This window comes from Myotis nattereri, assembly GCF_964212035.1.
Source record: "Myotis nattereri genome assembly, chromosome: 11".
NCBI classification, from domain to species: Eukaryota; Metazoa; Chordata; class Mammalia; order Chiroptera; family Vespertilionidae; genus Myotis; species Myotis nattereri.
The window spans coordinates 59,919,444-59,991,532 of record NC_138086.1 but is presented as its reverse complement, the minus strand read 5'-3'; the positions used below and the strand labels follow the sequence as shown (position 1 = coordinate 59,991,532).

At 37.6% G+C, this 72,089-nt stretch overlaps 1 protein-coding gene across 2 annotated transcripts; it reads right to left on the bottom strand.

Moving 5' to 3' along the window:
- Positions 1–13,257: 13,257 nt before the first annotated feature.
- On the bottom strand, positions 13,258–71,772 carry STK31 (serine/threonine kinase 31; the record flags this gene model as incomplete). 2 transcript variants are annotated; one of them, XM_081101657.1, is made up of 23 exons in its annotated part: positions 71,730–71,772; positions 71,589–71,641; positions 67,703–67,801; positions 62,605–62,679; positions 60,910–61,068; positions 58,586–58,944; positions 55,837–56,011; positions 50,947–51,062; positions 48,622–48,781; positions 47,110–47,232; positions 45,864–46,043; positions 42,910–43,026; positions 38,750–38,869; positions 36,434–36,565; positions 35,134–35,235; positions 26,970–27,050; positions 25,129–25,254; positions 24,381–24,506; positions 24,114–24,200; positions 23,311–23,460; positions 21,770–21,892; positions 17,416–17,484; positions 13,258–13,638 (listed from the first exon to the last, which is right to left on the bottom strand). In XM_081101657.1, the coding sequence occupies exons 1-23, from the start codon at positions 71,755–71,757 to the stop codon at positions 13,411–13,413; spliced, it is 2,988 nt and encodes a 995-aa protein (XP_080957783.1). In that variant the 5' UTR covers positions 71,758–71,772. The 2 variants fall into 2 exon arrangements, with proteins under 2 accessions (XP_080957783.1, XP_080957784.1); XM_081101658.1 differs by lacking the exon at positions 17,416–17,484 and having other exon boundaries at positions 13,411–13,638; positions 71,730–71,769.
- Positions 71,773–72,089: the final 317 nt, after the last annotated feature.

Genomic DNA, 72,089 nt, shown 5'->3' with positions numbered 1-72,089 from the left:
TCAATTAAGGAGAAATTTACTATATCTTCATCCAAATAGCAAGTTTGATGGCATTTAAAACATTCCTTTACTAAAACCTTCCTTGTATATGTTTATCCTAGGATGCCATAGGCCCAGAGCTACACCTGGTGGCCATACACAAATTTACAAAAAATTGTTCTAAACCTTTTTTTGTAGTCTTTGTTGAGTATTACAGATGTCCCCCTCCTTTTTCCTCTTTGCCCCCCATCACCTGGTTTCCACCCCATCTCAGCCTATTGTCTGCCTATTAATCAAAAATAAGCATCTCTCGCATTATGCTAAGTGAAATAAGCCAGTCAATGAAGGAAAAATACCACATGATCTCACTCATTCATGGTTAATAGAGACATTATAAACTTTTAAATAATAATAGATACAGAGCAGAGCTCCCTCAAACAGATTGTCAAACTGCAGCGGGAAGGCCTGGGAGGGTTGGGGGGCAGGAGGAAGGGGGGGAAGAGATCAACCGAAGGACTTGTATGCATGCATATAAGCATAACCAATGGACATAAGACACTGGGGGGTAGGGGAGGCCAGGGGATTGTCAAGGGCGGGGGGGAAAAAAGGACACATATGTAATACCCTTGTACTACTTTAAGCAATAAAAAAAAATAAGCATCTCTCAAGAAATAGCACATTATTACTTGATAGCTGAGGGAAACTAAACTTTTAATGAAATACAAAAAGATTAAGGTAGATAATTATATAATAAAGTATAACAATATGTTATAGTAAAATTTAAGTGATAATATTCGTTGTGCAATTCTTTTAACTTTGCTGTATGTTAGAGACATGTTCACAATAAAATGTTGAAAAAATTAAGGATTTTTAAAAATGTCACCCATATTTTTACAACAAACACCTTTTTTGGTACTTGTTTCCCCTATGTATAAATGTAATGTTTGTCTTCATAATTCATGCTAAGTCTATTATATTGATATATAATTATAAAATAATTCACTGTTCTGCATTTAGTCAATTTCTAGTTGAACATTTACATGTGTGTTTTGGTATGCTGTGTTTTCATTTCATTCACCTCAAAGTATTTTCTAATTTATGCTATTTCTTTCTTTGACCCATCAGTTATTTGGGAGTGTGCTTTTTAATTTCCATATATTTGTGAATTTCCCAAATTTCCTTGTTATTAATTTCTAATGTCATTCCATGTGGTTGCAATACATATTTAAATTCTTTTAAATTTCTTGAGGCATGTTTTATGATCTCACATATGGTCCATCCTGGAGAATGTTCTTTGTGCACTCGAGGAGAATGTATTTTCTGCTATTTGGGGATATCACTTTCTAAAAAGTGACCCTTGGTTTAGTGTTGTTCGTGTTTTCTATTTGCTTGTTGATTTTCTGCCTAGTGTTCTTTCCATTATTAAACATGAGGTAATAAAATCTATAGTTGTTTTTGTTGAATTGTCTATTTCTCCCTTTAATTCTCAGTTTTTACTTCTTTACTGCTTTAAGGAAGCAGTAATAGAAGACCTATCAGCTTAAGAAGGGCATTCTACACCAAGTATGTATGTCACAGGTGGTCCAAGTGCTAGCTCTATGATGGAATGAATGGTGAGGATAAAATTATAAGGCTCTGCTACAGAAGTGGAGATAGTAGGAGCGGGATATCAGCAAGCTACAATTTATTCATCCTGCTATAGTTTATCAAGTCACTCCATTAAGATAGATGCAAATCCTGATACAATGCCTCCTGCAAAGCTTCAGAAAATCAAAAATCTGAAGTCCACTGCACTGTTCTGCCAATTTTTGGATATTCTGTAGTTCACAGTCAACAATCCTGGACAAGAGATCAACCAATGAACTTATATGCATACTAGAGGCCCAGTGCATGAAAATTCGTGCACTCAGGGGGATCCCTCAGCCCAGCTTGTGCCCTCTCCCAGTCCAGGACCCTTCAGGGGATGTCCACCTGCCAGCTTAGGCCCACCCCCTGGGGGATCGGGCCTAAATTGGCAAGCAGACATCCCTCTGGCAGCCCAGGAGCCACGGGGAGTGGGCCTAAGCCACAGTCAGACATCCTTAACGCTGCCGAGGAGGCGGGAGAGTCTCCCACCACTGCCACTGCGCTTGCAGCTCTCAGCCCTGCTTATGGCTGAGTGGAGCTCCCCCTGTGGGAGCACAGTGACCACCAGGGGCAGCTCCTGCATTGAGCATCTTGCCCCTGGTGGTCAGTGCATGTCATAGCAACTGGTCATTACTGGTGGTTCTGCCGTCTGGTTAAATTTGCAAATTACCCTTTTATTATATAGGATATGCATAACCCATGGACACAATGGGGTGCTGAGAGCCTGGGATGGGGGAGGGGGAGCTAGAAAAGGTCAATGGGGGGGGGGGGGGAAGGGAACATATGTAATACTTTCAACAATAAAGATTTTTTTAAAAAACAATCTTGGACCTGCCCAGAGTGGTGACCTAGAGCATAGTTGTGTGCAGCATTCTTCTTTCTGCTAACAAGTTGCTCTGGTTGAATGAGTGAATGAATACTTCCCTATATGAATCCCATCTATAGCAGTTGGTTCTAGGTCTGGAAAGAGTATTTTGGGCACATGCTTCCCAGCTCTTGTCTCAAAAAATGGGCATCTAAAGATGCATTCAGCCCTAGCTGGTTTTGCTCAGTGGATAGAGCACTAGCCCACGGACTGAAGGGTCACGGGTTTGATTCCAGTCAAGGGCACATACTTTGGTTTCAGGTTCCCTGGCCCTGGTCAGGGTGTGTGCAGGAGGCAATCAACCAATCTCTCACATCAATGTTTCTGTCTGTCCTTCTCCCTTTCACTCTAAAAATAAATGGAAAAATATCCTCAGGTAAGGATTAACAACAACAACAAAAATACATTCAGATGCTCCATTTTATTATTTTCCAACATCCTTTTTTCTATCAAGAATGATGCCATCTGGCTGGATTCCAGGCAAGACAGTTCCTAACAACTGTCCCCAATCTGGATATCAACTTAGCCAATGTGAATGGAAAGGCACTCCCATGCTGATCTGAAGATGTTAACACTGCCCTGTGGTAATGATTGCATTTTAAGTATATTTTTCCACTTTTCTACCTTTTGATTGGAAAGTTATTACATTTGTATTTAGTAATTACTACAGGACATATCTTCCATTTTGTTTTCTGTATGTCTTATGTCTTTGTCTCTCTATATCTCCATTATTGTCTTCTTTAGTGTCAGATATTTCTAGTGTACCATCCTCTTTTTGTTTCCTTTACCATGTTTTTTTAAATTTTCTTAATAGTTGCCCTGATAATTACAATTAAAACCTTAAAACAATCCAGTTTGGGTTAATACTAATTTAATTTCAATAGCAAATCTTTGCCCCAAACCCATTTGCTCTCCTCTCCTTTGAACTATCATTGTCATACAAATTACATTCTTGTAAGTCCATTAATACAGTTTTATAATTCTTTATTAAGTTTTTTATCAGATTGAAAAAAAACTTACAAAAATACATTTATATTGTCTTTTATATTTGCTTATGTAGTTATAATTTTACCTTTTTTGTAGGGCAGGCAAGTGTTCTAGTAACAAAATCAGTTTTTGTTTATCTAGGAATGTCTTAATGTCATAAAGTGTTAATTTCATTTTTGCAAGATGTAAGATTATTGGTGGGCAATTTTCTTTCAGCTCTTTGAAAATGGCATCCAGCTGAATTCTAGCCATTATTTCTGATGAAAAACCAGCTATTAATCTTATTGAGCATGACTTGTACTTGAGTCTTTTCTCTCTTGCTTCAAGGTTCCACCTTTGGCATTAGCATTCTATAGTTTATGACATCTAGTTGTGAATCTCTTCAAATTTATCCAACTTGGGATTTGCTGAGTTTCTTGAATATGCTGATTCATGTTTTTCATTAAATTTGGAAATTTTCAATCATTACTTCTTCAAATACTGTTTCCTCCTCTTTCTTGCCTTGCCTGGGATTTCTATTATGCTGTTGGTACACTTGATGATACTGCACAGACCTCTTAGTCTATTCAGTTTGAATTTTTTTGTTTGTTTGTTTCTCAGTTTAAATAATGTCAATCAATCTTTAAATTCATCAATCTTTTTTTTTTTTTTTTTGTCAATCCAAATCTACAGGTGAGCTTCTCTAATGAATTTTTCATTTCAGTTATACTTTTCAACTCCCTAATTTCTATTTGGCTCCTTCTTATAATTTCTACCTCTTTATGGATATTCTTTATGTGGTGAAACACTGTTTTCATAACTTCCTTTAATTCTTTAGATATGGTTTCCTTTAGTCCTTTGAACATATTTGAAACAGTTGATATCAAGTCTTTGTGTACTAAACCCAACATCTAGACTTCCTCTGGGACAGTTTTTATTGATTACTTATTTTTTCTTGCATATGGAACATTCTTTTGTTTCTTTACATATTACCTTTTTTATTTTTGCTCAAAACTGGACATTTTAAATATACTAATTTCCAACTCTGGAAATCAGATTTCCTCCCTCAACCCAGACTTTGTTGTTCCCGCTAATTATTGGTGGTGATGATGTTTGCTAGTGACTGTGTCCGGGATTAATATTGTGAAGTCTGTACTGTTTTTATGTACAACTTAGCTGAGTGGTCAGCTGATAACTGAACAGACAATTCCTTAAATGCCTGTAATCAGTATATCTCCCAACCTTTGCTGAGCGATTTGTATGTTCGGGCACATCTTCATCACTCTGGCAGTTACAAATCTACCTTAGACTTTACATCCTGTTTTCTAGAGCCTGAAGGTCACCCAGAGATGAAAGATTAGGGCCTTCTGAAGGTCTTGCCTGCGAATGCACACAGCTCTGAACATATGTGCATGGCCTTTTAGAACCCTAGGAATTTGTTGAAGCTTTTCAGTGTATCCTAGGAACATAATAATATCATTCCCAGATTTAAATTGTTTGCTCCAACAGTATCACTACATCAGGAAGCTGTAATGTTAAAGAACTGCCATGATTTTTTTTAAATAAGTACCCTGGGGAAAGTATTTTTTCCACTGAGCAAGCTCTGAGTCACATCAAATAGAAACAAGCCCTGTAAATGGGTTTTTCCAGGTAGCTTCCAGACAGGTCAAATAGTGACAATTCTCTGGCAGTGGAGCGTTTTGAGGAGCTCCAAACATTCTGCCATTTCCACTGGCTGTTAGGGCACTGGTCGTCATAGCTAACATCATTGTGAGGCTGCTGATTTACAAGGTTACAACAGAGCTGGAGACAAGGGATGGAATAGGACAAAGCTTGTAATTCTTACCAAGATTCAGTTGCTTTTCTTGAATAAATGTTCTTCAAATTGTTCCAAGTCCTTGGTTAATTCCAAGAATTCTAAAAAAGTTCATTTTGACAATTTTTGTCAATGTTCTTACTGCTTTTATGGAGATTTTCAGAGACCATTACTCCACCACTCCGGAACTGCTTATGCATGTAATTTTAATGGCAGAAGATATGGTTATAGCAAAAACTAAGGAATGATAAAGCATGTCATTTGATGAGTTAAAAGATATCCCAGGAAATTTTACCAATGTTAACATTTAAATACACTCTGAAATGACTTAGCACACTGAAATGACTTGGCTGCCCATTAATTCCTTTTGAGAAAAGAGTTTTTGCTCTTAATTCTCTCCTTTTCAATACCTGGATCTAGCCCTGGCCGGGTAGCTAAGTTGGTTGGAACATCATCCCAATATTCCAAGGTTGTGTGTTCAATCCCCAGTTGGGGCACAAATATCAACCAATGAATGTACAAGTAAGTGGAACAACAAACCAATGTGTCTCTGTCTCTCATCCTATATAATAATAGAGTAATATGCAAATTGACCCTAACAGCAGAACCACCGGTCGCTATGATGCGCACTGACCACCAGGGGGCAGATGCTCGATGTAGGAGCTGCCCCCGGTGGTCAGTACACTCCCACAGGGAGAGCTCCGCTCAGCCACAAGCCAGGCTGATGGCTGCAAGCACAGCAGCAGTGGCAGGAGCCTCTCCTGCCTCCTCAACAGCACTAAGGGTGTCCAACTGACAGCTTAAGTGGGGAGCAGGCCTAAGCCATCAGTCGGACATCCCGAGGCTTCTGGGCTGCCAGAGGGATGTCTAACTGCCAGCTTAGACCCAATCCCCCGGGGTGTGGGCCTAAGCCGGCAGGTGGACATCCCCTAAGGGATCCCAGACTGCAAGCAGGTGCAGCCGGGCAGAGGGATTCTTCCCACCCCTGCCGAGTGCAAGAATTTTCATGCACCAGGCCTCTAGTAAATAAATAATTGTCTTGATCTAAAACAGGGTGTTTTCTTTGCCTCACCTACTTTAGTGAAATGTGCTATCCTTGACTGTTCCTAACCAAATTATCCTCTCCAATTAGCTATTTTATTCTAAAACAAACCGGACTATGTGAGTCAACTGCTTCTGAGTTTTTAATAAAGTCCAATTTCTTACAGAGCAACTCACAACCTTCTATGGTATGTCCCCAAAATACTTTTCCAAGTTTATTTCTCTGCTCCCCCATGAATGTCCTATACTCCAGCCAAATTCTTGTCCTTTTCTTCCCCAAATCTACCCTCTGAGCTCTAATTTGCTTGGCCTGGAGTAACTTCTTCCAGTTCCAAAGTGGAACCCTACCACTCTTCTAAAATGAGTCAAATGTCTGTTCCTCAAGTTCTTCATTCCTTTTTCCTTCCTCTTCTCTGTGGTGACATACATTATTTCTCTTTTTATAGTTTATTACATACTGCATTGCATCATTACTCCCCAGGCAGTAAACCCATTTGTTTGTCTTTGCATTTCTCTTACACACATATATACCTATTTCAAGAAACATTTATGGCATTAGAGATACTTAGTAATTCGTCTCTTTACACCACACATTAGTATTTTCAATTTTGAAACAAAAAATAAAAATACTCAGTATGCCACAAAATCTGATTCTCTCCCTAGTTTCACAGAACAGAAACTGCTCGGTATAATGTGGAAAAGGGGGGTTTTCACTGTTGATTTTGGCAAATGCTGGGCTAAAAACTAAACAGGTTTTTCTTCTAGAGAACTTCTTAGAACCTTTCCCATTTAATATAAAAGATCAACCTCCAATTTAGTATTCATTACTTCCCAAATAACTAAGCACAGAATTCTTTTTTGTACTGAACCTCTCAAGGGGCTTGTTCAGAACACATTTGGAAAATACTGGTCTAATTCTTTTTTTTTTCTTTTTTTTTCTTAATATTTTTTATTGATTAAGATATTACATATGTGTACCCTCTACCCCCCCCGCCCCCCCGCTCATCCCCTCACCCCCCCATTGTCCGTGTCCATTGGTTAGGCCTATATGCTTGCATATAAGTCCTTTGGTTGATCTTTCCCCCTTGCCCCCACCCTCCCCTACCTTCCCTCCAAGACCCGACAGTCCAATCAAAGCCTCTACGTCTCTGGATCAGTCCTTGTTCATCAGTTTATCTTGTTCATTATATTCCACAAATAAGTGAGATCTTGTGGTATTTATCCGCTCTCCAGTTCCATCCATGCTGTGGCAAATGGTAAGAGTTCCTTTTTCTTCTTCCTCTTCTTAAAGAATACCTTTCAGCATTTCATATAATGCTGGTTTGGTGGTGATGAACTCCTTTAGCTTTTTCTTATCCGAGAAGCTCTTTATCTGACCTTCCATTCTGAATGATAGCTTTGCTGGATAAAGTAATCTTGGTTGCAGGTTCTTGCTATTCATCACTTTGAATATTTCTTGCCACTCTCTTCTGGCCTGCATGGTTTCTGTTGAGAAATCAGCTGACAGTCAGATGGGTACTCCCTTGTAGGTAACTGACTGTCTTTCTCTTGCTGCTTTTAAGATTCTCTCTTTATCTTTTGCTCTTGGCATTTTAATTATGATGTGTCTTGGTGTGGTCCTCTTTGGATTCCTTTTGTTTGGGGTTCTCTGCGCTTCCTGGACTTGTAAGTCCATTTCTTTCACCAGGTGGGGGAAGTTTTCTGTCATTATTTCTTCAAAAAGGTTTTCAATATCTTGCCCTCTCTCTCCTTCTGGTACCCCTATAATTCTGATGTTGGTACGCTTGAAGTTGTCCCAGAGGCTCCTTACACTATCTTCATATTTTTTGAATCTCTTTTCTTTTTTCTTTTTCGGTTGGGTATTTTTTGTTTCTTTGTATTTCAAATCTTTGACTTGATTCTTGGGATCCTCTTGTCTGCTGTTGGATCTCTGTAAATTATTCTTTATTTCAGTCAGTGTATGCTTTATTTCTAGTTGGTCCTTTTTCATGTCCTCCATGGTCTCACTATACTCCTTGAGGGATTCATTAAATTTATCGGCGGTTTCCATAAAATTCTTGACAAACCTTATAAACGTGGCCTTGAACTCTATATCCAGTCGTTTGCTTTCCTCCGTTTCTGCCATTTGTGACCTGTTTCTTTGTCTCCGCATTTTGGCTGCTTCCCTGTGTTGATAGAGTGGCCCTGCGCGCCCGGTGTCCTGTAGGGCCCAGTGGCTCAGCCTCCCCAGTTACCTGGGGTGGACACTCTTGGTGCACTCTTGGTGCCTTGGTTGTTGTAGGATCACTGGGAGGAATTGACCTCCAGGCCAATTGGCTGTGGGAAGCAGCTGTGTCTGAAGTGGGAGAATGGTCCCCCTCTGACCACTGGGTACAGTGGCTCCTGGATCTAAGGAGGTGCTAATTCAGCCCCTGCCTGAGGCCACACAGCAGGAGCCACGAAGAGGCTCAGCTGTGAAGCAATGCAAGCCGCTGCGGGGCCTTGGGCCTTCTCTTGGAAGTTCCGGGTCTGCCTGGCTGGGCTGTAGTTAGGTACATTCACATGCAAAAGCCTCTGCCGCAGCCTGGGTGGGGCGGGGTCTCAGGGAGTCAAAAGGCCGGAGAAAGAAGCTATGGCTGATTCTCCACACCCGGAATCGCGCGTCTCAGTGTCCCAGTAACGGCTGCAAGCACCTCTAAGGGAAATCCGCCCTCAAGTTCGCCCGCTGCCGCCTGACAGACCAGCCTCTCCCCGTATGAGTCCTGGGTCCCCAGAGACTTCCCGGAACCAGAGTTCAGAGCAGTCGGGAGCTTGTGATTCAAAAAGACAGCCGCGTCCTCAGGTGCCACCCCCTTTCCGCGCGCGCGAGCTGCCGCCGTACCTCTGCACTCAGCCTCCGCAGCTCCTTTGGCTCTCAGCGTGCTTTTCTTTTCTTCTAGTTGTAGAAATTACACTCAGCCAGCCTTCCTGTTGTTCTGGACGATGTTTGCTCCGTCCTTTGGGATATTTTTCAATTGTTGTGTGAGGCAACTATTTCCCGGTGTTTATCTATGCCGTCATCTTAGTTTCTCTGGAGAGATGATTTTCTATGCCTAAAGTTTCACTTCACTAGTATAACCATAACCTCAATATAGGCAGCTTCCCAGAATTATAGTTGTGAATATAGAGGACAATGAGAAGAAAACTCTTCCTTGGCTTCTATTCCATTTCCTCTCGATCCATCCATCTCCTCGCTGCTGCCTTGGAGCACACCCAGGACATTTACTCGGTCATTCATATCCTTCGCAGTGAATTCTCGGACGCAGGGCTCTCACTGTGTAACAGGCCGGCCGCACAAGACAGGTTGGAACTGCGGGCTCCACTTATACGCACGGGTTTCACCAACACAGTCCAGTCGGCAATTCGTATCCCTGAGTTTCGCCACTGGTCTAATTCTTTATTTAAAATAGTGAGCATAAACAGGGTTCCATTCTTTGTTCCCTTTAATCATCCAAGTTTGCTGTAACCTTAATTACTGTGTCTTTATTACTGAATTAGCTAAAGTTAAGTTCTATTATAAAACAGGAAACCAGTCTGACAGGTGTGAGATGGTACCTCATTGTTGTTTTGATTTGCATCTCTCGGATGATGACTTTGAGCATGTTTTCATATGTCTCTTGGCTTTCTGAATGTCCTCTTTTGAGAGGTGTCTATTTAGATCCTTTGCCCATTTTTTGATTGGATTGTTTATCTTCTTTTTGTTAAGTTGTAGGAGTTCCCTATAAATTTTGGAGATTAGGCCCTTATCAGATATGACGTTGGCAAATATGTTTTCCCACGCAGTGGGCTTTCTTGTTGTTTTGTTGATGGTTTCTTTTGCTGTGCAGAAGCTTTTTATTTTGATGTAGTCCCATTTGTTCATTTTCTCTTTAGTTTCAAGTGCCGTAGGAGCTGTATCAGTGAAGAAATTGCTTCGGCATATGTCTGAGATTTTGTTGCCTTTGGATTCTTCTAGAATTTTTATGGTTTCTCATCGTACATTTAAGTCCTTTATCCATTTTGAGTTTATACTTGTGTATGGTGTAAGTTGGTGGTCTAGTTTCATTTTCTTGCATATATCTGTCCAATTTCCCCAACACCATTTATTGAAGAGACTATCGTGACTCCATTGTATGTTCTTGCCTCCTTTGTCAAATATTAATTGATCATATTGGTTCGGGCTGATTTCTGGGCTCTCTATTCTATTCCATTGATCTATATGTCTGTTCTTGTGCCAGTACCAGGCAGTTTTGAGAACAGTGGCTTTGTAATACAACTTGATATCTGGTATTGAGATCCCACCTACTTTGTCCTTTCTCAGGATCGCTGCAGCAATTCGGGGTCGTTTTTTATTCCAGATGAATTTTTGGAGAGTTCATTCTAGATCTGTGAAGTATGCCGTTGGTATCTTAATGGGAAGTGCGTTGAATTTATAGATTGCTTTGGGTAGTATGGACATTTTAATGATGTTGATTCTACCAATCCATGAACACGGTATGTTCTTCCATCTGTTTATGTCTTCCTCTACCTCTTTTTTTTCCAACGTCCTGTAGTTTTCTGAGTAGAGGTCTTTTACCTCTTTATTTAAGTTTATTCCTAGGTAGCTTAATTTGTCAGACTGGCTATCATCAACAAATCAACAAACGACAAGTGCTGGAGAGGATGTGGAGAAAAAGGAACACTCGTGCACTGCTGGTGGGAATGCAGACTGGTGCAGCCACTATGGAAGACAGTATGGAGTTTCCTCAAAAAGTTAAAAATGGAACTCCCATTTGACCCTGTGATCCCACTTCTAGGACTATATCCCAAGAAACCAGAAACACTAATCAGAATGGATATGTGCACCCATATGTTCATAGCAGCACAATTCACCATAGCTAAGATCTGGAAACAGCCTAAGTGCCCATCAGTAGATTAATGGATTAGAAAACGGTGGTACATCTACACGATGGAATACTATGCTGCTGTAAAAAGAAGGAACTCTTACCATTTGTAACAGCATGGATGGAACTGGAGAGCATTATGCTAAGTGAAATAAGCCAGTCAATGAAGGAAAAATACCACATAATCTTACTCATTCATGGATAATAAAGACCATTATAAACTTACAGAGGCAGAACTGCCTCAAACAGATTGTCAAACTGCAGCAGGAAGGCCAGGGACGGTTGGGGGGCAGGAGGGAGGGGGGTAAGAGATCAACCGAAGGACTTGTTTGCATGCATATAAGCATAACCAATGGACATAAGACACTGGGGGGTAGGGAGGGCCAGGGGATTGTCAAGGACGGGGGGAAAAAGGACACATATGTAATACCCTTTGTAATACTTTAAGCAACAATAAAAAAAATAAAAATAAAACAGGAAACCAAAAGGTAGCAATAACTTGAATGCATGGCAATGGTTTTTTTTTTCGTACATTAGAGTAATTTAAAGCACTTGTTAAAGTACAGATTGCCAGGCTCCACCCCAGAGATTCTCATTTAGTGAGTCTGGAGTAGAGCCAGAATCTGAATTTCAATTGGGGTTCTCAAGTGACGTGGAGGCTGTAACATGAAAGCTTGAGGCTAGCACAGAAGCTCCAGAATATTACGGACACCAGCTCCTTTGATTTGCTGCTCCATCATCCTAGTTGATGGGTTTCATCCTAAGGACGCCACTCAAATTCTAACCCAGCGGTTCTCAACCTGTGGGTCGCGACCCCTTTGGCGGTCTAACGACCCTTTCACAGGGGTCGCCTAAGACCATCCTGCATATCAGATATTTACATTACGATTCATAACAGTAGCAACATTACAGTTATGAAGTACCAACGAAAATAATTTTATGGTTGGGTCACAACATGAGGAACTGTATTTAAAGGGCCAGAAGGTTCAGAACCACTGTTCTAACCCATCATGTTAATGTCTAGGCAATAGGAAAGGGGTAAAGGCAAAGGGGCACATTTCCCAGCTAAGTTACCTCCTTTTAAGGAACTTTATTTGCAAGAACCTGGTCAAAAGGCCTCAATTAAGAGAAAATGGTGAATGTAATATTTTAGTCAATTACACTGCCACCCCAAATAAAATTGGAATCTATTACTAAGAAAAAAGGAAGACTAGATTTTGCATAGGCGACTAGAAATCTACCATACTTTACATATATTTCAATCACCAAGTCCAACTGATCTGCCTAATTACTTTATAATTATGTCTCATGTTTCATCACTATTTCTACTTCCCTAGATCTGTTTTCATCATTTGTCACCTACTTTTTTTATAATACCCTGCTAACCAATCTCCCTACCATCTATCCGGTAGTGGGTATGAGATGGATTTTGAGGGAACTAAAGCTATTTAATATTCTTCAATGACTCCACATTTCCTATAGAATGATTAGGTGTAAGCCTTTTATTATTCCATACAAAGCCCTCATCTACCTGTAAGACTATTCCAAGCCTCAGATTTTATACTACTAAATGCAACAAACTGTTTCTCCCTTCAGTGCTTTCATCATGCTTTCTCTGCTACTTAAGACACTCTTGCCCCACCTTGACCTTTACTACTCATCCTTTAAGATTTAACTAAAGTACTACCTTCCTCCATAGTATAAGTGCCCCTCCTTTTCAATCCCAAAAGGCTTTGTCCAGAGCTATCACTGGATGTTCCATATTGTATTATGACGATATGTTTATATCTCTGACTTTCTCAATAGATGGTATGATTTGTAAGTGTAAAGACCATGTTTTACTTACTTTCTATCCCCAGAACTAGGTACAAAGCAGAAGCAACTATCATTTATTGAACAAAAGCATCACCCTTCATCATCAGCTGGCCAACATGCTAAAAATCCGCCTAGGATCTGTCCAACAATTTAATAACCTTTTCTATTACAAGTATATTAGTCTAATTATGTAATTTCAAGAAATAATAGACAGAAAATCTTTCCTTAACACCTCCAGTTAAATGAAACTTCAAAATATACAACCTTTTGCAAAGCCAAATATCTTTTATTTTTCAAAACTGGAATACCAAAGACCTAACCCAACTAGCTATAGAACACTTCCAGGCTTTTTCCTGTTTATTTAACCAACCAAATTACGTTTTTAAAGAGAACATCTGCAACAACAAAAGAATCCTAATCTATCAATCAAAGGTGGCTTCACCACTTCTTGTCTTTTCTTTATATTTATCCAAGTTCTCCAACTTTAATTCTTCTTCCTCTTTATACTGCATATATTCAGTATCTTTTTCTGGATTTGAAGTTGATTTCCCTTTTGGTAGCAAGAAACATTCAGCATTCAAAACTTGCTCAGCAGTCATTGAACTTCTCCGATAGATCAAACTACATAGGAGGGATTTGACATTATCACCCTGCAAGGAAAGAGATGTGGCAAAACAAAAATCAAATCAAAACAAACAAAAAGACAAACCTGCAATAAGGAAGGAGGATCAAATTCAAAAACACTTTTAACCAATGTTACAGATCTAAAATCACTTTTTCCTACTTAGATCTAATTTTTAAGATTTCTACAAAATTCAACCAGTTTTTACCAGAAATGAATTACTCAATAATTAAACAATGAAACTGAATTACAAAAGAAACACAGCTAAAATGTCTCAAGAAACAAGTGAAATTCCAAAACAGGACATTTTATGACTTCCCCTTTCCCCTCATTTTTAGGGCAATGGTCAGAGCTTGTCATGATAAAAATGTACACTGAAGCTCCTCTATCTGCGTGGGGATCCCACTTTACTTGGTCAACTGCTTCTGGTTTCACTTTTGAAGTGATCTCCTCTGGGAACTCTTCTACTACCACTATCAGTTTCAGTTTCATTATCATTATGGGAGTCAATATTTATGTGCCACTATTTCAAAGAACGTTTTTTAGTATTATCACATGTAAACACCACCATAATGTTGATCCTCCATTATTTCTACCTCCCAAATCACTGGATATGCCTTTTTTGGCCCCCTATCATGATGCCAATTAGAGCCTATTTCAAGTGAATGAAAATTACCTGTTTATTGTTAGTGTCCTCATTAGATACAAATATCTTTAAGATCAGAAACTTTAGATTATCACTTCATCCCCAACAATTACTACAGTGTCAGGAATATAGCAGACAGTCATTTGCTAAATGAATGAATGTCAATGCCCATAATGCACTCTACAGAATATCTTTTTAAACATATTTAAAGAGACAGGTATAAACTTAACTAAAATTTACAAAATCTAAATTATAAAAATAGTACATGCTCTTGAAAACCAAAAAAGTAGGTTTAGAACAAGTAGAAAATCCTATCATGTTTTTAGACAAAGACTCTCACCTCAAATGTGTCCCTAAGTTAACTTATAAACTTAAATGATTCCAAGAAAATATAATCATTACCACCACCACCCCTTGAAACTAAATAAGTTAACTATAAAGATCTTTTACAGTGGTTCTCAACTTTCTGGCCCTTTAAATACAGATCCTCATGTTGTGACCCAACCATAAAATTATTTTCGTTGGTACTTCATAACTGTAATGTTGCTACTGTTATGAATCGTAATGTAAATATCTGATATGCAGGATGGTCTTAGGAGACCCCTGTGAAAGGGTCGTTCAACCGCCAAAGGGGTCGCGACCCACAGGTTGAGAACCGCTGTTTTAGAAGAATAGGCAAGAAGAGACATGAAAGGCCTGATAAAAATAGCAGAAACTAGCCTTCCCAAGTATTAAAAAGTTTACACTGAAGACAAACCTGCATTAAAGTCTGTTAATTGAAAGAATATTGCACTATAATTTAAATAAACAAAAAAAACCAAACAGAACAAAATAGAAAAATTAACAATATACTCTTACACCAATGAAATTCAGTAAATGAAATGATGGCATTTTCCAATGAAAGGAGAGGATAGCTTTTTAATAAAAGATATTGGGACAAATAGCTACCCACTGAAAAAGATCAGATATATTTCTCCAACCAAACACTAGGATAATTCCACATGTATTAAAAATCTAAATTTAAAAAATAAAATTATGTAAGTACTAGAAAAAAATAGTTTAGTTACTCAAGTCCCCAAAATCATGAAAAACAAAAAAAATTTTCTTAAGCTTTCCCTCTCATAGATTATAAACTTTTACAAAATCATAAAACACAATTAGAGAACAAGTAGAAAAGCAATCTCTAAAAGTCAAAACCAAAAGGAAACAAGCTAACTATCTGACATTCTGGAAGAAGCCAAACTATGGAGTCAGTAAAGAGATCAGTGGTTACCCAGACCTGGGGAAGGTACAGATGAACAGTCAGAACACAGAGGATTTTTAGGGCAGTGAAAATATTCTGTATAATACTATCATGGTGGCTACATGTCATCATACATTTGTCCAAATCCATAAGAATGTACACCAAGAGTGAACCTTAATGTAAACTTTAAACTTTAGGTAATAAAGATGTGCCAAAGTAGGTCATAGGTTCATCAGTTGTAATAAATGTACCACTCTTGTGGGGGATGTTGATAATGGATAGACTATGCATATGTGAGAGAAGGAAGTATATGAGAACTCTCTGTACCTTCATCTCAATTTTGTTTGTGAACTTAAAAACTGCTCTTAAAAAAAGTAAGTTCATAAAAAACAGTGGTAAAACATTATAAAATATTTTCTTCATTTAAAAAATAGCATAAGAGCCGAAACCGGTTAGGCTCAGTGGATAGAGCGTCGGCCTGCGGACTGAGGGGTCCCGGGTTCGATTCCGGTCAAGGGCATGTACCTGGGTTGCGGGCACATCCCCGATGGGGGATGTGCAGGAGGCAGCTGATCGATGTTTCTCTCTCATCGATGTTTCTAACTCTCTCTGTCTCTCTCCCTTCCTCTCTGTGAAAAATCAATAAAATATATTTAAAAAAAAAAAAAATAGCATAAGAACTTTTAGAGCCTGATCATTTACTTTTGTAGACTCATTTACTGCAATATTTAACCTCTTGATATTTAGTCATATTGTAGTATCCCATTTCAAAATAATTTAATATTTTCATACCTTAGTGCAGGCTTTTGTCTTTATCAGAAATGCCTACCATCTCACTCTACCACATGTAAATTTCTAATTCAGTCTTGAAGATTCACCTCAAGTAACTAATTGCTTCCCCCTTTCTCTACAGAATTAAAAATTGGCTTCCTCCAAAGTACTTTCTTAATATTCTATGTATAGCCTTTTTGGCGTGGCTCAATAGATAAGCATTGACCCATGAACCAGGACACTGCAGTTCAATTCCAGGTCAGGGCACATGCCCAGGTTGCAGGTTTGATCCCCAGTAGGAGGCATGCAGGAGGCAACCAATCAATAATTCACTTTCATCATTTATATTTCTATCTCTCTTTCTCTCTGAAATCAATAAAAATATATTTTTTAAAAATACTCTATTTATAGATCTTGGTTGTTTGCTTGTTCACATTTCCAAATTATTAATTTTTTCAATGCTGCAATCCTAGTAACCCAGCCCCTAGTTCAATTTCTGGTATAGAATAGATACTCAAAATATGTTGGCTGAATACACATATGAATGGCAAAGCAATATGAATGACATAGATGTGTGACCAAAAAAAGATACAGCTAGGTATTTATAAAAAAAGTAAAACAGCCCCAGCCGGTTTGGCTCAGTGGATAGAGTGTTGGATGGCAGACTGAAGGGTCCCAGGTTCGATTCTATTCAGGGTGACACGCCCAGTTTGCGGGCTCGATCCCCAGTAGGAAGCATGCAGGAGGCAGCCAATCAATGATTCTCTCTCATCACTGGTGTTTCTATCTCTCTCTCCCTCTCCCTTCCTCTCTGAAATCAATCAAAATATTTTTTTAAGTAAAACATTAATTTTAATACAATATCATTTTGGAAGATACAGAAGACTATTTTTCCTTAATTGTTACTTAGATTATTTCTATAATTTGTGTGAAAAACATACACTCCAGCAGTCTTTTCTAGCAGTAATTCTCTAGCAGTAATTTAAGTAGAGTACTTAAATTTTTTTCAATATTTCTTTATTGTGAATGCTATTTGGCATTCTTACAATAATTAGAGGGCACTTTCAGTCAAATATTTAAGTTTACATTACTACTACACATCTATATCATATTTGCAACAAGTAAATGACAAAAAAGTCACATACCAAACGAAACTGATCCACTTTCGGGATTCCCTCTTCATTTGTCTCAAATTCCTGATTTTGAACAGAAAGCTGTAAAGAAAAATCAGAAAGAATAAATTCCCAAAGTACCAATACTGACCCTATAACAAAGTCAAATCTGGAACTCTTCAGATTCTGGGGAGAAGAGAAGAGCTAACTCAAAGAAAGCACATTAACCCTTGCAGGATAAAAATACTTTCATTATAATAAGAACTTGTTCACAAACAACCAAATAGTTCCTAGGGACCCCCCTAAAGTATCAATCAGAGTGGTTGCACACAGTATAGCCTCTTTTAATACTTCCTCACCTTACAAGCACTATTCCCAACGGGAGACTGGATCAGCTCTGCCAAGTCCCACATAACCGTGTAGTTCCATGGCAGGAAGGGAGAGCAGCTCAGAACTGGGCATTCAAAGTGTAAGAGCTTTAGAGGGAGGCTATTGTCTAGACCAGAGAAATGCTTAGCCCACTCCTGCTGGCTGGACTGGCATCATCCTCAACAAGAGACTTTTGATCTATCGTCCTGAGCCCAGGCAGGCTAAGCTTGCTCCTGTACCCAACCTGAACCTACAGTGAGCCTCCACAGAGGAAACTAGAGTTGCAGACTGTCAGAGACCGAGGGGTTTGGCTTTGAACCAGGGGCTACTTTCCCTAACCCTATCTCAGCTAGCCTAAGTTCATCCTACAGTCTCTCTTCGGAAGGCTCTGGAGGAAGAGCAGGCAACCTCAGGAGAGAGAGAGTAGCTGACAGGTAGAATTGGACATCAGGAAGCTTCTGTCCTTTTATGGATCTGCTCCTAGCTCAAAGCTGGAAGAAGGCAACCCTTTTACACAGATTGGCCCTTCCCACACATCAGGTCCAGTCAATACAGACACAAACTGAACAGAGTAGTAGTTAAAGACAGGCAGCCCAAGGTCGGTTACTCAGAACGTCTGACAGTGACCTGAACCTGAACCCCACTCAGGTAGACCCAGAACTAACACAACCAGTGGTGGCTTTCAGACTACACCAGAGCTTGACCCAACTAGTCACACAAGTGGCACACCCAAAGGGGGATTCTGGAAGGCGCCATATCTTGCTGGAAACAACGCTGCCTCGGGGGGCAGCCCCTACACAGCATTTCATGCATGGCGATCCAAGTTTACCTTATAGTCACCCAGTGAAGTTTTAACTCCACCCACGAAAGGGCCACAGCATTCAAGTTCAACCATAGCAGGGGGGTGTACATAACACACAAGAAACATTCCTGGAGAACAGAAGTCAGGTGATCTGGAAGATTGTTCTACTGAACCCAACAAGACACCTCAAAAATGCACCAGCACAGCAGCTTGCACAGTGTGCTCAGAGTTGAGCCTCATATGTCAGCCAGCCTGAGGGTTGATCCCAACCATGAATGGGCCAATAACAATCAAGACCCAATTACAACAGGAGGGCCCACAAAAGCCACATAAGGGACATTCCTACGGCACCCAGCTCAGGAAATCAAGGAGAGTACAACCACTGGGTCCCACAGCACACCTACTACATAAGACCACCCCATAGCAGTTCTAATACACAGATGAAGAAACAAGTCCCAAATGAAAGAACAGGAGGAATCTCCAGAAAAAAAGAGTGAAATGAAATGAAAGCAAGCAATTTATCAGAGTTCAAAGTAATGGTTATAAGGATGCTCAAAGAACTTACTAAGAACTACAACTATTGAAAAAGAACATAGAAACCATGAAAAAGAACTAGCCAGAAATGAAGAATACCATATCTGACATCAAGAATACAAAGTGGGTTGGATGAAACAGAGGATCAAATCAGTGATTTGGAAGCCAAGGTAGGAAAAAAACACCTAATCAGAGCAGTAAAAAGAAAAAAGAATTTAAAATAATGTAAATAGTTTAAGGAACCTCTGGGACAACTTCAAAAGTACCAACATTTGCATGATGGGGGTGCCAGAAGGAGAAGAGAGCAAGGAATTAGAAACATATTTGAAAACATAGTGACAAAAAATTTCCCTAACCTGGTGAAGGAAACAGACATACAAGTCCAAGAAGCACAGAGTCCCAATCAAGATGAGCCCAAAGAGGCCCACACAAAGACACTTCATAATTAAAATGCCAAAGATTAAAGACAAAGAGAGAATCTTAAAAGCAGCAAGAAAAAGCAGAATAACAACTGACACCACACTAAATCAAAAACATATGCATCCACATTCTCACTGCAGCATTGAATAAGATGTGGTACATATACACAATGAAATGATTCAGCCATAAAAAAACAGAATGAAATCCTGCCATCTGCAATAACATTGATGGACCTAGAGGTTATTATGCTAAGTGCAATAAGTCAGACAGAGAGACAAATGCGATATGATTTCACTTACATGTGGAATCTAAAAAATAAATGAACAAGCAGATCGGAAACAGACTCATAGATACAAAAAAAACAAACAGAGTTGCCAAATGGGAGAGGGGGTGAGGGAATGGGTGAAAAAAGGTGTAGGGATTAGGAAATACAAAGTGGTAGTTATACAACAGTCATGGGAATATAAAGTACAGCATAGAGAATATAGGCAATAATATTGTATTAACCATGTTAGATGGGTACTAGATTTATCAGGGTTATCACTTAAGTTCTATAAATGTCTAATAACTGGGTTTTACACCTGAAATTAATATAATATTGTACATCAATTGTAATAAAAAAATAAAATACTATTTTTAATCAACCAACCACATATAATTGTCTATTCCTACTGTGTCTATTCTGCCCCACTGATCTGTATGTCTAAGTGTACACCAACATCACACTTTCCTGATTTTTTAATTTCATTAAGTCTTAAATTCAGGTAGTTTAAGTCCTCCAATTATATGTTTTAAAATTATTTTAGCTATCTCAGATCCTATGTATTGTCATATAAATTATAGAATTTGATTGACAATTACTGAAAGCCTAGAAGTATTGTTGTTGAAATTGTATTGACTCTGTAGACCAATTTGAGAAGAACTCAGATCCATTCAACATTGAGTCTTCTAGTCCATGAGCATGGTACATTTTTCCACTTATTTATGTCTCCTTTCATTTCTCTAAACAACACTTTATAATTTTCAGTGTATAGCTGTCACTACTGTAAGTGATTTATTTCCATTTCCTATTTTATTTTGCTAATATATGAAAATATGAAAACACAATTATTATATGCTGACATTTTTTCCTGCAACCTCACTAAACTTCTTAGTTCTAGTAGCTCTTAGGTACATTCCTACACATTTTCTACATAATAAAGACAGCTTTACTTCTTTCTTTTCAAACAGTATGTTTTTTATTTCTTTTTGTTGCCTTATTACACTGGCTAGACCAGGATCAGCAAATTATGGCCTGCATGCCAAATCTATTCCACTGCTTATTTTTTTACAGCCTGGAAGCCATTTTTTTTTAACAACAGGATATTTCTTTTTTTAAAATATAATTGATTTTTTACAGAGAGGAAAGGAGAGGAATAGAGAGTTAGAAACATCGATGAGAGAGAAACACCGATCAGCTGCCTCCTGCACACTCCCTACTGGGGATGTGCCCGCAACCAAGGTACATGCCCTTGACCGGAATCAAACCTGGGACCCTTGAGTCCGCAGGCTGATGCTCTATCCACTGAGCCAAACCGGTTAGGGCTGGAAGCCATTTTTTAATGTTTAAAATAAAATCAAAAAATACTATTTCTTGACATATTAAAATTATAAGAAATTCCAATTTCAATGTCCATAACACTCATTCGTTTACTTACTGTCTATGACTGCTTTCATACTACAGAGATCTTAAATACTTATCATCTAGCCTTTTGCAGAACCCTGGGTTAGAACCTCTAGTACAATGGTAAGCAGAAGTGAGAACAGATATCCTTCCCTGATTAATACTTAACCCCTCATAACTCACAGGAAGAATGGTTTTAAACCCTGAATAAAAAAATCGCTATCTGATTTACACTGAATTCAGGAATATTTACTCAAGGTTCACTCAGCATTTATTTTCCACATATGGATAAATTGCTTCCAGATAATATAGGACAAAATCACTTTCACTGTTAATCTTGACTTTAATAAAACTAAGACAACAGTGTGATATGTAAATATATAGCAAGCCAATTTGTAGAAAGTACATAATCAGTGATAGAAAGTATGTCAACAGTTTGTCATAAAACTTTTTTAAAAGGAAAACAAACAACTTTCTACTAAAAATCTATCACTGCTTTTTGTGTTGAGGAAAATCCCTACAAAATCATCACTTTATATACTGAAATACACACACACACACACAAATGAATGACCTATTTCAATAAAAAAATAACATACCCACAATAAAATGCAGCCATATGCATATAAGTCAGAACTTGGAGAAGCAGGTTTTCCCATTTTCACTTCAGGTGCTATCAAACTCAAGTCACCAACCATCATGTTCACTGAGGCTCGCTGACTCTAGGAAAACAGCAGGTTAAATATCTTAGAGGCAACACAGTTGAGGTGGCTCTCTGTGAAGTACTCTACAGCAATTCAACAACAACAAAAACTAATTTGTAATACTTCATTCTCTTCTGTTATCAAGTATTTTTACCTAATTTCCGCTATTATAAACTGCTCCTAAAATCAATGTCATAAAATTAACAGTGAGATTTCAGTTACATTTCACACTGTAGACTCAAGTAGATTTAAAACTAAGAACCACTACTTATTTAAACATTTGGTACATTTTTAAAATAAATGTTATAAGGGTAAAGAAGATGTGCTATTTTCTAATTCTAAAATATTCTAGGTAACTTTTAAAAAACTGAAAATCTACAAAGTACTTTCCTTTTTTACTGACCATTTTCTAAGTATACCATTTCTGATGTGTCAAAAGATATCTAGTAACAAGAACAAAAGATATCTAGTTGACTGAACCACTCTGTGGCTCAGTGGTTGAGCGCCGACCTATGAACCAGGAGGTCAAGGTTCAATTACTGGTCAGGGATCATGCTGGGTTGCAGGCTCAATCCCCAGCGTGGAGCATGCAGGAGGCAGCTGATCAATGATTCTCTTTCATCAGTGATGTTTCTCTTTCTTTCTCTCTTCTCTCTTCTCTCTTCTGCTCTCTTTCTCTCTCTCTCTCTCTCTCTCTCTCTCTCTCTCTCTCTCTCTCTCTCTGTCTCTGTCTCTCTCTCTCCACCCCCCCCTTCCTCTCTGAAATCAATAAAAAATGTATCTTTTTTTAAAAAAAGAACGTGAAACCTGGATTTAGAGAGACCTTGGCTGCAATTCTCCTCTCCATTTATTTGCTGTGTGACCTTGGGCTTTAACTAATTCTTTGAGCCTAAATTAACTTATAAAATGGAAATAATATCTACCTTACAGAGTCATGGGAAAGCTAAAAATAATTAGTAATCACCTAGCACAAATTACTGTTAATTATCTCTTCTCCTCCTCCTATCTTCATCTTTGGTTCCCAAGTTTCTAAAAAGTGCCCATTAATTTTAAAATAGCATATATATATATATATATATAATATGTTAGGAGGAAGAGTATTAATAGGAGAGGCAGAAAATAGCCACCTAGCTTTCCCTGTGTATTTTCTAGCAATTAAATGTATCTTGATGATGATACAATATATTTAGTGTTGTCAATGCCACTGACTACAATGTCAGCTTGCTCTTAAAACTGATAGTTACAAAATGTAATGCAAAAATTTAGAAACTCTGTTCTAGCATCTAGCTGATAACAGCAAATTGCTTATACTACATGACACACTTAAACTAAAGGCAAGGATCTTACAATAAATTATATCATGTAAAAGTGTTGAAATACTGCCTAATAATATTAAATGAAGTCTAGGACCTATTTGTAAAATCATGATATTTTACCACAGATTTGGTGAAGTCAAAATCTCCAACAATTCCTTGTTCACGGTTTAAAGCAAATACATTGTTCTGATGAAGTGATCCATGAATTATGTCAGCCTTGTGCAATGTATGCAGGCCTTGGGCAACACCTTTCATGACCTTTAAAGCTTCCTATACATAAGTACACACAAAAGAAGTCAGGAAGTAGGCAAATCATTTTAATACGTAACTAAAAGTCTATTCCAGAAATGAGTAAAGCTTCCTCCAAATGAATCTTTAATAAGAATACAACATAGAGAAAGAATTAAAGACAGAAGCTTTGATTATGTAACTGGTGACATCGTCTATACATGACTTAAAGACTTCAGTCTCTAAAAAGACTTAGATTACACATAATGACTATATAAGGCATCTGGGGGAGAAAAAGAGACTGAAATAGTGTTACCAGGCAGGAAAAATCAAGATGTCCTTTATTGGTATTACTAACTCAAATTTATGACAGAAATTAAAGTTGTCACTCAAACACTTCTAATACCAAGTGCTATATATACTATGCAATTTACAGTACAGCTTAAGTTTTAAGCATGAGCCCTTTACCACTGGGTAAGGGACCCTGTGCAAGTCATTTAATCTCTGTGAGCCTCACATTTTTTCATCTGTATTTAATGGGATAACTCATATCACAGGGTAGATGTGACAAATACAGTAATATGAGTAAAAATTTTACATAGTGTAAAGCAAGTAGTATGCCCTCAACACACATTAGCTGTTATTTTCTCATTCAATACATCCATGGAAATAGATTTTTTTTTTTTTTTACTTACCTCTGAAGTTAGAGGCATACTGGCTTGAATAGCATTCAAGTTTGCCCTAGGATAGTAGGGGACCATCAGATAAGCCATAGGATCGGACTAAGAAGCAAAAGAGAAAATAAGACTCAAAGTAAAAAATTCTTCAATATATTTTTAGTATATATTGATTGTACAAGATACCTTTATTTTAAAAGGAATGAGTAATTGCCTCACTAAAACTGGAAGCTAAAACTTTTTTTAAATGCAACATTTTCTGCGAGATTAGTATAAGAACTTTACCTTACACAGAAATAGGAATATCAATGGTAGCAACCCAGACTCTTCCTTAGCTTCTCTCCAAGCTCTGTGATAGGCAGCTGTTCTCTGAACCACCCTGGCTTCTGTATCAACATCCACAGAGTAGCCCTTGTACCAAAAAGAGAGACACTGGTAATTACAAGATTAAAAATCCCACTCTAATGATACATCATTCCAAGTTCAACATCATGATTTTTACATAAGTTAAATTACATCTAATTTTATTTTTAAACTTTTTAAGTACCTTTTTATCTGCTTTGAATGCTATAATTTAGAAAGGAAAGAAAAATTCTACTTGTGACTTAATATACATCCACAATGCATAGCCACTAAGGCCAAATTAATTATCCTATTATCATGATAACAGTTTCCCAGATCAATGAAGAGAAGAAATCAAAGAACAGAAGACTGAGTTGGCAAAACAGGTAAAATTTTATAATAACTCATTTCAAAGATAAGTATAAGAAAAACAAAAAATTTTTAAAGCTACTGGATAGAATGTAATAAATTCACTTGAAAAAGGAAAGCAAGTGTATCCTATTAAGAAGCATATATTACTTAGGGAAGCTTTAAATTCAACATTAGTTCTGGTTATCAAACCAGAAGCATAGTCATCAAACTGGTCAACTAATAAAATTTAGAAAACAGTGCATTTTTACTTTCCTAAAAAGTAACAGCACAGCCCATTACATTTCTGAATCTCCCATAAGTCAGAAGAACTTAAACTTACCTTTAAAAGAATTATCTGCCCATTAACCTCAGAACATAACAAAGGACGCTTGCTGCTAAGTTCTTTCATGGGCTCAGCATCAAGAAGATCCCGTTCCAAGCTCATGGTAAGAAGACCACCAGAGTTCTAGGCACAAGTTTTTGTTAAAGTAATAATCCAAACAATCCCAACACTTAAGTCATCAACATAGTTACATGCTATTAGCTAAAGTGGACATCATTAACCCTACTGGAGAACCCAAGGAAATAAAAATATTTAAAGTTTCATATTTTTTCCTAGTTCCTGGCTCTTGAACCACAAACCCAAAGTATTATCATCATCAATTTAATTGCTACTACAGTTATAGAACAGACTCTGAAAAGACTGGAATAAACCAGACATGCTTCCAAGGAACCCTGATGTTTACTTGTAAAACTTCCTGTGTTTCCTAAAAATATTAAGGTGACAATAAAAAGGAGGTTGTAAAACGGGAATGAGAAGCCTAAAAATGATGACTACTATGAAGTAATTCTAGTAATTCTGCATCTGTTTGAAGTGGTATCCTCAAGAATGAAAATGATTTTCAAATATTTTCATTCTACTAAATTATTTCTGCTTTTAAAAAGAAATAATGTTTTGCACTAAAACTTGAATACCAACAACACAGGCTAAGCAAGTTTCATTGTTGTACAATTTTAGTAACAAGGACTGTAAAACTGCTTTGGGTTTTTCTTAAATGTTGTCAATACCCACAACCTATAATCAATCCACAGAGGTTTCCTAAGTATGCATCTCAGTTAAACTTCTTAAAACCATTAAAGAAGTCCATAATCCCTGATTCAAACCTTTTATATTCTTCCACAATAAAACAGGTTAGCGTATTTTTTAATTAATTTTCAAGTCCTACATGGCACCACATATTCACTCACCCATTCTGCATGAGATCGTCTCTAAGCTATAGTTAAATAATTGCATGGAAAACCCCACTTTATTTTAAAGTTTCATCTGCAAAGATTTTACAGTGATTTCTTTAACAATTTAAGAAACTTTAGTCTTCACGTTTATGAGTTCACAAATATGTGAATATCCCTTTGTGCCCCATATTTGAGCTATTATCATGGACTTAATGTCAATCTTTAAGAATAAATATCGTGCCCTAGTTAGTTTGGCTCAATGGATGGGGCATTGGCTTGCAGTCCTGGGTTAAATTCCAGTCAGGGGCACATGCCTGGGTTGCGGGTTTGACCCCCAGTGGGGGTTGTGCAGGAGGCAACCAATCAGTGTTTCTCTCTCATCACTGATATTTCTCTCTCTCTTTCCCCTCTCCCTTCCTCTCTGAAATCAATAAAAACATTTTTTTAAAAAAGAATAACTATCGTATCTAGCCCCCCCATCACTACCAGGCAAAATAAAACAGAGTTAACAAATTCTGCCTCAAGAGCCAGTCTACCATCCTGCTCCACACTGCCCTTCTGCCTAGTACCCTGATTTTCCAGGCTTTGAATCCTATCAGCCTAGAAAACTATACCCACATCAACATCTCTACAATTTTCTCCAGTCTACTTTAACTTAAAAGATAGATTTGGCATAAATTTCTCATGACTATAAGTGTCTTGCTTTTATTCTACCTCTTGGGCCAGCAGCTAAAACTGCTATCATTTAAAAAAAATAAGACACCTAGAATGCATTGTGCCAGTATTAAAGCCAGTTTTGAGAAAAAGTTCTCATAATACCCAGAAACTACTCATCAGAAACATTTTTATAGTATGGATATTATAAATTTAACACTGACACACAATTTTAACATCGTTAGTTTCAACACTGTCTTCAGAGTAGTAATTCTCAAGGGAAACAAAGCTTACCATATACTTAAGTAATCCTATTTCAGGATGAAGCAGAGGTAGCTCAGGGAACCATTTCTGTACTAAGTTATTCAGCTTCTCCTAAGTTTAAAAAATATAGATATATATTCAATTGTGGCATGTTGGCTTTTGGGAAAAAATAATATACCAGTATTTCCTTTATTATATATCTAACAAGATGTATGTATGACCTAAGATACATAATCACTGATTTTGCCTTCTACTACAAAAAAAAAAAAATAGCAGATCCAATTCTTAACCTTATTTCCTATATATCAGCTCAGCCTCTACAGATTCTGCCCCCACCCTCTTTACTGGGTGTTTGGTGTTTGTATTTGTTTGGTTTATCTATTGGTTCTGTGGTGTTTTCTCCATATATATATATATATATATATATATATATATATATATATATATATGTGTGTGTGTGTGTGTATGTGTATATATATATGTGTGTGTGTGTGTGTGTGTGTGTATATTTTCTCCTTTTCATTTTCTCTCCTATCTTTTTTTTTCTTTTTTTTTCTCTCTCTCTCTCTTAGATATCATTTGTACTCTCTTTTCTCTCCCCTAATTCTCTTTTCTCAGGTGGTCACTTATATTGGGGTTATCGGTGTTGTGAGTACGTTCATGCTTTGTTCCCCTTGAGTCATGTCTTGTTAAGGTGAATTTCATCCTGTCTGGCTAAAGTGCTAGAGAACAAGCCACATAACCAGACACCTGGAGAGGAGGAGCAGTGACACGTGCAGCTCACTCCCTTCCAAAGAGCAGCCGCCATGGAAGCAGCCCACCCCCATCTGAGGAGCAGCAGACTTGCAATCAACCTGTCCAAGTCCAAGGAGCAGTAGCCCCACAAGCAGTCCACCACATCAGAGGAACAACAGCAGCATGCAGCCAGCCTCCATCCAAAGAACAGCAGCCTCGTGATCAGCACACCCTCTGTCTGAGGAACAGCAGCTGTGTGAGAAGCCTCCCCCCACCAGCCAGAGGAGCCACCACAGCTGTGAACAGCACCCACCAGAGGAGCTGCTGCCAACCGAGGAGCAACTGCTACCACAACCACCCAAGGAGCAACCGCAGCCCGAGGAGCCACAGCCACCCAAGGAGCAGCCCCTAAACGACTCAACATCTAGATCTGTCGGTGACATCAAACATGGGTAGACAAAGAAACTCCAAAGAAAAGAAGAGGGGGACTCCCCAGAAAGCAGCTAAGTAAAACAGAGGCATGCAACATGTCAGAAAAAGAATTCAGATTAACACATTGTATGCGGGAAATGTATTTATATGTTTTTCTTACGTTGACTGGTAGTAGAGGGCGGGACACGTATTAATACGTATTTTATAGACTAGCGGTAGAATGCGGGTAATGTATAAATACGTTTATTTTTATATTTTATTGCTCTAAAGATATGCTAACATGCAGATATACGAATTCCAAAGGACAAAATTTGGGTCTCTAACACAAACAATGGTGAATTATGTATGTACTTCCAGGTATAACGGTAATCAATCTATTCAACAGAAAAAATGGCCCGTGCCACCTGTTAGTGCGCGATAAAAACTATCCGCAAACAATGTGTTAAGGGTCCTAGAGTGCATAAACCAGATGGAGGAAAAAATCAACAATTTATGCTAGAATCAAGAAGAAACAGATGAAAAAAATCAACAACTTATGTAAGAATCAAAAAGAAATGGATGAAAATATCAATAACTTATGTAAGAACCAAGAAGAAATGAAGAGTGATATAGCTGCAATAAAAAACACCATTGAAAGTTTCAACAGTAGACTAGGAGAAGTAGAGGACCAAATTAGCGAATTAGAAAACAGGGAAACAAAACACACCCAAACTGAACTGCAATTGGAGAAAAAAATTAAAAGACAGGAGGAGAGCCTAAGAGAGCTATGGGACAACATGAAATGAAACAACATACGAGTAATAGAGGTGCCAGAACAACAGAAAGAGGAACAAGGATTAGAAAACCTATTGGAAGAAATAATATTAGAAAACTTCCCTGAGGTGGGGAAGAAAAAAGTCACACAAGCACAGAGAATCCCAAACAAAATGAACCCGAAAAGACCCACGCCAAGACACATCATAATTACCATGGCAAATGTTCAGGACAAAGAGAGAATCTTACAGGCTGCAAGAGAGAGACAGAAAGTTACACACAAGGGATCTCCCATTAGATTATCAAATGACTGCTCAGCAGAAACACATCAGGCCAAAAAAGAATGGAAGGAAATTTACAAAGTGATGCAAAGCAAAGGACTGAATCCAAGAATACTCTATCCAGCAAGGCCATCATTCAAAATTGAAGGGGAAATAAGAAGCTTCACAGACAAAAAAAGGTTAAGGGAGTTTATCACCACCAAGCCAGCAATGCAAGAAATGCTAAAGAGACTGGTATAAAAAGAAGGAATAAAAAGCTCAGAAAGAAAACTGGCACAAAACATAGAAATAGCTATAAACAAGTACCTTTCAATAATAACTTTAAATGTAAATGGACTAAATGCTCCAATCAAAAGACATCGAGTGGCTGAATGGATAAAAAAAACATGACCCATGTATTTGCTGTCTATAAGAGACCCACCCCAGAATAAGGGACTCACACAGACTGAAAGTGAAGAGATGGAAAAATATCTTTCAGGCAAATGTAAATGAAAAAAGGCTGGGGTAGCAATACTTATATCAGACAAAATAGACATCAAAGTGAAGGCCATAACAAGAGATAAGGAAGGCCACTTCATAATACTAAAGGGATCAATACAACAAGAAGATATAACCCTGATAAACTTATATGCACCCAATGCAGGAGCACCCAAATACATAAAAAACTCCTGGAAGATATCAAGGGAGAGATCGACAACAATACAATCATAGTAGGGGACTTTAATACACCACTGACATCACTGGATAAATCCTCTAGACAAAAAATCAGCAAAGAAACAGCAATCCTAAATGACTCACTAGATCAGATGGACTTAATTGACATCTTTAGAACATTTCACCCCAAAGCCACAAAATATACGTTCTTCTCAAGTGCACATGGGACATTTTCAAAAATATACCACATATTGGGTCACAAGCAAAGTCTCCCCAAATTCAAGAAGATTGAAATCATACCAAGCATCTTCTCAGATCACAATGGCATAATATTAGAAATAAACTACAAAGAAACAACCCAAAATACTCAAACACTTGGAAGCTGAATAGCATGTTATTAAATATTGATTGGGTTACCAATGAAATCAAAGAAGAAATTAAAAACATCCTGGAAACTAATGACAATGAAAACACAACAATCCAAAACCTATGGGACACAGTGAAAGCAGTCCTGAGAGGGAAGTTTATAGCTCTACAGGCCATCTCAAAAAACAAGAAAAAATGGTAGTAAATCATCTAACTCTACATCTCAAGGAGTTAGAAAGAGAGCAACAAGAAAAGCCCAGAGTGAGAAGAAGGAAGGAGATAATAAAGATCAGAGCAGAAATAAATGACATAGAGACCAAAAAAGCAATACATAAAATCAACAAAACCAAGAGCCAGTTCTTTGAAAGGATAAACAAGATTGATGAACCTCTAGCCAGGCTCACCAAGAAGCAAAGAGAGAGGACCCAAATAAACAAAATCAGAAATGACAGAGGCGAAATAACAACAGACCCCACAGCAATACAAATGATTGTTAAAAAATACTATGGACAGCTCTACTCCAACAAACTAGACAACCTGGAGGAAATGGACATATTCCTACAAAAATACAACATTCCAAATCTCAATCAGGAAGAATCTAAAAATCTCAATAGGCCAATAACTATGGAAGAAATTGAAGCAGTCATCAAAAAGCTTCCAGAAAACAAAAGCCCAGGGCCAGACGGCTTCACAGGAGAGTTTTACCAAACATTCAAGGAAGAACTAAAACCTATCCTCCTCAGACTACTACAAAAAATTCAAGAGGAAGGAACACTTCCAAGCTCATTCTATGAAGCCAGCATCACGCTAATACCAAAACCAGGAAAAGACAACACAATGAAAGAGAATTACAGGCCAATATCCCTCATGAACATAGATGCCAAAATCCTCAACAAAATCTTAGCAAATCAGATCCAGCAGTACATCAGAAAGATCATACACCATGACCAAGTAGGGTTTATCCCAGGGATACAAGGATGGTACAATATCCGCAAATCAATTAACGTGACACATCACATAAACCAAAATTGAAAGAAAAAAACCACATGGTCATATCAATTGATGCAGAAAAAGCATTTGACAAAAATCCAACACCCATTTCTGATAAAAACTCTCAGCAAGGTGGGAATAGAAGGATCATACCTCAACATAATAAAAGCCATATATGACAAACCCACAGCCAACATCATACTCAATGGACAAAAATTAAAACCATTTCCTCTAAGAACAGGAAAAGACAGGGATGCCCACTCTCACCACTCCTGTCACTCCTGTTAAACATAGTACTGGAAGTATTAGCCATTGCAATTAGACAAGAAGAAGAAATAAAAGGCATCCAAATTGGAAAAGAGGAAGTAAAACTGTCCTTATTCACAGATGACATGATATTATACATAAAAAACCCTAAAGACTCCATTAAAAAACTATTAGACTTAAAAAATGAATTTGGCAATGTAGCAGGATACAAAATTAATGCCAAGAAATCTATGGCATTTCTATACACCAATAGTGAACTTATAGAAAGAGAGACTAAAAAAGCAATCCCATTTACCATTGCAACAAAAAAATTAAGATACCTAGGAATAAACTTAAATAAAGAGGTAAAAGACCTCTACTCAGAAAACTACAGGACGTTGAAAAAAGAGATAGAGGAAGACATAAACAGATGGAAGAACATACCATGTTCTTGGATTGGTAGAATCAACATCATTAAAATGTCCATACTACCCAAAACAATCTATAAATTCAACGCACTTCCCATTAAAATACCAACAGCATATTTCACAGATCTAGAACGAACTCTCCAAAAATTCATCTGGAATAAAAAACGACCCCGAATTGCTGCAGCGATCCTGAGAAAGAACAAAGTAGGTGGGATCTCAATACCAGATATCAAGTTGTATTACAAAGCCACTGTTCTCAAAACTGCCTGGTACTGGCACAAGAACAGACATATAGATCAATGGAATAGAATAGAGAGCCCAGAAATCAGCCCGAACCAATATGATCAATTAATATTTGACAAAGGAGGCAAGAACATACAATGGAGTCAAGACAGTCTCTTCAATAAATGGTGTTGAGAAAATTGGACAGATACATGCAAGAAAATGAAACTAGACCACCAACTTACGCCATACACAAAAATAAACTCAAAATGGATAAAGGACTTAAATGTAAGACGGGAAACCATAAAAATACTAGAGGAATCCAAAGGCAACAAAATCTCAGACATATGCCGAAACAATTTCTTCACCGATACAGCTCCTAGGGCATTGGAAACTAAAGAGGAAATAAACAAATGAGACTACATCAAAATAAAAAGCTTCTGCACAGCCAAAGAAACCATCAACAAAACAACAAGAAAGCCCACTGCATGGGAGAACATATTTCCCAATGTTATCACCGATAAGGGTTTAATCTCCAACATTTATAGGGAACTCATACAACTTAACAAAAAGAAGATAAACAATCCAATCAAAAAATGGGCAAAGGACCTAAACAGACACTTTTCAAAAGAGGACATTCATAAATCCAAGAGACATATAAAAACATGTTCAAAGTCACTAATCATCCGAGAAATGCAAATCAAAACAACAATGAGGTACCATCTCACACCTGACAGAATGGTTATCATCAACAAATCAACAAACAATAAGTGCTGGAGAGGATGTGGAGAAAAAGGAACCCTCCTGCACTGCTGGTGGGAATGCAGACTGGTGCAGCCACTATGGAAGACAGTATGGAGTTTCCTCAAAAAGTTAAAAATGGAACTCCCATTTTACCCAGTGATCCCACTTCTAGGAACATATCCCAAGAAATCAGAAACACCAATCAGAAAGGATATATGCACCCCTATGTTCATAGCAGCACAATTCACCATAGCTAAGATCTGGAAACAGCCTAAGTGCCCAATAGTAGATGAATGGATTAGCAAACTGTGGTACATCTACACGATGGAATACTATGCTGCTGTAAAAAAGAAGAAATTCTTACCATTTGCGACAGCATGGATGAAACTGGAGAGCATTATGCTAAGTGAAATAAGCCAGTCAATGAAGGAAAAATACCACATGATCTCACTCATTTATGGATAATTAAGACCATTATAAACTGATGACCAAAAATAGATACAGAGGCAGAGCAGCATTGAACAGACTGTCAAACTACAGCGGGAAGGCTGGGGAGGGTTGGGGGGTGGGGGGTGGTGGTAAGAGATCAACCGAAGGACTTGTATGCATGCATAGGAGCATAACCACTGGACACAAGACACTGGGGGGCATGGGAGGCTAGGGGAGGGTCAAGGTGAGAAAAAAAAAGGAGACATATATAATACTTTGTAATACTTTAAGCAATAAAACAATTTTAAAAAAATAGCAAATGAAAGCCAAGAATCATCTTAGATCTAAAATACCATCTTTACTAAGAGAAGAAAAACTTAATTACCAATTTTAGGTTTGGTATACATATATAGACACAGAACCTTGCCTGAGGTCAAGCTCTGCACTCACTTCCAAGCTAAAATGAAAAAGTGTGATAATACACCAATTTGAATTATGAAATTGTCATTATTTCTCAAAAAAAAAAAGAAGAACACAGTAATATGTTTAAAATAATAGCCATGTCATTTAGGAGGAAACACACATAAAAAGCCTTGAAAAAAATATGTAGCCCTAACTGGTTTGGCTCAGTGGATAGAGCGTCAGCCTGCAGACTCAAGGGTCCCAGGTTCAATTCTGGTCAAGGGCATGTACCTTGGTTGCGGGCACATCCCCAGTAGAAAGTGTGCAGGAGGCAGCTGATCGATGTCTCTCTCTCATCGATATTTCTAACTCTCTGTCCCTCTCCCTTCCTCTCTGTAAAAAATCAATAAAATATATTAAAAAAATATGTAGCTCTACGAAAGCCACTTTGAAGCAAATGTGAAAATTGAGGATTCTTAGAAAAGTTATTTATCACATGTTCATTAAGTGAAACTTCTAGACACTTATCAAGTCGCTGGGAGATAGCTATTTTATTCCAGGTGACTACTAAAGTACACAGTCATGTGAGTTTGCTAAATGAAATATAATCTTAAAATGTCTATTAGTTCACAATGTTTTTATTTTTCAAAGCAATGTTAACTTAGTTCACATAACATTCCTAATACATAAAATACAATACTCTTTGCATTTTAAGGAGAAAATACGCTGATTGACTCTCACAAAAATTAGTGGTAGATTAGAGACTTAAAGATGCAACATCTCCTCCACCCCAAAACCAGGTAGTTTTATTTTGTTATATTCTTCAACTAATTTATGCTGCCCTATTAATGCTGTCATTGCAGTATTATACCAAAACGATGTTCATATGAATTTTAATAAAGAAAAAAATCTTCAGGCTTTCTGTTAAGAATATAAGCAGTGTGCAAATTGTGTTTATACTATCATCTCGATTCTTGTAAAAATAAGCAAAAAAAGATGAAAGGAAAGTTCACATCAAAAATTAACAATGGCCAAAACCGGTTTGGCTCGGTGGATAGAGCGTCGGCTTGCGGACTGAAAGGTCCCAGGTTCGATTCCGGTCAAGGGCATGTACCTGGGTTGCGGGCACATCTCCAGTGGGAGATGTGCAGGAGGCAGCTGATCGATGTTCCTCTCTCATCGATGTTTCTAACTCTCTATCTCTCTCCCTTCCTCTCTGTAAAAAATCAATAAAATATATTTTAAAAAAAAATTAACAATGATCACTATTATTACCACAAGTAGGAAAATTATGGTGATGTTTTTTCTTCTTTATAATTTTGTGTAATTTCCACATTTGGTACAATGGTAATAAATTATTTTGTCATCAGAATATATAAATTCACATAAACATCATATGCCAACACATAACTATACCAATATAATCTCTATACTTGTTATTATAGTCCACTTCATAAAATGGATATATTAAATCAATTTCTAGTACAAACTAATTCAAAACCTTATACTTACATATTCCTCTCGCTCACGATAAATTTCCTGAAAGACACTATTACGTAACTGAGTTATTTCTTGTTTTATTTTCTCAATTTCAGATCCATCATGGTCATCAGACTTTAATCAGAAAGAAAAAAAAGTGACCTTATAGGCTTGTTAAAGTAGACTGAAAATAAGTCTTCCTAGTAAGAATTATTTACAACTTCTAAGCAAATCACTCCATCTGATTTCTATATATCCTTCTGTACCTAGCACATAATAGCACCTGCTGAATTAATATTCTAACACTAATTTTCTAAAACCTATGAAAAGGAATTATAAAAAATAAAGACAAAGTCAATTACGTAGATTTTTTTCTCACCTCTTAAAATCTGCTGAAGAATTTATCTACAATAAAGATGACCAACTGCCATCAGAAAGTGTCAAGAATAAGAACCAGAATACAATTGAATGCCCTGGAATTGTTTTCTACATGAGATTTGGGTGTGTTTTTTTATATGAGTAAATGTTTGACATGTCTACTAGAGGAAAGACTTCAGTGATAATAAGCCATCTTAAATGGCACATTTTCAAAGTTAGATATATTTCTCCAAAAGTAAAAAAAAAATTAAACTAAAAAAGAGACCATTCCCCACAGCCCAGAATACAATAAAACTGGAAAAATCTTAAACCGTTATATTCCACTGAAGTGCTCCAAAGAGAAACAGAGCTCATTCAAATTGGATTAAGACATAATATAAATCTCTTTTATACATAAATCAAATTCTCAAGGGAAAACTAAGAATTCCCAAAATTTCACAAAGTTTTAAACCTAAGGAAGAAAGTTAATGAAGATCAGCATATCCTAATTCTTCTAGTTCTATTATCATATAAAAACAACTTAAAATATTTCCAAGAAACAATATGTACAGCTATTAAAAAGAAGTAAACAGAAGATCTGAAAAATAGTTTATAACAAAATTCTACCTTTGGGGAACACCCATCGCCTTGCATGTAGTAGGCTTGTATTATACTAGACATTATATAACAGTCCAAATCAAAGAGTTTTCAAATTATTCAAAAATACTTATGCTACTAAAAACCAAGGCAGCCCTGTAAACTGTTTTCAAAAAGCATTTAGTGACATGGAAAAATGTTTACACTATTAATGTAATAAGTTTATTTACATAAACAGAGGAGGAAAGATAAAATATATAAAACAAAATGTAAATAATTATTCTATTTAAAGAGAACACTTATGCATAACTTTTATAAAGCAGAGTCCAAGTAAAATGAGGCACACAAAGAGTTTAGTGACAACCAACTATTTGCTTACTTCTTCCAAATTATTCTTTTCAACCAATTTCCATCTCAGTCGAGCTTTTAAGTTTTTCAGTGTCTTTTTAATAGACAGCAAGTGATCCAGATTGGGGCTCTTATTTAAACTTTCGATAATTTGCTTCTTAAACTAAGAGAAAGAATTATCACATTTTAAAACAGACAGCATAGTCACTTACAGACCATTTATGACTTATGCATTAAGATTCAACTAGTATTTACTGAATACAGGTTAAAACAAAGTCTACAAGAAATTCTACCACTTGATTTCTTAATTATCCATATTTCTATTAGAAGAATATCTGTTCCAGTATTGAAAGTAGCAAAGGTAAAAGAAATATCTCAAGCTAATACATATAGTAAGGCATACTTTGCTAGAGAAGATGCAAATTGGAATTTCTAATGAGGATGTAAATCAAAATTACCTTTCCCAAAAGTAGTTTGATATGTATCAAGTTTTAAGAATGTTCATTCCTTTTGACTTAATAATTAATAATTTTTAGGAATCTATCTGAGAAAACATACAAAAGTACAGGGTGAGGGCATGTGCTGGGGGGGGTGGGAATGAGCGGGAAGAGGTCATGGGAGAAAAAGGATTCATATGTAATACTTTAAACAATAAAGAATTCCTTTAAAAAGAATAAATATACCATAAAAGGAAAAATTAAGTACAAAGTTATGTACAGTATTATTGATGGTAAAAAAAAATTCGAAGTAACCTTAATGTCTAATGCAGAGGAACAGTTAAATGTACATCTGTACAAGGAATGATGTTTCAGTCACTCAAAATGACATATCAGCCCTGGCCGGGTGGCTCAGTTAGTTGGAGCGTTGTCCTATACACCAAATAATGTTGTGGGTTCAGTTCCCGGTCAGTACACATACCTAGGTTGCAGGTTTGGTCCCCAGTCAGGGCGAGTATAGGAGGCAAATGGTTGATGTTTCTCCTTCTCTCTCCCCCTTTCCCCCCCTTCCTCTCTCTCTAAAAATCAATGGAAACATAACCTTGGATCAAAATTTTTTGAAAAATGACTTATCATATGGGAAAATGTTCATACTACGCCATTAATGAAGAAAACATTTTCAAAATAGTTCACAAAATGATATAATGTACATAATATACACACATACATACAAGTCACCATACCAAAAAAAAAAAAGGCACACGTTATTTTACTATGCTTTCCTTTATTGCACTTTGCCATACTGTTTTTTTACTAATTGAAGGTTTGTGGCAACCCTGGTCAAGCAAGTCTATCAGCACCATTTTTCCAACAGCATTTGCTCATTCCTTGTCTTTGTGTCACATTTTGGTACTTCTCACAGTATTTCAAACTTTTTCATTATTACTATATTTGTTATGGTGATCTGTGATTAGTGATCTCTGATATTACCACGGTAATTGTTCTGGGAACCACAAACCACACCCATATAAGATAGCAAACTTAACCAATAAATGCTATGTGTGACTGCTCCACCAATCAGCCCTTCCCCCATCTCTCTCCTTCTCTTTGGACCTCCCTATTTCCTGAAACACAACAATAACTAAATTGGGCCAATTAATAATCCCATAATGGCCATGAGGAAGAGTCACACATCTCTCACTTAAAAGCTAGAAATGAGTAAGCTTAGTGAAGAACATTGAAAGCTGACATAGGCCAGAAGCTAAGCCTCTTGCGTCAGCTATCCAAGTTGTGAATGCAAAAGAAAAGTTTTAAATTAAGGTTGCTACTCCAGTGAACACACAAATAATAAGAAAGTGTAACAGCCTTATTGCTAATATGGAAAAAGTTTAGTGATCTGGCTAGATCAGACCAGCCATATTTCCTTAAGCCAAAACCTAATCCAGAGCAAGGCCCTAACCCTCTTAAATTCTACGAAGGCTGACAGGTGACAAAGCTGCAGGGAGAATTTAATGACATACCTGCTTAGAGCAGGACAGTGCTTTACTAGCAATAACAAATAATTTACCTACACACAGATAATTTACCTACACACAGGGTATTAAACTACCTGAGAAAAGTTTAAGTATTAAAAAATACAAAGCATCTGCCCTGCCTGGTTTGGCTCAGTGGATAGAGCATCGGCCTGCGGACTGAAGGGCCCCAGGCTCGATTCTGGTCAAGGGCACACGCCTGGGTTGCAGGCTCGGTCCAACGTGCAGGAGGCAGCCAATCAATGATTCCTTCTCATCATTGATGTTTCTATCTCTCTCTTCCTCTCCCTTCCTCTCTGAAGTCAATAAAAAAATATATTTTTTAAAAAAATACAAAGCATCAACACAGAAGACAAATAGAATAAAGCATAATCCAACCTCAATACTGTTCTTGTACTTGGATTGTACTGCAGCAATAAGTCTTTGCTCTGAATGGATCTTCTGTAGTACTTGACTATATGTACTTAAAATGATCTCCTTGTCTGCATCACCTTGCTCCTAAATGAAATCACACACATGGAATTATAGACAAAAGAGTATCCACACAGTTAAAACTTTCAATAACAATGGAAAACTTCAAAATGATGCCTTTAACAAATTTCTATATCCATTTCGAAATACTTCTTAAACACAAACCTTTTTCTAGACAGAATAAAGAATGATGTCAAAGTGCAGCCACTATGGAAGACAGTATGGAGTTTCCTCAAAAAACTAAAAATGGAACTCCCATTTGACCCTGTGATCCCACTTCTAGGACTATATCCCAAGAGACCAGAAACACCAATCAGAAAGGATATATGCACCCATATGTTCATAGCAGCACAATTCACCATAGCTAAGATCTGGAAACAGCCTAAGTGCCCATCAGCAGATGAATGGATTAGAAAACGGTGGTACATCTACACAATGGAATACTATGCTGCTGTAAAAAAGAAGGAACTCTTACCATTGGCAACAGCATGGATGGAACTGGAGAGCATTATGCTAAGTGAAATAAGCCAGTCAATGAAGGAAAAATACCACATGATCTCACTCATTCATGGATAATAAAGACCATCATAAACTTATGAACAATAATAGATACAGAGGCAGAGCTGCCTCGAACAGACTGTCAAACTATAGCGGGAAGGCCAGGGAGGGTTGGGGGGTTGGGGGGGGGAGGGGCGTTAAGTGATCAATCGAAGGACTTGTATGCATGCATATAAGCATAACCAGTGGACATAAGACACTGGGGGGTAGGGGAGGCCAGAGGATTTTCATGGGCGGGGGAAAAAAGGAGACATATGTAATACTCTTTCTAATACTTTAAGCAATAAAACAATAAAAATTAAAAAAATAATGATGTCAAAGATGTATATATGGGAATTTTACTCCCATTACACATTTATTCTTACAGCTGTCTGGAGTAGAGGAACATTAAAGGAAATTAGGGATACTACAATGCTAAATGTAGGAACTACACACACAATATATAGAACTTCAACACAAAGCTATTTTTAGAAATCATCTATTAACAACCATTTCTAAAGTCAAGTCTAACAAAGCCATCTAAATGAGGACTATCTGACAAAAGAGAATACAGTTAAGTATATATTTTAATACTAATCTAAATAAAATCACAAACGGTAAAAAGAAATAAGTAAAATGAAGAACATTACTACTGAGACCTTGGTAAACAGCTGAAAAACTGGGAAAGAATCCTAGTGAACAATATTTACATTAAAAAATATTCTTTTGGGAGAAACAAAGATGGCGGCATAGGTAAACACCAGAAATTGCTGCCTCCCACAACAACTTCAAAAATACAATGAAAAGACAAAACGGACATCATCCAGAACTACAGGAAGGCTGGCTGAGTGGAAATTCTACAACTAGAAGGAAAGAGAAAAGCACACTGAGACCCCAAAGGAGCTGCGGGAGTAAAGTGCAGAGGTACGGAGGCTGGCACCTGAGGATGCGGCTGTCTTTTTGAATCGGGAGGGAGTCACAAGCTCCCGACTGCTCTGAACTCCAGTTCCAGGAAGTCTCTGGGGACCCAGGACTCATACGGGGAGAAACTGGACTGTCTGGCAGCAGGCAGAACTCGGAACTTGAGGGCAGCTTTCCCTCAGAGGTACTTGCAGCAATTACTGGGACACTGAGACCCGGGGCCTCTTATGGCAGGGCTGAGGATCAGCCATAGCTACTTGCTTCGCCCTTTGATTCCCTGAGACCCCACCCCACCCAGGCTGAGGCAGAGGCTTTTGCATATGAATTCCCTGGCCCTTTGTAACCTAAAAATTACCTAACAAATTGCAGCTGGGCCAGACAGACCCAGAACATCCAAGAGAAGGCCCAAGGCCCCACAGCAGCTTGCATTGCTTCACAGTTGGGCCTCATCTGGGCACCTCCAAACTCCAAAAAAGGAAGGGGAATCTGCAGTTCTCTTCATACCTCCTGCTGGGTAACCTCAGGCAGAGACTAAATTAGCACCTCCTTAGATCCAAGAGCCAGTGTATCCAGTGGTCACAGTGGGACCATCCAGATTACAACTCCTCAGATCCATAAGGGACACACTCAGGGGGCAGACTCAGTGAGCACCAAAGCCCCACTGAAGCAAGTCTTGCCCCAGAAGGGTGTCTTCAGCACAGAAGTTCTCCCACTGCAGACACAGCTGATTCTCACTGCCAATTGGCCTGGAGGTCAATTCCTCCCAGTGATCCTACAACAATCAAGGCATAACTACAACAAGACTGTGCACAAAGCCCACAAGGGGGTGCACCAAGAGTGTCCACCTCAGGTAACTGGGGAGGCTGAGCCACTGGGCCCTACAGGACACCTAGTACACAAAACCACTCTATCAACACAGGAAAGCATAAAAAATGTGGAGACAAAGAAACAGGTCACAAATGACAGAAATGGAGGAAAGCAAACAACTGAATATAGAGTTCAAAACCACGTTTATAAGGTTTTTCAAGAATTTTATGGAAACCGCCGATAAATTTAGTGAGACCCTGGAGGATATGATAAAAGACCAACTAGAAATTAAGCATACACTGACTGAAATAAAGAATATTATACAGAGATCCAACAGCAGACAAGAGGATCCCAAGAATCAAGTCAAAGATTTGACATATGAAGAAACAAAAAATACCCAACTGAAAAAGAAAAAAGAAAAAAGAATCTAAAAATATGAAGATAGTGTAAGGAGCCTCTGGGACAACTTCAAGCGTACCAACATCAGAATTATAGGGGTACCAGAAGAAGAGAAAGGGCAAGATATTGAAAACCTATTTGAAGAAATAATGACAGAAAACTTCCCCTACCTGGTGAAAGAAATAGACTTACAAAGAAGTGCAGAGAACCCCAAACAAAAGGAATCCAAAGAGGACCACACCAAGACACATCATAATTAAAATGCCAAGAGCAAAAGACAAAGAGAGAATCTTAAAAGCAGCAAGAGAAAGACAGTCAGTTACCTACAAGGGAGTACCCATCCGACTGTCAGCTGATTTCTCAACAGAAACCATGCAGGCCAGAAAGAGTGGCAAGAAATATTCAAAGTGATGAATAGCAAGAACCTGCAACCAAGATTACTTTATCCAGCAAAGCTATCATTCAGAATAGAAGGTCAGATAAAGAGCTTCACGGATAAGAAAAAGCTACAGGAGTTCATCACCACCACACCAGCATTATATGAAATGCTGAAAAGTATTCTTTAAGATGAGGAAGAAGAAAAAGGAACTCTTACCATTTGCCACAGCATGGATGGAACTGGAGAGCATTATGCTAAGTGAAATAAGCCAGTCAGAGAAGGATAAATACCACATGATCTCACTCATTTGTGGAATATAATGAACAAGATAAACTGATGAACAAGGACTGATCCAGAGACGAAGAGGCATTGATTGGACTGTCGGGCCTTGGAGGGAAGGTAGGGGAGGGTGGGGGTAAGGGGGAAAGATCAACCAAAGGACTTATATGTAAGCATATAGGCCTAACCAATGAACACAGACAACGGTGGGGGGTGGGGGGGTAGGGGGTAACGTGGGGATAAGGACACATATGTAATATCTTAAGCAATAAAAAATATATTTAAAAATATATATATTCTTTTGAGGAGTTACACTAATTTTTAACTTGATATAGCAACAGAGAATATACACAATAGAGTAATTGAGCTATTAATCAACCGTGTGTATCTGCTTCCAAAGCTCTCACAGATTTATTTCAAGTTTTCACAAATTCTAAGAGTCTTTTATTTCAGTCATTGAGTATGATGGACTAAAGAATCAAATGCTTCAGGAAGTGGTCACACTTAGATTTCCTAGAATTAAACATTACATTTAATTTATTTTTAATGTTTAATGTCCTATTAAAAATAAAAATAAAATGCCTGGGGAAGAATGAGATTTTGCTTTGTATTTGGATTAGAACTTGACAGTGTTACTCTTTCAATCAAGCCTATAAGAGCAAAGACCAATCTTGATACTTTCTAACCAGCAAGAGAAACAAACCATATTGCTTCAAAGGAAGCAATAATAAATATCAATACTCACAATCAGAGATATCTCCAGCTCTTTGCAGACACTTGACTCAGCCTTCTCTAGGATTTCATCAATATTATCAATTGTGTCTTCAGAAGTCAGTGATTCTTCCACCGATAGATCAAAAGCCTCATTTTAAAAAATAAAAGCATGAAATATCTCATTTAATTATTTCAATAAGTATTGTATCCTTTTAACTGGAGCAGAGCATTAGACTAGTCCAGTGGTTCTCAACCTTCTGGCCCTTTAAATACAGTTCTTCATGTTGTGACCCAACCATAAAATTATTTTCATTGCTACTTCATAACTGTAATGTTGCTACTGTTATGAATCGTAATGTAAATATCTGATATGCAGGATGGTCTTAGACGACCCCTGTGAAAGGGTTGTTCGACCGCTAAAGGGGTCGCGACCCACAGGTTGAGAACCACTGGCCTAGTCACTGAGCAATGTGGGGGAAATAAGGATACACAGAAAGAAAGTACTACCCTCATATAACTTATGCATGGGGGGAGGGGGGGTTCAGATGCATTAAACACCTAAAAAAACAACAACAGATTTTTTATAGTTAGTGGTTAACAGAGGTAAGAGAATACAGAGGAAAAGTATAAAGGGGGGGTGGGGGGAACAGACAAGACCAAGATGTTTGGGGAATAGTAAGAGTTAGTCTTACTAAAACTGGTTAAAAAAACCTTGAATGTGCAGGTGGCAACATTAAATCTGAAAGTATTAGGCAGGCAACGTTAGGTCTTAAACAAGGAAGGAATATGATTATAACCGGTAATGACTTACTAGTATTTAGGAATCTGGAAACTAAAAGTTACAGACTAAACTCAAATGGTCCCATTCATTAGAAAAACAAAGGTATTTTCTATCAGGAAATAAACTTAATAGTAAAATATTAAATAGAATAAAATCAGGGGCCTAAATTATAATATAGAACTGAAGATTACAAATGGTGACTTTGGTTTCAAATAATCAGACTATGGAAATGAAAGAAAAAGATAACGAGTAATAAACCTAAACAGAAAGATAATTGTGATCAATAACAAAAGAGAATAAAGCAATAATTTACTTATAGTAATTATCCATAAGAAAATACCAAAAAGGAAACATCCTAAGTGCCCACCAGCAGATGAATAGATTAAAAACCTGTGGTACAGCTACATAAAGGAATACTACGCTGATGTAAAAAAGAAGGAACTCATCATTTGCAACAGCATGGATGGACCTGGAGAGCATTATGCTAAGTGAAATAAGCCAGTTGGAGAAAGATTAAATATCACATGATCTCACTCATTTGTGGAATATTATGAACAACATAAACTGATGAACAAAAATAGATTCAGAGACATAGAAGCATCAAACAGACCATCCAACCTCAGAGGGAAGGCGAGGGGGGGGGGGGCGGGGGTAAGAGATCAGCCAAAGCACTTTTATGCATGCACACAGACAGTAGGGGGTGAGGGCATGTGCTGGGGGGTGGGAACAGCTGGGGAGAGGTCAATGGCGGGGGGGTAGGGGGGGCGGGGGGGAAGAAGGAGACATATGTAAGACTTTCAACAATAAAGAAGTTAAAAAAAAAATCACCTGGCAAGAGCCAAATGGAAAAAAAGAAAGAAAGTACAAAAAAAAAAAACAGCTATGGAAGTAGCTGGAGATTAACTTGTGTTTTTTCCAAAACAAAGAAATTCATATTTGGAAGTCATTCACACAGATTGCCCTTGCTAAGGAAGTTGTAAAGCAAACAGAAGAACAGAGAATCAATAACAAAATTAGGTTAAATTTAATTAGTGTTCTGAGTATATAATATAGAACCACATGTCCCCACACCTTTTGGAAAATTACATGCTGTTTTTATAATAGTAAACAAGAACTAAAAAGAATGATACACCAAACATCTTCTTTATTACCTAATAAAGGGTGTCTCAAAATTCACGCAAGAAGTAATTTTGATAGAAATCACAGGTTTATAATTAAAAATTGTAAATTTTTTACTGATTCACAAAGTATACAGTATAGGGTTATGTATGGAATAGCATATCGGGTAAATGGATTATCGATAGTGAGCACCATTAACTGTTATTGCCTAAGCAGCCGGATTTTCGAAGAATGGTCCGATGATGCCTCCAGCCCAAAATCCGCACCAAACAGTGACATGTTGTGGATGCATTTGTTTCTCAACAATCACTTGTGCATTTTCTGAACCCCAAAATGCGACAATTTTGTCGATTAACCAAGCCATCCACAACGTGTCACTGTTTGGTGCGGATTTTGGGCTGGAGGCATCATCGGACCATTCTTCTTCGAAAATGAGGCTGCTCAGGCAGTAACAGTTAATGGTGCTCGCTATTGCGACATGATAATCCATTTACCTGATATGCTATTCCATACATAACCCTATACTGTATACTTTATGAATCAATAAAAAATTTACAATTTTTAATTATAAACCTGTGATTTCTATCAAAATTATTTCTTGCGTGAATTTTGGGACACCCTTTATCAACTAAGACTAAGAGTCTCTATTTAATTTAGTGATCTTTAAGATATCTAAAACTCAAAAGATTTAAACAACATGAATTAGCATATTATTTTAAGCATCACCAGTTAACCAACTAATGTTAAAATTCATCTTGCTAAAAAAAAAAAGCTGTACTATCCTCTAAATCACATGTATTTTTACATACCCTTATCTCCACACTATAGCTACAAAATACACACTACTTGTAATAAACTCCAGTGATATTATCTTACACCTATAGCTTGAAGTTGTTTTTATATAGGTCCTAAACAGACTACAAATATTATACATTCCTCACTCCTCCATCCCAGCACACACATTCTCATTCATATTCATTCTCATCCTCCCCGCACCCCTCAATCTCAGAAAAGAGGTAAATTACATTTGGAAATTTTTCTTTTAAATTCCCTCGTTTGTGCCACTGGGCAGGAGCTCTTATTACCTTTAAGGTGCTCTGGAACCACGCTACAAGACATTGTAGAGAAACTTCTGTTTCACTCCTAACACTGGTGAGCTCCTCCCTTTTATCACACTTCCAGTCATAAAATTTCTTAAGTATTTCTTCAGAGTTTGTTCCTTCGTTGGCCTGTCCATATACTGCTTCTAAAGAGGTTGACAAATCCTGCAGAGATATATTTCTGTTTATTAACTTCCTATTAGGATTAAAGCACTGTATTAGAACCTGAAAGAGAGAAATGTAGTATGTGGACTCTCTACCCTTGAGAATTTTATAAATAGAACAAAACAATTAAACAGACATGAAAGCATACAACTACTTAGAAGTTGACTTGTTTGGACTCTAACAATGAAAATTTACTAAGTGAATTACGGTTACATATAGAAAGCTTTATAATCTTAGGCTTGCTATTAAGAAGAAAGCCCCCACTTTTCTCTGGCTTTAAATTAGAATCACTACTGTTTTATCCTAACACAGAAGTTTTCAAGACCTACTACTTAATAAAAATAAACTACAAATCAAAATATACAAATAATTCCAATTAAGGAAAGACACCAAACATGTATGTGTACTTAAAGCATTTTTAAAAGGACTGGAAGAAACAAGAGAGCCTGCTGGCTCTCTCGAGGAATCAAACTCTAGAAATGTCACAGAGTCACGAAAAAACTTAATAGAGCCTGAAATTTCCATCGTAAAACTCTGAGAAAGCCTTGGGAAGTCAGAGAATAGCACTAAGTGAATACAATCTGTGCAAGTGGGAGAGGACTGTACCACCTGTGGGAAAAGAGAACTTTCTTCACATGCAGAACAGATACACATATATACATAAACATATTAAATACATTCATATGAAATTTTTTTAATGTTTTTATTGATTTTAGAGAGGAAAGGAGAGGGAGAGAGAGAAATATCAGTGATGAGAGAGAACCACTGATTGGCTGTCTCCTGCACACCCCCTACTGAGGATCGAGCCTACAACCCCAGCATGTGCCCTTGACCAGAATCAAACCTGGGGCCCTTCAGTCTGCAGACCGACGCTCTATCCACTGAGCCAAACCGGTTAGGGCCATTCATATGAAATTTTAATTCCATTAAGAAGAAATTAGAATCAAAGAAGAGAAGAAAAACTTTTGCAACCCTTAGTACTATCTGAAGTCTCCAGGTAAATGCCAATTTCATATCTCAAATGATAAATGTGTATTTAATGCTATGTATCTTTTTAAATTCCAACCTGCAATGTTTTCAAACGTTTATTAAGAGGTAACTCATCTACTTCCAAAATAAAAACTTCTACTGCCGTGCACAGTTTCTGTTGCACTTCATTTCTTCTGGCAATCAAAATATCCCCTTCATTCTGAAGGAAGAGAAAAAAGAATAACCATCATTAATAAATACATCCAGTGTTTTTTTATACATTGACTTATATTAAAAAATTGATCTTTAGCCCAGCTGGTGTGGCTCCAGTGGTTGTGGGCAGGGCATACACTTTCTCCCCCTATTCCCATCCTACCCTCAATGGACGCAGACTTGACTTGGGGTGGTGAACATACAACATACAGATGATGGACTGTATTATACAACTGTATACCTGAAACCTATATAATTTTATTAACCAATGTCACCCCAGTAAATTTAATAAAAAAGAGGAAAAAATTTAGTGTAAGGAAAAGTTTATAAAGTACCTATAGCATTGCCAGTGCTTCACTGAAATTCAAAAATTATTACTTCTGTCACTTTCTTCCTTCCATAATCAGAAGTGACCAGTTAGGGTCTAATATGTAAAATAACCCAAATCTAACCGTTCTCTGACATTTCCAGAGGCCTAGTTATCCTGTTCACTCTGCTCATTCAGAGTCAGTTAGTTGCCAACTGACCAACCTAAGTATGAATAGGGAATAAGACTTTCAGAGAATATTCCTCAGAGGCAGAAACCACCAACACTTAAAAGTGGACAGTTCCAAACACAAGCATAGAACTCCTAAGTACAAAGGCAAACAATGACTGTTGTGCCAAATATCTTTATATAAAAAAAAAAGCCACAAGTTCTGCCCAGCAGCTCAATATAATAAAGAAAATTGGAAGAGGAAATAAATATACTTGTACCTATACTAATAAAGAATTCATGTGAAATATTCCATTCTTCATATACCTCCCCTCGCCACAAATAACCACCTCTCAACAATGGGTGGTTTAGATAGCATTTAATAGTAAGGCAGAGTCCAAAGCTGAAGCATAAAACACACCTCAGACCAAAAGACAAGATCCTTGGTAGCAGGTGTGGTAGCCACACTGACTTAGTCTCCTGCCCCTCAACAACTACTATCTCTTACAGGCATAGCGTCCAGGGTCCCTCGGGTAGGTATGCCCAGTTGCAAGAGTTCCACCAAGTACTTGTAGTCTATAGTTCCTCCCTGTCCAGATACAATTTACCAATCAGGGGTTTTATTTTCCTAAACAATGTTGCCTAGTAACATGACAAAAATATGTTATCACATTACCAAGGGAACTAACCAAAGATCAAATTCTCATGCAAAAGTGGAAAAGATTTTGTTAACCCTTTATCTACAACCACTATTCCCTACCTTTCTTATAAGCAATAAAAGGAATCAAATAATGATAAAGACACTGTAAAAACTAAAATTTCAGGCAAAGTATCATTACAGTATCTGCAGTCCTGTTTTCTCAAAAGGTATCTCCTTATATTAAACACACAAAAAAATCATAATAGAAATTCTTCACCCACCACATTTTGACAAGTTTTAATCTTCTCCTGAGCCAGATTGTATTCTGCCCAAATTATCTCTAATTCATTCAAAGAAACTGGGGTAGTAAAGCACTCTTCATCCAACATTTGTATAGCATCTGAAAGGTCATTTCCCAAACGAACATTGATGTTAACACGTCTATATGTTTAAAAAAAAAAAAAAAGAAAAAGGAAAAGATAGTAAAAATTTTTAAGTTGGTATGAGAAAAAGTTGGGCTTAAATACTATGGTCTAAAGTTACCATTTATAAAATTGGCTACAAAGAGGTACTTTTTTAAACTTTATATAAAACCATAAATAACTTTGGTAGAAACTTTTAATTAAATATATATGACTGAAAAAAAATTAAGTATTTTTTTAAAACTTTATATAAAAGGACAACTTCAAGTCTGCAGAATTTAAATTATATCAAATGGACCTTCAATTCTTGTCAACAATTAGATTTGTAAATATATTCTCACAAATTTTAGACTTAAATTACCAAGACTACAAGCACACAGCTCTTATACCCTAAATAAGCAGACCAACATTTGTAGACTTTTAAAAAGAAATGTAAAAAGAAAAGGCAATCAGAAAGGGAGGTCAACTATCAACACTAACAAGGTCCATTCATATTTTTTCTAGCTTCCAGCTAGACTGCCACCATTCAAGTAGCACATTATGTGTTCAAATATAGAAATATATTGGATTGTTTTGGTCTGAAGTCTGTTTCACATCTTTGCAATGTAGCCACTTAATTTTTCAAGGTATGTCAAAGGTTGATTAGCCACAGGGACCAAAATACTCAAACTATAAACTAGACTAGAGGCCCGGTGCACGAAATTCATGCACTCAGGGGGTGGGTCCCTCCACCTGGATTGTGAGAGGGTGCAGGCCAGGCCAAGGGACCCCACCGATGCACGATCGGGGCCGGGGAGGGACGCGAGAGGTTGGCAAGCCAGGGAAGGACCATGGGAGGACTCCAGGGTGTGTCCAGCCTGTCTCACTCAGTCCTGATCAGCCAGACCCCAGAAGCAAACTAACCTACCAGTTGGAGCATCTGCCCCCTGGTGGTCAGTGCACGTCATAGCAACTGGTCGACTGGTTGACTGTCTGCCCCTGGTGGTCAGTGAATGTCATAGTGAGCAGTTGAGCGGCCTTAGCATATCATTAGCATATTACACTTTGGTTGAACAGATGACCAGACAACTGGACACTTAACATATTAGGCTTTTATTATACAGGATGCCAATTTATGGATTTATAATGGAGAATGTTTTCACTGGACATACGACCAACATGCAGCATTTATTAAGGGCAACTTCTTAGTGTTTCAAAGTACATGAGAAAATGAATTACTGGTTTAAGTTCTATGTGTAGCATAGCATGAAAGGGAACTAGGTTATTTTGAGAACTATTTTTTCCACATTCCAGAAAAGTGTAACAAATTATTCCTAACCAGCAATAAAGCAATCCTCTATTAGATAAAATACCTACACAATTCACAAAGTCTGAGAAATGCTAAATAAACTCTGTTTAAGACTTGCTAATCCATTTCTTTTCTTTTGACTCCATGATGACCACTTTTTTCTTTCCTTAGACAGAGTATAATCCTATATAATAAGGAAGTAATATGCAAAATAACCCTCACATCCTCGCAAGATGGCTGCCTACCACGAAGCCAGCAGGGGGGTTAGTGAGGGACAACCAAACGACTGAACAAGCAGGCTGCATGAGGCAACCAGGCAGGCAGGGAGGTTAGTGAGGGACGACCAAACAACTGAACAAGCAGGCTGCGTGGGGTGACCAGGCAGCGGGGAGGGGGAGGCAGTTAGGGGCAACCAGGCAGGCTGGCAGGCGAGCGATTAGGAGCCAGCGGTCCAGGATTGTGGGGATCGGGCCTAAACTGGCAGTCGGTCATCCCCCAAGGGATCCCAGAGTGGAGAGGGTACAGGCTGGGCTGAGGGTACCCCCCCCCTTGTGCACAAATTTCGTGCACCAGGCCTCTAGTTAATTTAGATTACTGAAATCTTTAGCTTCAGTATAGGCCTGAAAGTAACATCAAGCAAAAAAACTGGAGGTAGTAGTTCTCCATGTGTTGAACTTTTAATTTCACTCTCACAGATGACTTTAGGACAATATAACTCCTTCTATTAACAATGTAACACTACAAAATTTGTTTAATCAGGAGTAACTATTTTTAGTTTCTCTCTTTAAAGTTATAAAAATACAAAGTTAAATTTCAAAGCAAAAATGGTGGGCATACAGAGCACCAACTAATTAACAATTTTAAATTATCCTTCTCAAAAATATGCTCTTACCTACCTAATTTCTTTCAATCTTTCAACCTTAGCTGCTAGATTTTTCATTCTGGTACCTACATGAGTCTTCAGAGTGCTTTTTAAATGTTTAGTTAAATCCATGATGGTCGTTTTCTCTTGCTGAAACAAAGAACAAGCATATCCTATTGAGATCGAAATAGGAAACTATTTTTACTGTTATTTAAATGATTTTTAGAAATAATTAAAATTTTAAAGGTTAAAAAACGTTAGGCCACAGGGTAATAAACAATGAGTTTTCTACTAGTTGGGATCTGAAAAATATAATCTATTCCAGTCTTCTGCCTTCATACAGACTAGACCAGGGGTGGGCAAACTTTTTTACTCGAGGGCAACAATGGGTTCTTAAACTGGACTCAGAAGGAGCTGCGGCCATGTTTCCCGACGTTGCCATGTTAACACTGCTGCTGGTGAAGGAGCGGAGGGGAGAGCAAGAGAACCCTCCGCTCTTTCGGCTCCGCGGGCTGGATAGAACAGCCGAACGGGCCGGATCCGGCCCGCGGACGGTAGTTTGCTCACGACTGGACTAGACTCATACAGTGGAACTTCGGTTCAAAAACTTAATTCTTTCTGGAAGGCTGTTCAAGAAGTGATTTGTTCCAAAACCGAATCAATTTTTCCCATTAGAAATAATATAAATTAATCCATCCCAGACCCATAAATGATTCCGTTTTAATCTTACATGTCTAATAAACACTTCTTTTCTTAAATTTAGTGGACCACCCTCTATCAGCTTTAAATGAATCACTTTCAGCACTTGTTCCAGAGGTGTCTTTAAGAGGTCAGTATACAGAACCTTCACTTTTTCACATATCATTGCCTCTGAGATGCTATCACTGGCCAACTGCTTTGCATTTATCCAAATCAACAACAATTTTTCTACCTCTTCAATTGCCTGTGATTGTTGCTTTGTGAACACTCCGTACCCTTAGCAAAATTAGCACTTTTGATGGCCTCTTTCTGTTTTAAAATTGTGCTAATCATTTATTTCACAAGCAACAAAATTCTCTCCTTTGTGGTCTGAGAGATGCTTTTTGTCATGCTGAGGAACCAGCACGAAAAGGTTGTCGCTCGAAAACTAAAGTTGTGTTCGAAAACCAAGTCATTTTTTTCCATGAACAACTTGGTCGAGAACCAAATTGCTTGAGATAGAGACATTCTAGAACCAAGTTTTGACTGTATTTCAGAAGCCAAATAGAAACAAAATTTCACACACTATATGCCTTAATACTTACATTTTAAAAAGATAAATGAGTCGAAACCGGTTTGGCTCAGTGGATAGAGCGTCGGCCTGCGGACTGAAAGGTCCCAGGTTCGATTCCGGTCAAGGGCATGTACCTTGGTTGCGGGCACTTCCCCAGTGGGAAATGTGCAGGAGGCAGCTGATCGATGTTTCTCTCTCATCAATGTTTCTAACTCTCTATCTCTCTCCCTTCCTCTCTGTAAAAAATCAATATATAAAAATAAATAAATAAATAAAAAATAAAAAGATAAATGAAAGATCATCCTAGAAACAAAATGATTATCAATGACAATTTCTTTTCTCAAAAGTCTTATGTCATTCTGCATTACTAAAGAACCAAAAATATCATTTCCCAGACCCAAGCTAGATTAAACTCCCTGATTCTAAGTGGTATCTCAAAGATATGTCTACCATGATTATCCATAATATATCGAGCTGTAATATGGATAAAGACCTGATAATTTTATTCTAACACTAATACAAACTAAGTATTATATAAACATAGAACATTTATTCAATATTTAAACATGCTCTCCAGTCCTCACATTCTTTCAGTAAAATAACTGAGCCGATATGGCTCAGTTGGTTGGATATCATGCCATGCATCAAAAGGTTGCTGGTTCAATTCTAGTCAGGACACATGCCCAGATTTTGGGCTCAATCCCAGGTAGGGGGTGTGCAGGAGGCAGCTGATTGATGTTTCACTCTCACATTGATATTTTTCCCTCTCCCTTTCTCCCTCTCTAAAAATCAATTTAAAATATTTGTTTAAGAGAGAGAGAAAACAGTGATGTTTGTTCTTAACTCTTTCTATCCACTGTGATTATTAGAATAATTATATAAATCTAAAAAATGGGAGGGAGAAAATGAAAAGTTGTTAATCTTTGAAAATGTGTTTAATGCTTCCCAGAGACTCTATGAAAGCTTATATTTAATGCAAACTGCTAATGAATTACATGTAGATAAGAACTAGTCCCACACCAGGCCCCCCAACCCAGGGTTTCTGTGCCAGGAAGAAAAGTCCCCATAACTTCTGACTGTAAAAAGCAGTGGAACTGAAGCTGAGGGAGACGGAGAGCTACTGGAGTCCTCTTAAAGGGCCCTCATATGGACTTACTGAGAGTCACTCCCTCTGAGTTCCAGTGCTGGGGCAACTCAACTGAAACTGTCAAATTGTTTGGGGGGGGGGGGGGGTTTGAACTATTCTGATGTGAACTACTCTGGTGTGAACTACTCTGGTGTGAACTACTCTGAGAATTAAATACTCCAGGGGGATTCACTCCTCAGGAAGCCTATTTTGATCAGTTTTACATCCTGAGTCTCTACCAAATTCTCACCATAAATAACAGAGAAAAATCCCCTCAAGCTTCCAGCAAGGGGAGGAGAAAAGAAACCATTTTGAAATATGCTAGACCTTTCTGTAATTCTTAACAAGATCTGCCCTCAGGGAAAACTTATTTAAACAGGGCCTAACTAACCTGGGGAAAGGGAAATAACCAACTCCCACTTTAGCCATCTGTCCTACTTAAAAGGGTTTGGATGGGAATGAGAAGCATGTGTGAAGTTCACAGTCCAGAGGCACAGGCTAATTAAAAGACTGAAATCTTCTCAGTCATTTAGGACTGTAAAACACTCTCTTCCCTTCATACCTTATCACCACATTACTAAAAAGTTATAACAGTTCCTTTTACCTAGTACATCATGCCCAGCTATCAAGAAAAAATCACAAGACATTAAAAGACAAAAAACTCAGCTGGAAAAGACAAAGCAAACGTAAGAATCAGACCAGGAATTTAAAACATATGATTAACACGGTAAAGACTTAATGGGTAAGGCAGACAGCATGCCAGAACAGATAAGCAATGTAAGCAGAGAGAAGAAAATTCTAAGAAATGCCAGAGATCAAAAACACTATAGCAGAAATGAGCTAATATTTTAACAGGCTTACCAATAGACTGAATATAGCTGAGGAAAAAATTTCTATAATCCAGGATATGTAAAATCATATGTCCACTGAAGGACTTGTACAAGAATATCCACTGTTTTATTCATAATAGCCAAAAAGTAGAAACTACCTAAATGCCAATCAACAAAAGAATGGGTAAACATACTGTGGTACACTTTCACAATGGAACACTACTCAGCAATAAAAATGAACTAACTTCTGATACACACAACGTGGATAAATCTCACAGACATTAAGTGAATGAAGCGAGACACAACAGTCATGTATCAGAGGATTCTCTTTATATAGAGTACAGGACCAGGAAAACTATACTACGATGATATAAATCACAACACTGCTTGCCCTGGGTAGAATGGAGGATAGGCTGGAAAGAGGCACCAAGGAACTTCCTGAGGTTGAAGGAAATGTTTTATATCTTCAGTACATAAAGCAGATGACTTGTAATCTACTTATTCTCTTCATGGAAGGGGACAGAAGAACATCCCCAGAAAAAAGAATAAAGGCAGATGACTAGTTTAACCTCCTTGTTGTCAACTAGACCTCTCAAGAAAACAATTTTCTAAGAAGAGACTGTATCTCTGAAATGTCCTTAGCAGGATGTCCCTAGCTAAAGAACTAGTTATAGTGGAGAGAACCCAAGATTTATTTATTTCTGAGACAGAGCACCCTGAATAATGTCACATATGGATTTAAGGGCTAAGGGTTGAATTCAATTATCAATGGACTTAATATGAGGTGACAGGAGAAAACTTGACTTTGGGTGGTGTAGGCACACGGTGCGATATACAGATCTTGTAACACAGAAACCCACACCTGAAAACTATATGTTCATGCTGACCAATGTCACCCCAATCAAATTTAATAAATATTTTTTTAATTACCAATGGTCAATGATTTAACCAATCAGGCCTATGTAATGAAACCCTGATTTTTTTAAAAAACAAAAACAAAAATACTCAGGATGAGGTTTTGAGGAACTTCCAGACTGGTGACCAAATCCATGTGCTAGGAAAATGCCAAACAAGAGACATCCCTATCCTCTACTCCCAACCCCAACTCCACCACCTCCCCATACCTTCCATCTCTTCCTTTTACTCAGCTATTCAATTCTCTCTCTTTTAGGAATGTTTGAAATTTTCCATTGTTAAAAGTTTTGTTTTATTTAATCCTCACCTGAGGACATGCTTAGAAAGAGGAAGGGAGGGAGGAAGCAGAGGAAGGAGGTGAGGGGAACACCTATGTAAGAGAGAAACACCAATCAGTTGCCTTCTGTATGTGCCCCAAGCAGGGATCAAACTCGAAACCCAGGCATGTGCTCTGACAGGAAATAAAATTGGCAACTCTTTGTTCACAGGACAACGATCAACCAGCTGAGTCACATGAGCTAGACATAGTTAAAAGTTTTTTTAAAAAAAAAAACATAAAAGGAAATGTAAATGTGAAAATATTAATCTTTTAAATATCCAATGAAATCCAAAGATGATCAGTTTGGAGTATAAGGAAAAAATTTCATCTATAAACCAATATAAAGTAAGAAGGAGAGAAATAAGAGGTGGGAGAGGAAGGGAAGGAAAGGAAAAGTGACAGAAATTTTAACAAGTAAGAGTAGATGAATATAGAGATCCCAGTTGGTCATTCTTTACCTTAAACCACTGAACATACCATACCTGCAGTTCCTGGGCAGTCTGTTCTACTTTCAATTCTAATGCCTTATAACTTTCGAAAAGAACCTCTTTCTCTGTTTTAAGCTTTTCATTTTCTTCAATCAGTTTCTGGTCCTGCTTAATTTTTGCCAGGCTGACATTAGTCCCTAAATTAAAGTCACCAATAGCCAAACATTCCCTGTTAAAAACAAATTCACTCATTTTAAAAACCAAACTGTGTAAGGCTGACAGAGATCAGAAATCTAAACTAATTTATGTTAGTTTTTTTATATCTTAATATATCTTAAAGTTAATTTTGGAAACTATTCTAAAACTTTACCTAGACCAACACTAAAAAATATCTTAATGCAAATTAGATTTTATAACTAAAGTCATACTTCCAAAACAATGCTTCCAACTCTCAAAGAAAATATATTCCAACTTTTCACAGCAATATCAACTCCAGCAAATATTGTAAAAAGCGCTCTGTATCAGTTTCTTTCAATCCCTCACCATCACCCCCACTCCATTTGACAGTTTCATTCCTAAAGCACTGAGAATATCCCAACAAACAGCTACATCACCTAACATATGGCATCATGACTTGGATCATGATACAGAAGTATGAATGGCTTGGTACTTATAAACATCAAATGTGGCTTTCCGCTTCAAGTTTATGATTCAAAATTATCTAAAAAGTGAACTGCTTTTGTAATAATCAAGTTCCATCACAGTTTTCACAGGAAGAACAAAGAGCCTCTCTTTTGATTTAAAAATAAAACAAGTCAATTCCCTAAAACTCATTAAAATATTTTTAAACCCACAAGAAAAACTTCAAATTTTATTTGAAATTCTAGCTTTCTTTCCCTGAACAATTCAGATTTAGGGGTAGGTTCTATTTTTGATCAACGTATTCAAGAGAGTCGGTATGCTTATAACCCAGCAATTCCACTTCTAGGTATATATTCAAAGAAACCCAAAACACTAATTTTGTGTGTGTGTGTAATTATAATCAGTATTTAAAACACATTGTATGCGGGAAACGTATTTATACGTTTTACTTATACGTTTTACGTTGACTGGTAGTAGAGCGCGGGACACGTATTAATATGTTTTTTATAGACTACCGGTAGAATACGGGTAACGTATAAATACGTAAACTAAAGTTATCGTAATTTTACTCAGCGTTGCCATTTGTGCAAAAAATTAGCAAAAATGGCCCGCGCCACCTGTTAGCGCGCGATAAAAACTACCCGCAAACAATGTGTTAATATTATGTAAGTATACTGTACAGAAAAGAAAGGGGAAAAAAACACCACTTCATCTCAAAGACTCTTCTGGGACGCAGACCCTGGAGGGCTGAGTTTGGAGAGGTGGCTTAGTGGACAGTGCTAAGGTGTATGGAGTCTGCTTACTTTTCTCCTCCACGTTTTTCCTTTCATCCACACTTTCAGAGGAAGCCCGGGGTAGCTGGCCCCTCGCCGGTCTGGCCGGCTGGGAGCATCCCGCCTTTGTGCGCGTCCTCTGCCCCAAGCGCAGCCCCAAAACACTAATTTTAAAAAAATATGCACCTCTATGTTCATTGTAGCATTATTTACAATAGCCAGATATGGAAGCAACCCAAGCGCCCATCAATAGAAGAGTGGATTTTTTTAAGTTGCAGGACATATGGAATATGTACTTGATCATAGAAAGAGTATCTTACTATTTGTAATAGCATAGATGAACCTAGAGCAGTGGTTCTCAACCTTCCTAATGCCGCGACCCTTTAAGAAAGTTCCTCATGTTGTGGTGACCCCCAACCATAAAATTATTTACGTTGATAACTGTAATTTTGCTACTGTTATGAATCGTAATGTAAATACTGATATGCAGGATGTATTTTCATTGTTACAAATTGAACATAATTAAAGCATAGTGATTAATCACAAAAACAATATGTAATTATATATGTGTTTTCTGATGGTCTTAGGTGACCCCTGTGAAAGGGTCATTCGACCCTCAGAAGGGTCGCGACCCACAGGTTGAGAACCGCTGACCTAGAGGGTATTATGCTAAGTGAAAGAAGTCAGTCAGATTAAGAGAAACAATATATGAATTCATTTATATGTGGAATCTAAAGAATAAAATAAGTATCTAAACAAACAAAACTAAAACAGGCTCATAGATACAGAGAACAGACTGTTGCCTAAAGGGAGGGGACTTAGGGGACTGGATAAACAAGGTGAAGGGATTAAGAAGTACAAACTGGTAGTTACAAAATAGTATAATACTTCCTACAGCATTATACTTCCTATAATGCTGTAGGAAGTATTATTGAGTATACTTCCTACAGCATAGGAAGTATACTCAATAATACTGTAATAACTTTGCATGGTACCAGTAGAAATATCAGGGGGAACACTTTTAAAGTGTATGATTGTCTAACCACTATGCTGTATACCTGAAACTAATGCAAAAATGATAAAGAATGTAAACTGTAATCGAAAAATATAAAACAAAAAATAAGAATTTTTAAAAAGGAGTTGGCATGAATAGTTGGTATATGAACTTTGAACAATTCAGTAATGATTTTCTTTCAAAATGGCTTTTAACAAAAGTATTCCTGCCAAAGAGAATAATACATGTTTGAGAAAAACAGAATTAGTATCATTCCTCAAAATCATTGACATAGCTGAGGACTCCAAAAACATAACCATTGACTTCTACTATGACAAGGGCTTCTACCATGAATTAAATATTAGGTAAGACTAAAACCCCACCACAGTCTTACTTTGGAAATGGCACATGATTTCCTACATCACTTTCATCCTTCGAGTCAAGTGTCTGCCTCCCACTTAATCGCCCCTTTGGCCTGCTGAAGGTTGACTGGTTTGATCTATGCCCCCACAGAGGAATGGGGCCTTTGAGATTCCTGAGAGCAAGCTGGCCAGGATCTGGTTTTTGTTCTTCACAGATGTTAGTGCTGGAAGTGAGTTTGCATTTTTCTGCAAATCCTTTCTTAGCCACCTCTTCCCCTATATCCACAGTGCCATACTCAGCCTGAGCAATAACTGTTCCATCTTGATAGGTCGCTTTAATTCTCATTTTTATTTCCTTTTCAAAAATCAAGCTCCCCAAAAAGGTTCTACCCTAAGAAAGACAGGGGGAAAAAAAGGCATAAACCAGCTACACCAACATGTTTTTCTTCACTTGTTTCCACCCGATTTTTCTAATGATTGTATTTTTCATTCTCAAATCTCCATAGAAGTGGTCTTACCTTGCTATTCAAATAGACTCCACATGTGCATGAATATATTCTATTTATACACTTGCTGAAGTAGAATACCTGAAGTATAGGCACCCATATTTATATATTTTTAATGTGCATCAATTAAATATCCTCAAATAATTTTTTTTAACCAATCAGACTGCTGACTATTTTTGCCCCAACTAAATATGGTGGTGCACCTCAGAAGCTACAGCACATAAAAATAGATTTTGATACCTAGAAAAGGTGCTACAATCCAACAAAACGTTGAAAATATTTTAAAGGCAAAACTAGGTACTCTGGTTTTAAACACAAACGAGAAAAGGAGCAAAAAAAAGAACTAAGAGCACAAAATATCAACAATTTTCTTTAAATCAACAAACTGAAATTACAGAATATGAGATGTTAGAAATTCCTAAATTCAAAACCCTCTTAAACTGAATTTTAAGGGCATAACACTTGTACAACTAGTATATGAGAAGCCATATAAGTAATTATGTATTTTCTAACTTTTAATTATTAATTATCCATCCTGTGCACTAAGCACAAATATACCTAAAACATATTTTGGAATGGAGGATATTTTGAGATTTAATTTTAATAAGGACCTGCTTATAGCTCAAAACTATTAAAATTCTTAAAATTACTTTGATACACTCTAACCACCAAGACAGAACCCTGAACTTGGAATACAATTTAATTAAATTGTAAGACTACCCCTGAAATTACCAGATGTCTTCCAGAATTAGATTACTAACCCAAAATTTAATGGAAATGAATACAAACTAGAACAGCCGTGGGCAAACTACGGCCCGCGGGCCGGATCCTGCCCGCTTGAAATGAATAAAACTATTGAAAAAAAAAGACCGTACCCTTTTATGTAATGATGTTTACTTTGAATTTATATTACTTCACACAAACACTCCATCCATACTTTTGTTCCGGCCCTCCGGTCCAGTTTAAGAACCCATTGTGGCCCTTGAGTCAAAAAGTTTGCCCACCCCTGAACTAGAATCTAGATTAGCAGAACATCACTAGCAATTACCACATCAAACAGTATAAGCCTCTGCCAAAATGATAAAACTGGATTAATTTACAACTTCACTAATTTCAAATGCCTGATATTTATGACCAGGACTAGGTTAAAGTTCACTTTTACTTATATACTCTCTCAAAAGCCAAAGACAAAATCATTTTCTCCATCGTATATAAGACTCTCCTGTTAAGTTTTCATAACAGAAAAAACTATTCATATTTATTATATAAATACTAGAGGCCCAGTGCACGCATTTGTGCACCGGTGGGGTCCCTCGGCCTGGCCTGCAGGGATGGATTGGGACAAAATCAGCACTCCGACATCCCCCGAGGGGTCCCAGATTGCGAGAGGACGGTTCTCAGGTGACGCACCCCAGAATCGGGCTCCCTCCTCTCTGGTTCCAGGTGCGTCACCTGAGAACCACAGCTGCCAAGTCACCACAGCTTGGCAGCTCCTGCGTTGTGCATCTGTCCCCTGGTGGTCAGTGTGCATCATAGCTCTGGGTTGGAGCAACTGCCACCTGGTGGTCATTGTGCGTCATAGCTACCAATTTGACGGTTGGACAGTCATTTAGGCTTTTATACATATAGATATACACATATATACCACTTTTATCAGAATACCAACAAATTCACCTAGCAAAAGATGAGCACAAACATGTCATTATGTAATTGCTTTTGAATCATTCTATAATTCATATTTTTTCATTATTTATACAAGTTTTTATATTAAAGAAAATTAGTGAAATTTAACTACACTTATATTTTGTTTTACTCCCATTAACAAAAAATATTTAAAATCTGTGACTTGCCTGATCAAACTGGTTAACTTCTTGGCCAGAAGGAATCTGTAGTCCCCAAAGTCTATACTTTTTGGCAACACTAGAAAATTGCAGATCCAAAGGAATCTCAACTATATCAGATCGATTTAGAATTTCAGTATTTCCATAGTCAATGTATCTCACCAGACACTGGGAGGAAAAAAATGAAAAAATGCTAATAAGGAACTAGATTAAATATCTCAAAGAAACCACCAAAATTTGCTTTCTATTAATTAGCTATAAATCAAGATAGTATTTTACCTCAAATTGGCAAACAAGAGCTCCAGCAATATCCTCAAAATAAGGAAAATCCAGAGTCCAGTGAGAACCCAGTGATTTCTATATTTGGTATCAAACAATACTACTTCCAACAGTACCATTTCTCATTTTGGATTTTTTTTAAACAACTGGTATTAAGTAAATATAAATCTATGAAGCTTATGGCCCTATCCTACCTGGAATGTTAAAATCAATCAGCATTCTTAAATTCAAGCTGGAAAGACAGACAAAGTTATCAAACTTTCTGTAAAATTAAACCCACTCCAGCTATTAGACCTTGAAAATGAAGCAAATTCACCTTTACCTCCAGTTCTATATCTGTTTAAAAAGAAAAATACATTATCACAAGGTCAAAGGCCATCTTGCTTCTTAATTTAAAAAGTTAAAGCCAGCCCTGACCGGTTTGGCTCAGTGGATAGAGCGTCGGCCTGTGGACTGAAGGGTCCCAGGTTGGATTCCGGTCAAGGGCATGTACCTTGGTTGTGGGCACATCCCCAGTGGGGGGTGTGCAGGAGGCAGCTGATGGATGTTTCTAGCTCTCTATCCCTCTTCCTTCCTCTCTGTAAAAAAATCAATAAAATATATTTTTAAAAAAGTTAAAGTCAAATCAAAAGCAAATGCAAAATATCAACTACAGTTGTCGAATTATGGAGAAAAGCTCTATTAGAAAGGTCTATTTCATAAGATAAATCATCATCTTTGACAGTAATAAAATGTAAGATTTTTAAAAATATATTTGAAACATTACTCAACTTGTTTCATCTTAGCATCTCCTTGTTACAACAAGAAAAATATTTATAAAATACACATATTATAAAATACTTTAAATCCAGGAAAACCACCATTGAAAAAAACAATAAAGGAAAGCCCACAGAGATGCATTTACACAGCTTGCAAAATGCACTTTATAAGTAAAATAAATAGCTAAACACAAAGAAAACTCATCACATTTAACAAAAACAGGAGAAAGCTTCAAGCCAATCTTCATTAACAATATGCACATGAACTAAAAGATAAACATAACTTCAGGACCAATAAAATGTTATTTTACTATTTAATCTTAATAGAATGAACTTTTCAAAGCTGCTCAGCAAAAAATCAAACATAATTATTAAGAACTGAGATACACAAAAAAAATCAAAAATTATTTAATCTATTCTTGGACAATCTGGACAACATAAATTCAGAGGAATAGTCCTGAATCTGACCTGGATTTTTTTTTAAGCAATTAATTTCTTTCATATTCACTAGGTAAAAAAAAAAAATGCATGTTTTAATCAATTTATAAGCTCCCTGAACCAGATCTTATTACCACTATGAATAAGCAATGAGGGTTAAATAAGCATCAGATTTTAGAACCAGAATAAATATTCCTCAGGGAGGAAAAAAATGAACATTTATTCCTGCCTTTTCATCACTGATGAGTTTCAGTATTTTGCATCTGTACCAACATTTATCTTCAGAAAATAATCCACCATAAATCTACAAAGAGAAAAAGAAAGTACAATTATTTGGAATTTTAATTAATCAAAGCATGTTAAGTAGATTAAAATAGTGGTTACCACTTAACTAAAGTCAATAAGTACTTTATTTATACCTTATTTTATTCTTACCACAACCTGAACAGGCAGGAACTATGTTTCACCATTATACAGCTAAAGTCATAAGCGAGTTACCAGCAGAACCAGGATTCAAACTTAAGATATCTGACTACAGAGTCCATTATGCTATTCTTCCTTTCAAAAAAAGGGGGGTGGGATTGGGGAGAAAAGGAAAGATAAAAAACAGACAACTGAAAAAGGCGGCACAGATTAGTGTTTTCATATTCTTTGGAGATAAATGCACCATGTTCACTGCAGCATTATTTACAAGAGCCAATAAATGGAAACAACCTAAGTATCCACTGATATATGAACAGATAAGGAAGATATGGTATACACACACACACACACACACACACACACACACACACACAATGGAATATTACTAAACCATAAAAAATGAAATCCTGCTATTTGCCAACAACATGGATGAACCTAGAGGGTATTATGCCAAATGAAATAAGTCAGACAGCCTGGCCACTATAGCTCAGTGGTTGAGCACTGACCCATGAACCAGGAAGTCACAGTTTGATTCCCAGTCAGGGCACATGCCCAGATTGTAGGCTCGATCTCCACTAAGGGGCACACAGGAGGCAGCCAATCGATGATTCTCATTGTTGATATTTTTCCGTTTCCCACTCTCTAAAACCAATAAAAAACATATTTAACAAAGAAACAAAATGTCAGACAGAGAAAGACAAATAAATACCTATAATTTCGCTTCTATGTGAAATCTAAAAATCCAAACAAACCAACCAGGAACAGACTCATAGATACAGAGAACAAACTGATAGTTGCAGGGGTCAGGGAATGGGCAAAAAGGATGAAGGGAACTAAGAGGTACAAACTTCCAGTAATAAAATAAATAAATCATGGGGATGTAATGTACAGCATAGGAAATATAGTCAATAATATCATAACTTTATACAGTGACAGATGGTTACTAGACTTAATAGTGATCACTTCATAAGCAATATAAATGTTAAATGTCTATGTTGTACATCTGAAAATAATATTGATCGTATGTCAACTATACTTTAGTAAAAAACAAACCACAAGCATCAAACACTTGAAATTATGCTGTTTTAATATATGAAGACATAACTGACACAACCATTGCTCTTTAAACATAAATATTCCAAGCACATGCCACTTATGTCTAATTTTTAATTACAGTGGGATCCATATGTTGTACCAGCCAAGAATGGTTTTTATACTTTTTATTTTGTATATACTAGAGGCCCAGTGCATGGATTCGTGCACCGGTGGGGTTCCTCGGCCTGGCCTGTGCCCTTTCACAATCCAGGACCCCTCCAGGGATGTTGGATAGCCGGTTTCGGTCCAATCCAGAAAGGAGGGAGCCCGATCCCCGCAGGCCTGATCCAGACAGGAGGGAGCCCGATCCTGTGCATCAGTCGTTCAATCACTTACGCTTTTATATACATAGACTAGAGGCCCGATGCATGAAAATTGGTACAAAAGTAGGCCTTCCTTCCCCCAGCTGCCAGCACTGGTCTCTCTCCGGCACCGGGGCTTCCCTCTGGCTGCCAGCAGGCACCCGGGACCCAGGCTTCACTCTGTCCCCGGCTTCATCCAGAAGGACATCCGGAATGACGTCCAGTCTAATTAGCATATTACCCTTTTATTATTATAGATAAGAAGTTTAGAGCTATTGAGTAGATAAAATTAAATCAAATAATATCCTTAACACCAAACTTTCATTTATTTTAAATTTGTGTTTTCATTATCCTCCTATAAAATAAAAGGGTAATATGCAAATCAACCAAATGGCGGAATAAACCGGTCGCTATGACAAGCACTGATCACCAGGGGCAGACGCTCAATTCAGGAGCTGCCCCCTGATCAGTGCACTCCCACAGGGGGAGCACCACTCAGCCACAAGCTGGACTGAGAGCTGGCGAGCACAGCGGCTGGCCTCCGTAGCAGCACTAAGGATTTCTTAGGCCCACAGTGGGCCTAAGCCATCAGTCGAACATCCACGGGCTCCCGGACTGCAAAAGGGCACAGGCCGGGCTGAGGAACCACGCCCCCCCCCCCGCCCCCAACCCAGTGCACAAATGTTGTGCACCAGGCCTCTAGTATTTAATAAAAGAACAAAGAGAAAAATTTACATGTTTTAAGTCAACCTCTCAACTAAGCACCAGTGACATTTGAGACAGGATAATTCTTTGCAGGGTTAGGGCAGGGAAGTGTTGGCTGTCCTGTCCATTGCAGGAAGTTTAACAACATCCCCCTGGCCTCTACCTATAAGATACTAGTAACACCCCCTCAGTTGTGACAACCTAAATAGTCTCCAGATACTGCCCAATGTCTCCTGGAAATGAAGAATACAAAATCACTCCAGGTTGAAAACCACTTCAAATCATTCATTCTCAATGGGGAAATTATCTCCAAGGAAGTTAAAACTGGTTCTTGGGGTATGGGGAGGCATCGTAGATATTACAATGGTTTGTAGCCCTCCAAAGTTCAACCCTACCTGACAACATAAATAGCTATACATTATATCTGTGATGTTCAAATGTCTTAGAGGAAAGAGAACCATTAGGAGTAAAAAATGCTTTAGAAGGGCATAATAAAAAAAAGGTTGAGTGACAGAGTAATATTAATTTTAAGAGTATCACTCTGAACGAGGACAAATTCACAGATTTTAAAGTAAAAGGAATCCACCATGTGAAACTTAAAATTCTTAATTCCACAAGGCAACAAAGTATAAGTCAATTCAAACACATGACTATCTACCAAAGCAAAAACTACAAAAAATAGGTGTGTTCAATTAGCACTTGACTGTGGTTCCCTCAACTAACATTCAACTAGAGGGCAAGAGAGGGCATGCATGGCATGGTACCCTCTCCCAACCATCTCACTTCATTTTCCAACAAGCAAAGAAGCTTAGTAGCAAAAATAGTTGATAATCTACAGTCCTATTCAATTTCAAACTCTAAAAAAGGTCACATTATCTTTAGTTAAGACTTTATAATCTAAAAAAAAAAAAAAAGACTTTATAATCTATATATATAAAACCCTAATATGCAAATAGACCAAATGGTGGAACAACCAAACAACCAATCGCTATGACGTGCGCGGACCACCAGAAGGCGTACACGAAACATGGCGGGTGTCGACCACAGCAGGATGGTGGAGCAGGTGAGCAGGGGCGCCAGACCGAAGTAGGATGCCGGTTGCTGTCACTGGGGCGAGCCTCTGGTGGTTACTGAAAATTCTTTGCTCCCCCATGCCACGATCCTACCTGGCACTCGCACCTGCTGCCAGCACTGGCCCCACTCACACCCGCTGCCAGCGCTGGAGCTGCTGCTCACACCTGCTGCTGGCGCTCAGCACCAGCCCCAATTGCTTAGCGCCATCAGCGGGTACGAGCAGCAGCTGCCAGCCCTGATCACCCTTGAGGGCTTCTCCACCTCCCCCTGCTCCTGAGAGGCAATCGGGGCAGCAGCTGCTGGTTGCATCTGCTGCTGGCGCAAGCTCCAATTGCAGTCAGCAGGTGCAAATGGGACCAGTGCCCTCAGCACATGGGAGCAGTGGCGAAGGGAGCTGGGCTGTCGGCAGACAAGGGACTGGGGGCTGTGACAGGAGGGGCTGGTGGAGGCGCGGAGGAAGGGCGAGACCCACCCCTGTGCCCACTGCAGCCTCGTGGCCCACAGTTCCTTTCAAGGTGCACAAATTTGCCCACTGGATCCCTAGTTATACTAATAAAATAAACAATTGGATATAAGGTGGGTGACAGAAATGGTATGTCACTGCAACCCAGTCTAGGTAAAGGTGGGAACACTTTGTATCCAGGAATAGAGCTGGGACCCAACCAAATTTAGGAACCTGAAGTTATCATCATAAACACAAGTCTATCCCAAACAGATTTATTTGTCTTTAAACATAGTCTCACTGTGCCCGGTTCCAAGCTTCTCTCCAACTCAACTATTCATAGTTCATGACCTGCTTACATAGTGAGAAAGAGCGAGCCACTCAATCACTATAAAAAATTTACAAAGTATAATCCATTTATGGATAATCAGGGATGACTGAGTAGTCATTTATAAGTCTATTATTGAAGTTTGTTTAAATTTTTTGTTAATCAAGTAGTTGATTTTGCATTCAACAGAAAAGCAGCTATGTCTTAATTTTTAACACTATCAAATATAGTCAGACTATAAGGATGCTTAAAAAAAAACTAAAACTTTACAAATTGCATTTCCTTCTCCATTCTAATGTTCAACTCCAAGCTACATTGTTTCCTTCCTTCTAAATTTCCTCTTTTCACACATTTTTATATATACCATTGGGGTTTAATAATTTTAAAATAAAACTATAGAGGCACATTATTAGAAGAAAATCAAAGTATATTGAAAAGGGTAAAGAATAAGACTTCCTTCCCAACACTCTTCAACATGAGCCTCTTGAAAGTAATTTTACTTTTACACTAATGCTCCATGTACACTAGGATATACATTTATACATTTTTTACACAAATGGGCTAATTTTACATACGCCATTTTGCATCTAATTCCATATTAAAATACAGACATCTACCTCTCATTTAACTAAGCAAGGCACCGAGCACACAAAATTTAAAGAGGCACTCACTCTGAGGTACCATCTCTGTACTTGCTTAAGTGCCTCCTTAAATTTCACACAAGGACTCTATTTTTTTTCACCAATGTATACCCAATGCTTAACGCAGTGCCTGGCACATAGCAGATAGTCCATAAGTATTTTGAAAGACAAAACTTACTATGACTACAGTTTATACATATTCTAAAATTTTGCCTCTTCCTTTCAAATATATCAAAATTTTCAAAAACTATAACATTTAAGATATAGGAAAGATTAACATGACAGCTGGAGTAATTATATCCAAGAATATGACTCACCTTCTTTAGATCAAGATTCCCAAAAACTGAATTGGCATGAGGACAAACTTCAGACAGTGAGCAACCAATCTTCATAATATCCTCATTTCTACTGATACTCTAGAAGAATATAGTACGATTCAGTAAAATATTATTTGATAGTGTTATCCAATTAAGGGTTCTACTAAGCATAATACTTAAAAGATTTTGGAGCACTGGAAATTAAATCAAATTCTTATGTAAGTCTTTTTTCATTATTCAAATGAGTTCTTTATAAAAAATGGGACTAGGCTATAGAAAATGTTTACTTCCCAATGAGTTCAAATTACTTGGAATTCAAACCAAGATACCGAATATTATTAATATGAAGAGGTAACTTTAAACAATTGTCTCTGGATTTTACTTTAAATCAAACTTTAATTGCTCAAGGTGGATAGCATATTTTGGTCTAATGACTTCAGTCTTCTCACATATTTATTGTGTAAAGGAAACATGCAAATATAATTTCAAAATGTATACATTCCCCTGTACACAAATACTGTAATCTAGTTAGTAAATTCATTTCTTACAGAGTCTTGGGATAACAGTTTGAAACTAGGTATATACTAGGATTGAACAAATAAGTAAATATATTGTAAATAATGAGAGCAGGAAGAAATTACAAATAAAGAAGGCTAAATAAACCTACAGCACTAGACTAGAACTGGAAGGTATCAGAATGAACTCATATACATGTTATTTATGCATGTGTGTGCATTATGTTTGTATATATTGTGCATATATGATAGAGAGACACACACAAAGATAGAGAGAAATATAGATGTGTATATGAGTAAGTGGGTTCTTATACATATAATTACTAGAGGCCCAATGCACGAAAATTCATGTAAGAGTAGGCCTCCCTTCCCCCAGCTGCCAGCACCAGCTTCCCTCTGGCACCCAGGGCCTGGGCTGGCTTCCCTCGGGCCGCCTGCAGGCACCAGGGACCCAGGCTGGCTTCCCTCCGCCCTGGCTTTGTCAGGAAAGACATCCAGAATGACATCTGGAAAACATCTAGTCTAATTAGCATATTGCCCTTTTATTATTATAGATAACTTTTCTAGCTCTGTCTGCTGAGAGAGCCTAGAAGCAATGACACTCTGGTAGCAATAAGGACATTTTGATTTCTAAACACCATTCTCCAATAAAAGGTGATGGGGTCCAACCCCAGCAGGTCCAGGGGTCCCCAAAGGTGTGGACGGAGTCGGCGAAGAAGGAATGACACGGAGACAGTGTTCAGTTGATCAGCAGCCTAGCCAGGATCTCTAGCCAGGATCTCTAGCCAGGATCTCTAGCCAGGATCTCCAGCCAAGTTCTGGTCTGGATCTCCAGAGAGGTTCTGGTTAGGATCTCCAGCCAGGTTCTGTGTCCATGTTCTCTTGCTAGGTTCTCCAGGTTCTCCAGCCAGGTTCTGTAGCCATGTTCCCTCGCTAGGTTCTCCAGCCAGGTTCTGTCCAGGTTCTCCAGCCAGGTTCAGTCACCAGGTTCTAGTCAGGTTCTCTTGCCAATTTCTGTAGTCAGGTTCAGTCCAGGATCTTTTGCCATGTTCTCTCCAGCGAAGTTCTTCTGTCTCTAGAGAACGTTCTGTGTAGGTTCTGTGCCTAGGTTCTGTCTTCTTAGTTCTGTCTCCTGCTGTCTTGTTACATCTGTATTTATACCAGTTGATGCCAATCCTATCAATCTCTATTCCAAAGGTTAGGGCGTTTCTTATCTCCATTCCAGGGAGTAAAGATTATGTAGCTTAAGCATGATTGTTCATAGTTAAAGTGATTAATTACCCACCTGGCACTTAGTTAAGAGGTTTTATTCCCTCCCTACCTTCAGGGGAAAATCCCTACCTGGGGAAATAACCTTTCTCAGAGAGGAGACCTTGGTTAAAACACATAGTGCCAAGAAGGTGAGCAAAAATATTAAGAACAGTATGCCATATATGCCAGGTCCCTTGAAACAGCAAGGATGGACCGGCTCCCGGCAAAAAGGAACCAGTGTTCCTTGGAGAGAGGTTGATTCCAGGGCTGGAAAAGGGAAATAAAAGATGATCCTGTAATATCTGATGGGGCCAGAAAGTAAAGAAATGCTTAAAAAAAATGGGTATATATTTAAAGGATGCAATAGCAATGAATGTGAAAAATCTCCTAATGGCTGAAGCTGCAACAAATTCAATTATAAAATAAATATAGTATTGGATTATATTCCATGGACTATATAAATACCCACTGTCCATATTAATATAAATCATCAAATAAATGGAGAACTGACAACTCTTCCTTACAGAATTCCAAATAATAAATGTAGGAGGAATGAGGGAAAACCATCATTTGGTAAGCACCATACTAACAAATAATAAAATTTGTGGGTGCAACATTGAAGTGAAACAAGATTAGTCTCAATGTAGCTCCCTCTAAAACATTTATTAACTGCAAAAGGAAAAATAGTAACTTTACAGTGAAAACCCTTAGCAGTTACAACCATAACCAAATGGATCGCGGTGACTATCATCAATAATGAGATATATCAACATCATGAATTCCCAATATGATGCACTGAACAGGACACAACTTCACTTCTGCAATATTACTACCAATTTAAGAGAAGCCATGTGTCTGCTGAATTTTAAATTATTCATATTGTTCATATATTTCTACTGGCTAGCACTGGTTTAGAAAATCTTACTTAAACTAATAAATGTTGTTCCTATATAGTGAGCTTAAACATAATTTATCATTCAACCAGAGACACTGTTGAGAATGACACAGATGCTATTAATACGAAGGGCATAGAACCGGAACATGTGGACACTTAAGAAAATGCAGAGACAAATCTACCACAAGTTTTCTATGAATAGCACCCTTCTCCAATATGTTTTCTATACAGACTTAAGAACTCTGGGTTAACCAGATTCTTCTATAACTTTTCTTCTCATAAATTCTATTTCCCACATTACCAATTCACTCCTCTCACACAAAAAAGGACTTCTCATGCTATAGGAAGTACAGATAAATGTTGCTCCCTTCATGTGTAGTTCACAAAATTAAAACTGAGTACTTATGTTCATTAGAGGGACTCACCATCTTAAATTCAGGAACAGGTGCACTTTGGTGCCTGGCTTTTTATTTAAACCTGAATAAATGTATCTGACTTGAAGCCTTACTAGTACTTCATTACTGCTTCCAATTTTTCAATGAGAAAGATATTGTAACTCAAATTCAAAATTAAGACATTAGAAAAAAATGACAGATTATCTTTCAAGAAACAATCTTATAAAATATCGCTAGATGGAGCTGTAACTTCACAAATAAAAATTCCTCCGCATCTCCAGTAACTTATGCAGCCTAGATCACTGGTGTTAAATTCAATGTAATTCTGAACCATGTTACACTCATTTGCTTATACTTAGTATATTATGAACATTCAACTCAGAACTCAGGTATTAAGCTCCAGCTGTAGCCATTTGTCTTCTAATAATGCCTTGTGTTAAATGATTGTCAATAAAAATTAGAGCCGAAACCGGTTTGGCTCGGTGGATAGACCGTCGGCCTGCGGACTAAGAGGTCCCAGGTTCGATTCCAGTCAAGGGCATGTACCTGGGTTGAGGGCATATCCCCAGTGGGAGATGTGCAGGAGGCAGCTGATCGATGATTCTCTCTCATCGATGTTTCTAACTATCTCTCTACCTTCCTCTCTGTAAAAAATCAATAAAATATATTAAAAAATAAAATAGAATAAAATAAAAATAAATAAATAAAAATTAGAAACTGAGAATGACTATGATATATATATTGTGGGATTCTTATTTTTGTTTTTGTTGGGGAGGACCTGTGTTAGTGGAGGAAGGATGGGAAAGAAAATCAACCAGGCTGCTATTTACCTGGGCCCAAAATGTTACTGCATCTTCCACATGACTTCCAACCACATCTTCAACTAAAACCAAATCACAATGCGAAGAAAATTAGAAAGTAATCAAGATCATCTAACTTTTACATCCAAAAATAATTTTTAGTGTCAGTACCTTTATTGTAATGTATATCTTCATCCATTTGGACAATTCCTGAAAAACTAAAACAATGCAATATCTTGAATTAGGTTCTAAGAATCTGTCCATTAGCAGTGGAAAAAAAAAGACTAATCCTAATGTTCAAATTCCGACAAATGTTTTGCACTAAATAAAGTTATCAAAATTCAACTCTATATTTAAAAGACCTCAAAAATATTTGTTCAATAATTACTTGTTTTTAGTATACTGTATTTTCCAATTACACCATATACAAACGCCATCTTTGAAATTCTCTCTTTTGCCAAACTTTTACAAATTTACACCAAAGTGGACAATTCGTGCACATTGTGACCAGTTACATAAATCAATACTTCA